Source organism: Oncorhynchus gorbuscha, linkage group LG17 (genome assembly GCF_021184085.1).
Source record: "Oncorhynchus gorbuscha isolate QuinsamMale2020 ecotype Even-year linkage group LG17, OgorEven_v1.0, whole genome shotgun sequence".
Lineage (NCBI taxonomy): Eukaryota > Metazoa > Chordata > Actinopteri > Salmoniformes > Salmonidae > Oncorhynchus > Oncorhynchus gorbuscha.
Window position 1 is genome coordinate 44,049,586 of NC_060189.1, and position 60,948 is coordinate 44,110,533.

The following is a 60,948-nucleotide window of genomic DNA, read 5'->3' on the forward strand; positions in this document are numbered from 1 at the left end:
TCTGGGTAGAGTGAGACGAGAAGCATTAGGTTCACCCTTATCAATGAAATGCAATATTTTATCAGCGAAATAAAATCTCTCCATCAAAGTTCAAATGAGGTTCCAAAGGAGATTGAAGATATGACAGATGAATTCAAACGTGTGTGAATTGTCAATGACTTGGTCATCCAGATACACGACCCGCACTTTGCCTGAATCAAAGTGGACTTTGCGGCGTAAAAAGCAATATTGTTTCAGTGTGACTATGAAAAAGGTAAGGCATATTTTGGAAAATAAAACCTCGTCCAGAAGCATCTATATGTCATCACCATCTGGTCTCAGTGCTCCAGTAGTCTTCCTCCATCTCCCCCAGCACTCTCACTGTGTTGTCATATTTACCGCTCCGATATGATTCACTTCATGATTTTTCACGGTACAAAACAGAACTTCTCCAATATTTGTTACCTGTTTGGGACAGAAACCTCATATATCACTTTGGCACTTTTTTCTATATATTGTTACAGCAGCTATAGGTATTAATTTTATCCGCAGATGTGTGTGTACTCTGTGTGTGTGTGTGCGTGTGTGTGCGTGTGTGTGTGTGTGTGTGTGTGTGTGTGTGTGTGTGTGTGTGTGTGTGTGTGTGTGTGTGTGTGTGTGTGTGTGTGTGTGTGTGTGTGTGTGTGTGTGTGTGTGTGTGTGTGTGTGTGTGTGTGTGTGTGTGTGTGTGTGTGTGTGTGTGTGTCCTGCTCAGACTGGCTCTGGCTCATCCCTTCTTGTTGACAGGACATGCCCTCTCTGTGATCTTATGCTGAGAACACATCAGAGACATGACAACATGATGTGCTGAAGACAGACACTTTCGAATGCACAAATAGGTCCACTAATACGAGACAAGCAAAGGCTCAGTGCACTCTTTTTGTGAAAAATTGTGAAAAAATATTATCTACACTACCGGTCAAACGTTTTAGAACACCTACTCATTCAAGGGATTTTCTTTATTTTTTAGTATTTTTTACATTGTAGAAAAATAGTGAAGACATCAATACTGTGAAATAACACATATGGAATCATGTAGTAAGCAAAAAGTGTTAAACAAATGAAAATATATTTTATATTTGAGATTCTTCAAATAGCCACCCTTTGCCTTGATGACAGCTTTGCACACTCTTGGCATTCTCTCAACCAGCTTCAAGAGGTAGTCACCTGGAATGAATTTCAATTAACAGGTGTGCCACCTTAAAAGTTAATTTGTAGAATTTCTTTCCTTCTTAATGCATTTGAGGCAATCAGTTGTATTGTGACAAGGTAGGGTTGGTATACAGAAGATAGCACTATTTGGTAGAATACCAAAGTCCATATTATGACAAGAACAGATCAAATTAGCAAAGAGAAACAACAGTCCATCATTAATTTAAGACATGAAGGTCAGTCAATACGGAAAATATTCAGATTTTTCAGGGGGTGCTGCAGCACCCTCAGCACCCCTACTTACGGCTATGCAGAGTGTTTTATTATTAAATGAAAGGCTCCAATTGTCTACACTCATACAATAGCCCTTTGATATAAAAGTAATGTATATATGAGTAAGGACCTGGAGTTTTGCCTGATAATGTGTCATCACCAGGAAAAGCTCGCAGGCCTACTTATGAGACCTAACTTCTTGAGAAGGTACAATTAGATACAATATAACCGAGACTAATGACAGAAACTTTTCATGACGTCAATACTGTGAACAATGTACACCTTTTATCAAAAATATCATTTTCAAATACATATCCTACCAACTTTATTGATACCCTAGATCACTGGGTGTCTCCGGTGACAGATCCGGTGATTTGTGTGAATGATCTGTCAAAAAAAATGAAGGATGAAAGAGAAAGAGAGAGAAATAATATGCATATTTTCGAAATGTTGCTTCAATATTTATGCTTTGTTTTTATCTGGATTGGATTTCCTCAGACTAGCAAGAAATGAAAAAGATACAATTCCTTCTTTGTGCTTTGGCCTTTATGAAATAAATGTACTTCATCCAGTTAATGTAAATCTACTCCCCTCTCCTTGGCCCCAAAAGATCCAAACATGCAGTGTAAATAGAAACCTGGGGTACGGTGTTGATCCATACACCAAAAGCCTAGTCATACCAGCTACACAGGCTCTACCAGTTACACAGGCTCTACCTACTGAGCTACAGGGGCTCTACCAGCGACACAGGCTCTACCTACTGAGCCACAGGGACTCTACCAGCGACACAGGCTCTACCTACTGAGCTACACAGACTCTACCTACTACTGAGCTACACAGGCTCTACCTACTGAGCGACAGGGGCTCTACCAGCGACACAGACTCAACCTACTGAGCTACAGGGGCTCTACCAGCAACAAGGGCTTTACCTACAGAGCTACACAGGCTCTACCTACTGAGCTACAGGGGCTCTACCAACTACACAGGCTCTACCTACTAAGCTACACAGACTCTACCAGATACACAGGCTCTACCTACTGAGCTACAGGGGCTCTACCAGCGACACAGGCTCTATCTACTGAGCTACACAGGCTCTACCGACTGAGCTACAGGGGCTCTACCAGCTACACAGGCTCTACCAGCCACACAGGCTCTACCTACTGAACTACAGAGGCTCTACCAGGTACACAGGCTCTATCTACTGAGCTACAGGGGCTCTACCAGGTACATAGGCTCTATCTGCTGAGTTACACGGGACTCTTGACAGTCCTGAAGGTTTCTGTTGTGGGTGTGTAAAAAGTCATGCCTACCGCCTGGCTTCTGTCAGTTCTGGAAACTCTCTGCCATGCGTACGGTCCCACTCAGTTCCTACCTACTCTGGGTAGCCTACAAAGACAGGAAGGAAAACTCAGCATTGAATGTACAACTCTAAATAGTCCGGATAAGTTGTGAACTTTGAGTAGACATTAGTTTGGAGCCTGTAAGATGTGTTATGGTATATATACAATATATGTACTCTCAGGAAGGAGGGAAGGAGGGGTTATATGATTCTGATTAAGGATTAAGGGGTCTCCATTATGGTTTAGTGCACCATAAGGAGGTCTAATCAGTAATCACACACACATGGATCTGCAGACCTACAGTACATCAGAACGTTCTCCATGACAGAACCCCACTATTGAGAAGGTGTTCCACTCCTCCACTTTAACAGCCAATTTTACATTACACAGTGGTTTCCTTTTGATGTTTTTAATAGCTTAATGCTTGGTTTGAATCTCAACTGAAATTGTATTTAAACTCGGAACAATGTAGCCTACTGTACAGTATGTAAGTAATCATAGAAGCTATACCAGAGCTTTGAACGGCAACATTTCCATCCCTTCGTATAACCACATAAATACCCTTTCAGATCAATCCCTGTACCCATACTTCACAAACTGCAGGAAATGACATGTCTGTGTTATTTTGTCATAAGTCCTGCATAGAACAAGTTAGTCCAGTACTGCAGTTCCAATATTCATTGCACAACAGCAGCCTCTGATTAACATAGTGTAGGATTTATTTAGAAGAATTATTATTGGACTCTGTTATTTTCTATGAAACATCAACTGGATAGTATTCCTCTCATGACTGCACAGCCAGGCACGACTCCAACACCGTTATTAAGTTTGCCGATGACACAACAGTGTCTGATCACCGACAACGATGAGATAGCCTATAGGGAGGAGATCAGATACCTGGCCGTGTGGTGCCAGAACAACCTCTCCCTCGACGTGATCAAGACAAAGGAGATGATTGTGGACTACAGGAAAAGGAGGACCGAGCACGCCCCCGTTCTCATCGGCAGGGCTGCAGTGGAGCAGGTTGAGAGCTTCAAGTTTCTTGGTGTCCACATCACCAACAAACTATCATGGTCCAAGCACACCAAGACAGTTGTGAAGAGGGCACGACAAAACCTATTTCCCCTCGGGAGACTGAAAGGATTTAGCATTGGTCCTCAGATCCTCAAAAAGCTCTACAGCTGCACCATCGAGGACATCCTGATGGGTTACATCACTGCCTGGTATGGCAACTGTTCGGCCTCCGACCTCAAAGCACTACAGAGGGTAGTGCGTACGGCCCAGTACATCACTGGGGCCAAGATTCTTGCCATCCAGGACCTCTATACCAGGCGGTGTCAGAGGAAGGCCCTAAAAATTGTCAAAGACTCCAGCCACCCTAGTCATGGACTGTTCTCTCTGCTACCGCACGGCAAGTGGTACCGGAGAGCCAAGTCTAGGTCCAAGAGGCTTCTAAACAGCTTCTACCCCCCAAGCCATAAGACTCCTGAACAACTAATCAAATGGCTGCCCAGACTATTTACATTGCCCCCCCCCCCCTTACACTGGTGCTACTCTCTGTTAATGATCTATGCATGGTCACATAGTCACTTAAATATCTCTACCTACATGTATATATTACCTCAATTACCTCAACTAACCGGTGTCCATGCACATTGACTCTGTACCGGCACCCCCTGTATAGAGCCTCACTATTGTTATTTTACTGCTGCTGTTTAATTATTTGTTACTTTTATTTTTTTACATGTTTTTAAAACTTTTATTACACATATATATATATATATATATATATATATATATATATATATATATGTATATATATATGTGTGTAATAAAAGTTTTAAAAACATGTACAAAAATTAAATGTATATATATATATATATATATATATATATATGTATATATATTATTTTACTGTTATTCTTTTTGTTGGCTAGTAAGCATTTCATGGTAAGGTCTACTACACCTGTTGTACTCGGCGCATGTGACAAATACAATTTGATTTGATTGACTTTGTATTCATTCATGTTCAGTGATTGTGGAATTCGTTTATATTATGGCAGTGTCCAATGGCTTTGATTCTAATAGGTTCTGATGGAAGAACAGACCAGAGGGAAGCTTGAAGCACAGGATGCATTATAGTCTGGTAGAGCAGCTGTGGCCACTGTTACTCCCATTAACCAATCTCCTCCATCAAGTCGGATGGCGTGAGGAATGAATGCTAAGATATGCTTTGTTGAATTCCCTTCGCTCCTTCTGAAAGCTTTAGTGGAGTCGTTTGATCTCTCTAGTAGCTGATTGTTCCCAACTTCCCTCTCGCACACTCTGTTGCTTGGACCGTTTGTGGGAAATGAATGGGAACAAATTAATAAAATGGACTGGTATGTGGAAAATACTGTACTGTAGTATGCAACAGGAGAGTTGTGTGAGGCAGTGGGGGGAAAAAAAGAACCAAAATAGGTCTGATGTATTTATGCCCTCAAAGAAGCAGTGTTTCTGGAGAAGTCATCAGTCAGGAGTCTCTCTTCGCTCCACAAAACCTGTGAACGGCAGAGACCCAAATGGATGTCTGGTCACAGACTCATACCGTGGATCACTCTTCTGAACGGGTTCTGCCGGACAGTGTCCGCTACTCTAAGGCCATCCTTATGTCATCTATGATATACAGTAGAAGAAGAAAAAGGGTATATCTACTGTAGCTGCACAGATCAAAGGGGGTCCATTTTGAATGAATAACAGAGTGGTTTTTATACTGAGCTGACCTCCATGGCCAGGTATGAGGCAATCTGGATCAAAGGTTCAATAATAATTAGAGGATGCTGACAGTCCTCTGGGCTCAGTCTAGAAGGTCTAGCGGAGCTTTGGAGTCTGGCGAAACGTGACTCCTCCTAGTTGGAGTCGGTGCTGATCGTAAATCTGACTGTGAGCATTTTGTTCACTGCTTTCTTTCTCCCGCCAACGTTGCTCGAACTCTGGTGGTTGCATTTGTGGTCTGCTGTTTACGATGGCTGTTGTTCTTTATAAAACCGGGCCATTAAGTATGGCAGAACTCTGGAAAGCACCAGTGAATCACGAGAGAGGTAGGCCAGGATTACAGATTCAGTAATGAAAAACACACCTTGGATAAATACGGTAACTCACTACTTCGCCAGCATGACCATATTTACTCCAATCGGATATTTACTCTGTCATTAGGCCTTCAGATGTTTAGCAGTTAGAACTAGCTATTAAGCTGATACTCCACAGAGCTGACCACCGTGGTGTAGTTCACCCCCGGCCAGTGATGGGTGGTGGTTACAGTGTTTCCCCTGTACTTTCTCGCTCTCTGCACTCCATTCCAACTGTATGAAGATATCTTCATCTCATTTGCAGACATATTTGAACAACTCTCTCTGATGTGGTGGTTCTGTCCATCCCAGAAGCCTGCCGTCTGAGTTCTGGAATGTTTCCTTATGGCAGTGCTAATGCGTGGGACAAGGAACAGAGTCTATCCAGAAGGTTCGAGAGAATTGAAGTGGATTTATGAGTATGACTGAGAGAAAAAGCAAATAGTGTAGACTTTGACGAACCTGGCAGGCCTAGAAATGGATTGATTGCATACGGCACGTTTGTTTCTTCCCTGCTAAAATATACATGTTCAGTTTGACGCAGAAACAAATCTGCAGTGTATTAAATGTCCGGAATCATGTGGAGCTCAGATGATTGTTGTTCATGAATAAAACCACCACAGAGCCTTGCAAGATGTTGCTTTAGCCAAGTTGTATTTTTGGTAACGGTTGTATTTTTGGTACAGTTAGGTTGCACGTATGCTTTATTTCTCTCCAGCAGTCCAAAGATCATTGAATAACAAACTCATCTGAACTACCATTTTTAAATTCTACCTGAGGAAAGAGTATTTTTTACCAAACAAAAAAAACATCCCACTGGGCACATACTGGTTTAATCAACATTGCTATCAGGAATCAAGGTAAGACCCAAGTGCAGACTGTGTGAAGTAACAATGTTTATTGTAACCACAGGAGCAGGCAAACGACAGGTCAAGGCAGGTAGGAGTCGATAAGTGGGGAAGATGGGCGACACCTGGAGGGGGTGGAGACAAGCACAAGGACAGGTGAAACAGATCAGGGCGTGACAGTTGCTTCCACGTCGTTTCAATTAAACGACGTTGAACCAACATGGACTAGATGTTGAATTGACGTCGTGCCCAGTGGTATTCTACTCTGTTGGAAGGAACCAAGAGGGCTGTTACTGTGGTTTCCTCTGATACAATCCTGCCACAGCCAATCAACTATAGTTCCTTTTGGTTGGGGATTTTAAAACCACATATCTGACAACCAAAACCCCTGTCAAATCCTGCCTGCTCTGCTCAAGTCCAGCGACTAACATGGCAACCCATAATCAAGTGCTAATCACATGTTACCTCAATGAGAGGTCGGGATTTCCAGTCATTTGGGGATCCAATTCCATAAGTGTTCCTGTAAAGCACAGCTTCAAACAATCTAATTGGATCTCTATAATATCCTCCCAAACTGATTTAAAACAAGCCCAGAGCCTTGTTGAGATCCAAAATATAATCACAAAGGCCATTAGAGAATCAAGTCAACTTCCTCTCGAACATCTCAAAGGGGGACATGGGGCTTTATTTTTATTAAGACACTCTCTGGCTGTATGATAGAAAAAGTATAAAAAGAACTGGAATGCACTGAGTCTGAGATCCTTGGTGGATCTCCATAGCAACCATCTCCCCTTCCAAAACACAAACAAACTCCTTGATTTTCTCTCCAGATGAAAAAAAGAGGGAGGGAGGGAGGGAGAGAGAGAGAGGGAGCGAGAGAGAGAGAGGGAGCGAGGGAGAGAGAGGGAGCGAGGGAGAGAGAGGGAGAGAGAGAGAGAGAGGGAGCGAGAGAGAGAGGGGGGAGCGAGAGAGAGAGAGAGAGAGAGAGAGGGGAGAGAGAGAGAGAGAGAGAGAGAGAGAGAGAGAGAGAGAGAGAGAGAGAGAGAGAGAGAGAGAGAGAGAGAGAGAGAGAGAGAGCGGAGTAATTACCAAGTAATAGCTGTGGAGGGGCTCCTGCGGTGGTTCTGCAGTTGGAACGCTTCCAAACCGCTGAAGAATTCAGTAAAATAATATATTTAGCTGCAGCTGTGAACTGAACTGGGCTAGAATTGCATTTCGGTTGTGCCCTGCTTTTTCCACATTTTGACAGTCTGGTGTATGTAACTGTATTGTACTGTGCTGATACCGTATGGTGACTGAGCGGTTAGAAAGCCATAGATGTCGAAAAGCAACAGGCCACTGACTGAATAGAAAACTACACGAGAAAAAAAAATGTGCCTACTCTCAATCTCAAGAATTATGTTAGCTCTCCTTTTTACCACAAGTGTCAGGAGAGACTTGACACTTTGTGATGAACTTGAACGATTGTCTAATTGACACCTGTTCCTCCTATTTTGCTCATCATCTACTTACCCTCCACACTTTTTTTCATTCCATTCATTTTCTTCTCCATGATCGTCCTCCTACTAACTGCCTCCAGCACTTTGCTCCTCCGCTACCTTCGTCCCCGGTTTTCCATCCCAGTTTGGCAGCTGGGACACTGGGGCCATTGTGTGAGGATCCCCAGGCTGGATGCACAACTACAACAGAATGGAGTGGGTTGTGAGTGACATCACTGGGTTGTGGTCCTGGATATGAAACCAATGGTCGGTAGCTCCATCCCGGAACTAGGCATTATTTATCTAAATGTTTATTTTAACATTATAATATTTTTTTATAAACTGGGTGGTTCGAGCCCTGAGTGCTGATTGGCTGACAGCCGTGGTATGTCAGACCGTACACCACGGGAATGTCAAAACACTTATTTTTACTGCTCTAATTATGTTGGTAAACAATTTATAGTAGCAATAAGGCCCCTCGGGGGTTTCTGATATATGGCCAATATACCACGGCTAAGGGCTGTGTCCAGGCACTCCATGTTGTGTCGTGCATAAAGAACAACCATTGGCCGTGGTATATTGGCCATATATCACACCCCCTCGGGCCTTACTGCTTAAATATAAATGCCTAGTTCAGTTCCATATCTAGGGCCACCACCCGGTGATGTCATTCACAACCCATTCCAAAATGTATATTAAAAATGTTTATTTGAACATTATAATAGAGACGTTAATAGAAATGCCTAGTTGCGGGACAAAGCTAAGTGGTCAGTTGAATTCAGAACTATCTGACTAGCATGGACTATCAAGCTGGCTAGCTAATGGGTAGGCTACGGGGTAACCATTTGGAAACTTTATTGTTAACTGAAAGGCCCAAAAATGTGGGGAAACGTTAACATGCAGCATTTCATCAGATACATTTAGCCCCAACGGTATAAACCATCAGTTCTGACAAACTATCATTATTATAACATCGGCTCAGTTGGCTCCTCCCCTAGAAAGCTCCAGTCTAGTTTCGGGTGGGGGGGGGGGGTTGGACTGCTTGTGGACAACAATGTGGCATCCTATTTCGTGCGCTACTTTTGACCAGAAGCTTAGTTCACTAAATAGAGTATACAGTGGCTTGCGAAAGTATTCACCCCCCCGGTATTTTTCCTATTTACAACCTGGAATTAACATGGATTTTTGGGGGGTTTGTATCATTTGATTTGCACAACACGCCTACCACTTGGAAGATGCAAAATAAGCCACAAAAAAAACTTGAGATTGCATAACTATTCACCCCCCCCTTCAATTCTGAACCAGTTTCCCAGTCCCTACCAATGAAAAACATCCCCACATTATGATGCTGCCACCACCATGCATCACTGTGGGAATGGTGTTCTCGGGGTGATGAGAGGTGTTGGGTTTGCGCCAGACATAGCATTTTCCTTGATGGCCAAAAATCTCAATTTAGTCTCATCCATATGTTTGGGGAGTCTCCCACATGCCTTTTGGCAAACACCAAACGTGTTTGAATATTTTTGTCTTAAAGCAATGACTTTTTCTGGACATTCTTCTGTAAAGCCCAGTTCAGTGAAGTGTACGGCTTAAAGTGGCCCTATGGACAGATACTCCAATCGCCAATGTTGTCAACAGTGGGTGTAGCTGGTGCATGGAAGTCAGGTGCAGGAGAGCAGAGATGAGTGAACACAAAGCACTTTACTGAGGCAAAATAGTAAGACCAGAACGCAACCGCATCACCAACACCAAATGCCCAAAACAAGTAAGGCAACACAAAGTACCACAAACAAAGTACCGGATGCCACAAAACACAGGTATACATAAAACCTGGCGCTAACCAGCCGGAAGCGTGTCAACCTCGATAATAAACAATACCTAACACAGACATAGAGGGAACAGAGGGCTAAATACACATAGTAATTATGAGGAGACGTAAACCCGGTGTACAGGAGAACAAGACAAAACAAATGGAAAATTAAAAGTGGAGTGGCGATGGCATGAAGACCGGTGACGTCGACCGCCGCCCGAACAAGGAGAGGGACCGACTTCGGCGGAAGTCGTGACAACTGTGGAGCTTTGCAGCTCCTTCAGGGTTATCTTTGGGCTCTTTGTTGCCTCTCTGATTAATGCACTCCTTGCCTGGTCCATAGGTTTTGGTGGGCTTCCCTCACTTGGCAGGTTTGTTGTGGTGCCATAGTCTTCCATTTTTTAATAATGGATTTAATGGTGCTCCGTGGGGTGTTCAAAGTTTCTGATTTTTTTTTTATAACCCAACCCTGATCTATAATCCAACCCACAACTTTGTCCCTGACCTGTTTGGAGAGCTCCTTGGTCTTCATGGTGCTGCTTTCTTGGTGGTGCCTCTTGCTTAGTGGTGTTGTAGACTCTAGGGCCTTTCAGAACAGGTGTATATATACTGAGATTATGTGACAAATCATGTGACACTTAGATTGCACACAGGTGGACTTTATTTAAATAATTTGTCAGGACCCGGTTACGAACCCGGGTCTCCAGAGTGAGAAACAGTCAGTTAACCAACTGAGCCACGAATAGTCGGCAGAACCCAGAAGATGAGGCAGACACAGCAGTACTTGAGACGGTGTATTTAATGAAGTAAAAAGTGAAGTTCTTCAGGAAAACATGTAACTCCACAACCTCAAAAGGAATCCTACAAGAACAAAGGTAATCCTCCAAGACAAAAAAGGTAAATCCACAAGGTGGAAGGTAAAGTACAAAAAGCCTCAAAAGATACTCAAAAAATAAACAAACAAGAACAAAAAACAGAATTCCACAAGAGAGTCCACCGGGATCAACAAGAGTTCTCAGAGTACTAGGGCTGGGTGCTAACATACAAACACAGAGCAAAGAACAGAGGAAAACAAAGGGTTTAAATACAATCAGGGGAAACGAGGCACAGGTGCAAATAATAATGGGGATCAAGGGAAAACAAAAGGTCAAAAGGCACAATGGGGGCATCTAGTGACCAAAAACCGGAACAACCCTGGCCAAATCCTGACAGAATCCCCCCCTAGGAACGGCTCCTGACGTTCCTACCAGCTCTCTCAGGGTGGAGGGCCCTGAACTGACGAATGAGGTCAGGGTCCAGTATGTCTTTGGCAGGAACCCAGGAGCGCTCCTCGGGACCGTAGCCTTCCCAGTCCACCAGACACTGCCAGGACCGCTGCACTCGGCGGGAATCCAGTATCCGATGGACGGTATAAGCCGGCTGGCCTCAAATGACACGAGGCGGAGGGGGAGGTCTGTCTGCCGGGACAAGGGGAGAAAAAACAACAGGTTTTAATAAGGAAATGTGAAACGTGGGATTAATCTTAAGGGATCTGGGTAAGTGTAGGCGATAAGAAACTGGGTTAACTCTCCTGGCAACCTTAAAGGGACCAATGTATTTTTGGGACAGCTTGCGAGACTCCACCCATAGTGGTAAGTCTCTTGTGGAGAGCCAGACTCTCTGGCCGGGGCGCAGGGTAGGCCCGGGACGGCGACGTCTGTTGGCTTGTTGTTGGTACCTCTGTGAGGAACGCATAAGATTAAGACGGGTCTTCCTCCACATAAGCCGACAGCGTCTGACGAACTTCAAGGCTGAAGGCACTCTGACTTCTGCCTCCTGGTCCGGGAACAATGGAGGGGCATAGCCAAACTGACACTCGTGCGGGGACATACCAGTGGAGGAGGAGCGCAAGGTGTTGTGCGCGTATTCGGCCCAAACAATGAAGGACGACCATGTGGACGGGTTGTTACGAGTCATACATCGGAGGGTGGTTTCCAGCTCTTGATTCATCCTCTCAGTTTGGCCGTTGGACTCCGGATGGTACCCTGAAGATAGACTGGCAGAAGCCCCCATGAGTTGGCAGAAGGCCTTCCAAAACCTAGAGGCGAACTGGGGACCTCTGTCAGAAACCATATCTTGAGGAATGCCGAAGACTCGGAACACATGATTAATTACCAACTCAGCCGTTTCCTTGGCAGAAGGTAACTTAGTCAGAGGGACGAACCTGGCCGCCTTTGAAAACCTGTCGATAATGACTAGGATAGTAGTATTGCCATGGGATGGAGGAAGGCCAGTAATGAAGTCCAACGAGATATGGGACCAGGGTCTGTGGGGAACAGGTAAAGGGTGAAGGAGTCCTTGCGGGCGGAGGTGAGAAGATTTGCCCTGGCAGCACACGGGGCAGGCATTGACGAAAGTGGCAACGTCTTCTCTTATGGTAGGCCACCAGAACTTACGCTGGATGAACTCCAAGGTGCGACCTACGCCCGGGTGACAGGTGAGGCGAGAGGAGTGCCCCCACAGAAGGACCTGAGTCCTCACTGCCTTGGGGACAAACAACCGATTGGCAGGACCTCCTTTCGGGTCCGGTTCAATAGCTTGAGCTCGTCTCACGGTATCCTCAACTTGCCACGAGATCGGAGCCACGATCTTAGCAGCAGGAAGGACAGGCATGTCCGTGTCATCTCGAATGGCAGGAGCGTAGACTCGGGACAGGGCATCCGGTTTGAGATTCTTCGACCCGGGCCGATAGGTGAGGATAAACTGGAATCGATTGAAGAAAAGAGACCATCTAGCTTGTCTAGAGTTCAACCGCTTCGCCTGCTGGATATACTCCAGATTTTTGTGGTCCGTAAGCACTTGAAACGGGTGAGAAGCCCCCTCGAGCCAGTGTCTCCATTCCTTCAATGCCATCTTAACCGCTAGGAGTTCACGATCCCCCACATCGTAGTTCCTCTCAGCCGGGGTAAGCCGGTGTGAGAAGAAAGCGCACGGATGAAGCTTCTTGTCTTCACCCCTCTGAGACAGGACAGCTCCAACACCAACCTCTGAGGCGTCTACCTCCACCACAAACGGTTCATCCGTAGTCGGTAGTATCAGGATGGGAGCAGAGAGGACGCGCTGCTTGAGTCCTTGGAAGGCCATCTCAGCTTCTCTTCCCCACAAAAACCTTGCATTGCCACCCTTGGTTAAAGCTGAGAGAGGGGCTGCCACCAAGCTGAAGTTCTTGATGAACTTGCGGTAAAAGTTAGTGAAGCCCAGGAAACGCTGAACTTCCTTAACGGATTTGGGGGTGGGCCAATCCGCTACCGCCCCTACCTTCCTGGGGTCCATTTGGACTCGACCGGGTTCCACTACAAATCCCAGGAATTGTACTCGGGATGAATGGAATTCACATTTTTCCGGCTTAACGTACAGATGGCTGTCTAGGAGGCGTTTGAGTACTTGTCTGACATGCTTAGTGTGTTCTTGAAGAGAGCTCGAAAAGATGAGGATGTCATCCAAGTAAACGAACACAAATATGTTAAACATATCCCTAAGCACATCGTTTATGAGCGCTTGGAACACCGCTGGGGTGTTGGTCAGGCCGAAGGGCATCACCAAGTATTCATAGTGACCAGTAGGCGTGTTGAAAGCGGTCTTCCACTCGTCACCAGGTCTGATCCGCACAAGATGGTATGCGTTCCGCAGGTCAAGCTTAGTGAAAACAACTGCTTCCTGGAGCAGCTCGAAGGCTGTGGCCATAAGGGGTAGCGGGTAACGGTTACGGACGGTTATGGCATTGAGTCCCCGGTAGTCGATGCAAGGACGTAATCCACCTTCTTTCTTGGCCACAAAGAAAAACCCTGCTCCCGCCGGGGAGGTGGATGGACGCATGAGGCCTGCTTCCAGAGCGTCCTTGATGTAGGTATCCATAGCAGCTCGTTCGGGGGTGGAGATAGGGAAAAGATCCGACCCCTGGGAGGGCAAGTGCCCGGAAACAGTTCGATGGGGCAATCATAAGGTCTATGGGGTGGTAGCATGGTGGCCCTCTGTTTGCTAAATACCAGTTTGAGGTCATGGTAACACTCGGGAACTCGGGTCAGGTCGATGGATTCTAAAGACTCGGGAGTAGAACTCGGAGAATTCGGGAAAATACAAGTAGCTTGGCACGTAGGACCCCACTGCTTGATAGTGCCCACAGACCAGTCGATGTGAGGGTTATGGCTGTGAAGCCAGGGGTATCCAAGGACGAGAGGGAACTCGGAACAGGAGATCAAATGAAAGTTCATCAATTCCTGGTGTTGTGAAACTGAAAGTCGCAAGGAGGTAGTGACATGAGTGACAAGTCCAGATCCCAAAGGGCTTCCATCCAATGTAGTAACCCTCATGGGGTCACTTAGAGGTTCAGAGGGAACGCCATTCTCCTTCGCCCAGACACCATCCATGAAGTTACCAAGGCTTGAAGGTGAAGCTTGTGGTTGTCCCAGGAAAGGGTGACTGGAATGAGCAGACGGGAGTTGGACGGATGGGAGGAGGTTATGTTTCCTGTTACAGTTCCCCCCGGTCTGTACGGGACAGAGCGTTTCCCTGGAGCCCGGGACACGTGGAACAGAAATGGCCCGGTTTGCCGCAATATAGACAGCGTCGCTCCCTCATCCGGCGGTCTCTCTCAGCCTGGGAGATGCGTCCAATCTGCATGGGTTCCGGTGGAGCCAGCGAGGATAAAGGTGGGGACTCGGAGCTGGGACTGATAGGGGCTAGAGGACTTCTGAAGGTAATTGGTTGCACCAGATCTTATTTAGAGGCTACATAGCAAAGGGGGTGAATACATCACTTTTCAGTTTTGAATTTGTTTACATTTTTCATTTCACTTCACCAATTTGGACTTATTTTGTGTGTGTCCATTACATAAAATCCAAATAAAAATCCATTTAAATTACAGGTTGTAATGCAACAAAATAGGAAAAATGCAGAGGGGGGTGAATACTTTTGCAAGGCACTGTACGATGCCATTTGGGATGCAGCCAGGGCCTCGGTGAAACTGATCTGGTAACAGCAGCAAAGGGGATACATCACCCCATACCACTTGGCATCATCTGACATCTCAGTGCAGTAGGAACCCTAGCTATTCTATCTTACCTGGTGACCGGGCTAGCTTTCCGGCAAAGGTGAAATTATTGAATCATTCCTCTTGTACATGTTTTAGCAAATTTGGGTCCGAACCCTGTGACGAGGTCGCTAGGTGTTGGGTTTAAGGTCACTACAATACATTGAGATAAGCAGAGCAGAGGGTAGCAAATCACCTTGCATGTCAAAACCGACTTATGCCTAATCTTTAACTTAGAAGTGTGCATACAAACAGAGTGTGTCACTTAGAACATTGTAGGCGGATAATATATCATATATACCAGTGACGCAGTGCACACATAACAAACCATGTTTGAGTTTCTTTTGATTTGAGTCTGTACATTTTGTACAGACATGTTTATGTACATAGTGTTAATGTAGTTGTGTTTAATGGTTAGGTGTACATGTCATCATAAGGAATTACAACACAGTCAGAACATGAGGGGTAAGAGCGTTGCCGTCAAAAACCAGCAACAACAGGAAAGGCAGTGACAAAAGAGGGAAAGGACTCGGGACAGACAGACGTGATGAGGGGCAGGCGGTGAGGTCACAGCACATGATCAGCTAGCCAGCTGTTTCCTGATGTCTGAGAGGTGCTATAGTACACTGAGATTGCATGGATATCATGAAACCCAATGACTAATCGTTTGAATAGCACATTTACAGCTTAGAGCGTGTGTGTGTGTGTGTGTGTGTGTGTGTGTGTGTGTGTGTGTGTGTGTGTGTGTGTGTGTGTGTGTGTGTGTGTGTGTGTGTGTGTGTGTGTGTGTGTGTGTGTGTGTGTGTGTGTGTGTGTGTGTGTGTGTGTGTGTGTGTGTGTGTGTGTGTGTGTGTGTGTGTGTGTGTGTGTGTGTGTACGTGTTTAACTATACTTGTGTAAACCAACAACAATTTGACCAACTGGGGATAGTTTGTTAGTCCCCACATGGTCAAATGCTATTTCTCGGGGGTTTAGGGTTTATGTTAGAATCAGGGTTAGGTTTAAGAGGGTTTCTGTTTATGCTGGTATCAAACGTTGGGTTGCAGGGGCCTATTGCAACTTTCTACCCTGTTTCTATGTTGTCCATCAGTCCGGTCTGGAGACGGTGAGAGAACATGAAAGGCCCAGAGCTCAGAGGGGTCACCCATCACAGTTCAACAACAGAAGGAACACAATTGTTGATAAAGTGCTGGGGGTAAACAAGTTTAATTTTAGAACACATTTTATATAATAAAATCATAATAAAACATTCAATCTGGATCAAGAAATGAATAGATAAATAACTAAGTACATCATTGGAGATCACACCAAAGGATGGAGTGATTAAGTGGTACAAAGACGAGTGCTATGTTGAAGTGCTTGACATAAATAAAATTAAATATAAAAAAGACAAAACCAGATTGAGCATATCAATAACACATTTTCTGTTCAATTTCCTCCTCGTGTCGGTGGCTCCTCCGGCTCTCTTAATGAGGCCCTCACCAACTCCCACTGTCAGTGTGTAACGTCTGTGTCCAACTCACACTCCCAAACATCCCCGGAACACAGCCCACTTTCCAGCTCACTCTCCAGATCCCAATCACCGGAATTCTAATCACCTGTTCACACACCTGCATGTCATCCTCCCACACTATTTACTTCAGTTCCTTGCACCCCATCACTGTGAGCTATTGTTTGTTTTGAGACACACCTTTTTGGAGCGCTGGTCCGTCTCTCCTCTCGTGTATGATAGTTCTTGCCTGCCTCACTCGCGACGGCTTTTGCCTATTCCCTGCCTGTACTGTTGCCATATTTGGACCTACCGCGTTTTTTCAATTTTGTGGAGGTGCAGTCGAAGGCATGTCCAGACTGTGACTGGTTTCTCCTATATAAATGTTGTAGCATAATGTGCATGTTATGGCATGGACAATTTTGGTGCTCTGAATGGTCATGAGTTAAGGGATCGGACTGGAGGTTTGTGCATGCGGATTTCGAATGTGTGGAAGTTGTCGATAGTACTGTGATTCATTAGGTGGTTTAGGAGTGGGTTTGTTGGCACAATTTACTAAGAGATATCTTCGTTTTTTTCTTCTTCCAGAATGCTGATCTAGGGAGGGGGGGGGGATATGGACCCAGAATCTGGAAAGGGTTAAAAATAGGTGTGGGCTGTTCGCCCAGGTCAGGAGTCAGTGCCTGGTCCAGAGTTCTGCAGGGAAAGTTGTGGAGGTTAGGGTTAGGGGGGGATCAAGCATTCTGTTCTGGGTGAGGCCTGCCAGTGTGTGTGCGCCTTTATGTACCCCAGTGACAGCTTTGAGTATCCCCTTAGGGTTACGGTTAGGTTTTTGGGTTAGAAGTTAGGGAAAATAAAGTTTTTTATTGGGACTGAATGGTATCTCCCCACAAGGTTAGCTGAGCAAGACTGTGTGTAGTTGCTTTTCATCTCTTTAGCTAGTCCCTGTAGTATAGGCAGAAAGGAAACTCGGTGAGAACTCCCGCTGTGGAACATGGCCACTTCCAACGAGGACATAAAGAGCAGAGCACAGGAAAGGCCGGGTGTTGGTGTTGGAGAAGAAACCAAAGGGAACTGCTAAGCTACTGCTGGAGCGTTTCACTAACTAATCTATCATGTAAATCCCTGCCTGGACTGGACTGTGTAGATCAGGGACCAACTGTGTACACCAGGGGCCCAGGGCCGACGCAGCACTTATCCCTGTGTGTTCCCCACTGGCCCCCGCCGGCCCGGCTGTCAACTTTCATCACAGCGCAGACACACAATGGGTGTGAGAACATGATAAAACAGCTGGTTCCTATGAGATATGCCCATTCATAATATAAATCCCTACATTCTCCCATCCATAACTCCTGTACTAAAAGTGTATATAATCTTCTTTTATAGTGTTGGTCTGGCCACCTTATTGGGTCAACAGGGAGAGAGAGGGACATAGTAAACTGTGGTAAAGGAGAGGAGGAGGTGGTGGGAGGATTGGATCCTGGCCTTGACAGTGGCAGGGTGCCATGGTTTCGAGTCGCTCTCATCAATTCGAAACGTTAGTGCGCCTGCCAAGCCGGCCCACCTGTGCCGATCTGAGACGTGATTATGTAGGGGGGTGGTGGGGGGTTGTCAGTGGGTCCAAGAAGGGTTGAAGGATTGTGCCGGGCCAGGGAATATGTCTGGGCCCTCAGGGTAGCAAGGGAGCTCTGGGTTCCATTTGGACCTCCTCTTTCATCATTGCATCATTACAACATTAACTGTGAACACGCAGGTTTTACTTGATTGTCCAATGGCTCTCTGGAGCTGGGGCTGAGTAGGGAGGGGAGAGGGAGGAAGAGGAGGCATCTATGTGAAGCTGATCCATCTGGGATACAAGAAACATCTGTTTCTATGCCTGAACTTTTAAATAAGGCTCTGGGTAGTAGAGACAATCCGATAGGAGGACATAAACAAGCCAAATCAATAGGAATGCAATTGGAGTCAGAACGTCTTTGGGTTAGGTTCACATCTGCTTACTAAGATGTTACAACTGGAGAGAGACATGGAGGTGGAGCTGGGAGGGAAAGACACTGACATAGAATTATCGTTAGGAATAATGGGATGACACAGACGATAACGTGGGGGAGGATGAGGAGAATAATGATGATGGTAACAACAGAAACGCTGTTGAAAACCGTAATGCCGCCAGTATGGTCAGCATTAGAAAGCCTCTATAATCACCACAGATCAGTGAAACCAAAGGGAGCAGGAATCTCATTACCATTACTGCCAGCTAGGCGCCTCACCAAGTCATTCTGACGTTTTAACTGCGTGTGAGTGTGTGTGTGTGTGTGCGTGTCTGCGTGCACGTGTGTGTGTGTGTGTGTGTGTGTGTGTGTGTGTGCACTCGCAATGGTTTAACTACTGGCTGTGAAAAACACTGACTTTGGCAGACAGTCACCAGAAATCAAACCAATTGCAAATAGAATTTGGAGATAATTGAATCTAACATGGGGAAGTCCACTGGAGGCTGTGGCTCTGGACAGGATTTGTGTCCGGACCGGCTGCCACAGAGGGTCTGGGTCAACCACTCACTGACCGTTGTCATAGTGAGAAAACAACTCCAGAATCCCTGACTCACTGCCTCCCTGCCTCCCCCCCCCCTCTAAAGCTGTCTGAATATCTGAGTTCACATCTTAAAAACATTAAAACAATTGTTATTTGAGTGCAAACTCAAGACAAATGTTGAGTTAAAAAAGAAGATGAATACTGTGTACTAGATGATGTTGTGAGTCCTGTGCTATAGTGTATGTATGAAGTTGTCGCTGCATGCGAAGTTAAAGGTTAAAGTGGCTCAATGGTCCTTTGAGACTACTGGGATGTGTCCCAAGTTGCACCCATTCCATAGTGCACTACTTTTGAGCAGATTCCTATGGGCCCTGGTCAAAAGTCGTCCACTACAAAGGGAAAAGGGTGTCATTTGCGATGCGGACCTGGAGTCATGGTTCCATTTTAGTGACCCATCCAGTCCCTCAAATCCCATAAGCCCAGGCTCTGGCCACATTACTGAGGGTTTGGGACCAGTCCATCTGGTAGATGAGTTGAATCTATGCTACTTTAAGTAGACATTTCTATTTAGGAGGTTACTGTAGATGATGGTGGAAATATCATTTGGCAATGTCAGTCAAAACCTCGATGGTCAAGGAGCAATGGTCAAGGAAAAAATGAAGACTACAAAGGGAAATACAGTGGCTTGCAAAAGTATTCACCCCCCTTGGCATTTTTCCTATTTTGTTGCCTTACAACCTGGAATTAAAATTGATTTTTTTGGGGGGGTTTGTGTCATTTGATTTACACACAACGGTTGTGTGACCTGTCTTCACTCACCACTTTGAAGATGCTAAATATTTTTCATCGTGAAACCAACAAGAAATAAGACAAAAAAACGAAGAACTTGAGGGTGCATAACTATTCACCTTCGGTGCTCCGTGGGATCTTTGTTCAACGTTTCTGCTATTTTTTTTATAACCCAACCCTGATCTGTACTTCTCCATAGATTTGTCCCTGACCTGTTTGGAGAGCTCCTTGGTCTTCATAGTGTCGCTTGCTTGGTGGTGCCCCTTGCTTAGCGGTGTTGCAGACTCTGGGCCCTTTTAGAACAGGTGTATATATACTGCGATCATGTGACAGATCATGTGACACTTAGATGTCACACAAGTGGACTTTATTTAAATAATTCTGTGACTTCCGAAGGTAATTGTTTGCACCAGGTCTTATTTAGGGGCTTCATAGCAAAGGGGGTGAATACATATGCACCCACCACTTTTCAGTTTTACATTCGTTTACATTTTTTGAAACAAGTTTTTTTTTTTTTTCACTTCACCAATTTGGACTATTTTGTGTACGTCCATTACATGAAATCCAAATAGAAATTACAGGTTGTAATGCAACAAAATAGGAAAAATGCAGAGGGGGGTGAATACTTTTGCATGGCACTGTATGTGTGTCTCTCTGTTGAAAGAGTAGTCTTTAAAGATCCTACAGAGGACGTTTCATGACTCTTTGGCAGGTTGTTCGGTAGTTTGTGTGAATGTTGTTTGGTGTTTGTGTGCACGTTATTTGATGGTTGTGTTGTCTCTGTCTCTTTCAGAGTGTATACACTGCCCAGACCCTCTGGAGCAGGGGAAGGTTGTCTGTAGGTTATATGAAAGTTGTATGAAGGTTGTGCGGTAGTTGTGTTGACCCAATGTCTCTTTGTGAGGGCACACACTGTCCAGAGCCTGTGGAGCAGTGAGGGAGATCTTGGAGCAGAGCCTCCACGGACCCCTGTCGTTATTCCTAATGTTGCCTTAATTTAAACAGACCTGTTTCCTTTGGCTAACCCCATCACAGGGCCTGCAGCTCTCCCAGCTAGCACATTTGGCTCTGACATTGTGGGAACGTATGTTTTTGGTTTCACATTGGCTGTGGGAATGAAGCCATATGTTTCCTGACCTGTAAAATGTAACTTTTTTTTTAACGTTCTGAGAACATAAGTAAAACATTTCACCAGTTCTGGGAACCTTCATTTTTAGATTGTAGGGAGGTTCTGAGAACGTTTTACTCTGGTTCCTTGAAAGTTTTATTCATGTTCTGAGAACGGAAATTACAATTTGGAACTGTATGAATAACTTCCTTAAAACTTTCACAATGTTTCAATAAAACTGCTAGCTTATTTTGGGTAAACTTTTTTTTAAACTCTCAGCACATGTAACAGTATAGCTTCCGTCCCTATCCTCGCTCCTACCTGGGCTCGAACCAGCCAGCCTCGAAGCATCGTTACCTATCGCTCCACAAAAGCCGCGGCCCTTGCAGAGCAAAGGGAACAACTACTTCAAGGTCTCAGAGCGAGTGATGTCACTGATTGAAACGCTATTAGCGCGCACCCTGCTAACTAGCTAGCCATTTCACATCGGTTACACACACAGATGGAACACATGGAAATTCACTTCCTTCGGCATGAATCATGCTAACGCATGTATTTTTTTTATTGTGACACAGCATCAGTGAGATTCAAACCTGTAATCCTCTATTCACTTGCCATGGAATTAGTCTACTGTACCACCACGATGGAGCTAGCATGCCATGGCTTTTTTTACGCATAGAAAGCTGTCCATTTTAGTCTAGTCAAACTGGTGCTGAGCGATTAGTGCTTTTTGAGGTTGGTTCAGCTTCAGTTCGATTTGAGGGGGGGGAGTCAAGTGCAAGTGTTGGTTCAGGATATTTATTTGTATTTCTGTAGCTCAGTTGGTAGAGCATGGCGCTTGTAACGCCAGGGTAGTGGGTTCGATTCCCGGGACCACCCATACGTAGAATGTATGCACACATGACTGTAAGTCGCTTTGGATAAAAGCGTCTGCTAAATGGCATATATTATTATTATATTATATTATATTATTATTATTATATATTATTATTATTATATTATTTAAGATACTCTTTGAAGAAGTGCATTCGGGAAGATGGGCAGGGACTTTTCTGTTCTAGTTTCATGAAGAAGCTGGTTCCACCATTGGGGTGACAGGACAGATAAGAGAGAAGTTCCTCTTGCTGCTCCTCCGTAGGCAAGCGCCGTGGTCTCGTATTGGATGTGAGCTTAGACTGGAAGCCAGTGGAGTGTGCAGAGGAGCGGGGTGACATGGGAGAACTTGGGAAGGTTGAAAACCTGGCGGGCTGCAGCGTTCTGGATAACTTGATGATGGGTTTGATGATACAAGCAAGGAGTCCAGTCAACAGGGAGTTGCAGTAGTCCAGACGGGAGATGACCTTTGCCTGGATTTGGACCTGCACCGCTTCCTGCGTGAGGAAGGGTCGTACTCTACGAATGTTGTAGAGGATGAACCTGCAGGAGCGAGTCACTGCTTTGATGTTTGCAGAGAACGACAGTGTTGTCCAGGGTCAAGCCAAGGTACTTTGCACTGTGGAGATGTCAACTCTAAATGAGAGGTCTTGAGTGGACAGGCCTTCTCCGGGAGGAAGAGCAGCTCCGTCTTGTCGAGGTTGAGCTTGAGGTGGTGGGCCAACATCCAAGCTGAGATATCTGCCAGGCACGCAGAGATGCGTGTCGCCACCTGGGTGTCAGAAGGGGGGGAAGAAGAAAAGTAGTTGAGTGTCATACGCATAGCAATGATAGAAGAGACCATGTGAGGATATGACAGAGCCTAGTGACTTGGTGTATAAGAGAGAAGAGGGCCTAGAACTGAGCCCTGGGGGACACCAGTAGTGAGAGCATGTGGTGCAGACACAGATCCTCTCCAAGTCACCTGGTAGGACCGGCCTGCCAGGTAGGATGCGATCTAAGACTGTGCAGAGCCTGAGACGCCCAGCCCTGAGAGAGTGGAGAGGAGGATGATGGTTCATGATGCCAAAGGCAGTGGATAGATCTAGGAGGATGAGAACAGAAGAGAGAGAGTCAGCTTTGGCTGAGGAGGAGGAGACGAGAGCAAAGGAGAGCAGTCTCGATTGTGTGACCCGTCTTGAAGCCAGACTGGTTAGGGTGAAGAAGATCATTCTGCGAGAGATAACAAGAGAGTTGATCAGAGACAGCATGCTCAAATGTTTTGGAAAGAAAAGAAAAGGAGGGATACAGGTCTATTGTTTTTGACGTCAGATGATTCGGTTTTTGGTTTCTTGAGGGGAGCGACTCAGGCCTTTTTGAAGTCAGAAGGGATGGATGAGTTGATGAGGAGTGGGAGAAGGTCTCCAGAGACGGTCTGGAGAACGGAGGAGGGGAAGGGGGTCGAACGGAAAGGTTGTCTGGCGGCCAGACCTCACGAGTCAGAGGTTTTCATCCGGAGACAGGGAAAAAAAGAGGTCAAGGCAAAGTGTAGTTCTGTGTGAGTGGAACCAGTGGACTCAATAGGCTGAGTGAATGGCAACACAGCTATCTTTTGGTTATCACTATGGCAACAGCCTCCAGGAACATAAAAAAACAATATTTACAATGAAAAAAGTATTATTTACAATGACGGCCTACCCCGGCCAAACCCTCCCTTAACCCAGACAATTTTGTGCGGCCCTATGGGACTCCCGGTCGTAATACAGACCGGGATTGAACCTGGGTCTGTAGTGACTCCTCTAGCACTGCGATGCCGTGCCTTAGACCGCTATGCCACTCAGGATGATTTATCTCTAGAGAAACTGCAATGTACGTATTGAGCTCACAGAAGAAGAAAAAAAAACTAAATGGAATTCAAATAATTGAACAGATGTCGGTCAATTATTTGTTTAATAACCAGAATGTTGGTTAATCACCTAGCACCAATTCAAACAGACCCCATGTCAAAGGAAACAAGCACACATTAAGATCAGGTGTGGTCAATTAGTGGGTGTGGCCAACACACCTGAACACAATTAACAAGATAGAGGACAGAGATAGGTTTGTTGATGTTGGAAACAGAATGTATATGTTTTTAAATCATTACTTTAAATGGAACCATGAAAACTGTATGCTGAAGTATTGAAATTCCCACAGAAGAGCAATATTTCTTAATGTTCTCTGAACGTTCTGAGAACATTCCCAACATACAACCAGTTGGAGAACGTTGCTTGAACATTAGCAAAATTGAAATGTAACTTTTCGGAAACCTTCTGATAAAGTAATGAAATATCAAGAAAATAAAGTATTTTTGTCAAGTTCCTTAAAATGTGCTGAGAATGTTGCAAAGTCAAGCAACTGTCCAGCACCATTCCCAGAAAGTTGTGGGAAGGTTGTATGCAAAGTAACCATAGGACAACCATGCTCTCACCAAGCTCTAAGAAACATACGGTTCTCAGAAAGTTATGTGCTAGCTGGGTAGTGACAGTTTGCAGCCTGGTCAGTCTGTACAGCTTGTTAGCAGAAGCAAGGGACTTCTGTTTAGTAACCAGGCAACCACATAGTTCCCTACGGTGTGGCTAGGGGCGGGGCCATCATGGTCCAGTCTGGTCAGACTGAGTGATGGAAGTGAAGGGAAATGTTTCCACAGGGTTGGGATCTGACCTAATATGGATTATAGAGGTCTACATATCCAACGATAGGACTGAACCCCAGTTTATATAGCCTACTGATAGAGCGAAACGCTTAATGAGGAGGCAGGCTAGTCTGTCCTAACTGGTTTCAGTGTCATTGGTTGTAATAACATGGGGATGATGATGAGGGTAACGATGTTAATTATAATGGTGAGGATGACATTCATGATGATTTTGGTCAGCATATTCTTGATGACGTTGACGTGATGATTTGAGAATTGTTCACAGCGCACGTGACCTATTAGATAGCTTGGTCTTGGTACTATATATAGGTGGTTAGAGCTCTACCTGTTCGATGGAGTGAAACTGTTATATATTTGTACACAGTGAGGTAAAGCTGAAACTGTACAGTAGGCGGTAGGCATTCCTCGAGCTGTAAAGTACTGTGTGTGTGTTATTCTCATCCTCCTATTGAGACAGCCTGGAGGCTTGGGAGGTCAGTCAGGTCTGCAGTACAGCCCTCTGCAATAAGCTACATCGCTTCAGTTCTTCACACACACACACACACACACACACACACACACACACACACACACACACACGGAGGCGTTCCAAACGGCACCCTATTCAATAGTGCACTACTGTTGACCAGGCTCTGGTCGAAAGAGGTGCGCTATATAGGGTGTAGGTTGTGATTTGGGACGTAAAGATTTACAAACGTGTCCAAACTCTCTGTCTCTCCCAAACCAGCGAACTCAAATCTAAATGATTATCTCGCATGCAGTTTTGCTGCAAGCAATATATCAGAAATTATTATGATGATTATGCGGTTTACATTCAACCCTTGTCAATAAGTTCATGTGAGCGTGGCTTTTATCGTTTCCAGATGGTGTCATACAGCAATGTGTCATGTTGAAGGATGCTCTTCAACCCCACATCCCCTTAACTGCCACTCCTCCCTCCTTCAACACCTCCTCCTCTCTCTCCTCTCAGGTTTGTTACCCCATACAAACAAGATAAAGCAATGTCTCATGTTGAAGAATCATTGTCAGTTCAAACATAACTCATCCTTAACCCGTCGTTCCTCCCTTCCCTCTCTTCTCCCAGGACCCCATACATACACAGTGTGTGTGTGTGTGAGGAGACATCTGAGGCTCATATTGTTCTTGTTTCCCAGAATTCCATGCTGCTCGCTCCCGGTGCTTAACATAGTTGGCAGTTCCCTTCATCCTCCTAACTACACAGTATGGCCTTCTTTTTTTCTTGAAGACAGCCAGACCAGGTGCATATTCTCTTCCAGATCCAACTCTGTTCTGTTCTTGTACTGAAGCTCTGTCCAGCACCACTGCTCAAGCGTGTCCAACACTTTCACTGAAGAGAGAGAGAGAGAAAAGAAGAGACGTCACAGAGTGAGAGGAAAGATTTGAAGAGTGGAACAAAGACACCAGCAGAAAAAAGTACATTTATAAATATATATATATATAAATATCTAACCGTACTATCAAACATCCACACCCAGTTCCATCCAAACCAACTCCACATCCAAACCCCAAACACCAGTTTGGAGATTCCACCAAAACAGCCACATCTGGCAAGTGTGACTCACACAGCCACATGAGAAGCAGTCTTACTCTGTATAGATGTCTTACTTATAGCGTACTTACTCTTACATTACAGAGAGTAAATCCAGTATTGTATACTATAAATCCAGTATTGTACACTATAAATCCAGTATTGTACACTATAAATCCAGTATTGTACACTATTCGAGCTCAATGTTATGTGGAATAAAGACACTGTATTTCTAAAGAAAAGAGAAGCCAAATGAACATATGTCAAACAATGGTTCCATCTTGTGCTTAGACCATGTAAAGGCACGTTAGATTCCTGCTCCAATACTGCCACGTCGTGGATCTCAGTAAAACAACTACCCTCAGGCACAGTGTAAGGTGAAGTTGCCCCTAGAAAATGATCCAGTTGAGCATTTTCCACACTAAATGGGTTAAGGTTAGGAAGATGATCCTAGATCTGCACCTAGGGGGGAAACTTCAGCCTGGAGCCAGAAACACACTGGGGTTATGTTCATTAGGTACAATGTGAAGAATAATGGAATGAAAACGGCAAATAACCTGGTCCAATTACAAAAAGTACTCCCCCCCCCCCCCGTTGCAAAACATTTGAAAACAACCCCGATCTCATGTTATGGTAAATACATGCACGTTTTGAAAATGACCAACACACTTATTCCATCAGTATTGCACAATTTTAATAAAACAGTGCTTTCCCATATTTTTAAATATTTTTTTTTAACACAGGTGGTAAAAATCTAATTGAAACAAATAAATGACATAGTAAAAAGCACTTGAGAATCCATTTCATTTGACATCATTAGTGTGAAATGAACCCCATATGAAAATAGCATTGAAAGTTTGCATTCATAGAATTTAATTTATAGATATATATTAGCTAAATAAACCTTTACATGTTTTCTATTCCCTTACCTAATTCGATGAAAGCGAATAAGGTTTACAGCTTCTTAGCATTTGTGGCCCTCAATTTAATTCTTGATTCTGTTTAACGGTATTAAAACATTTTTTTTTTCAAAACAAACAAACGCCTCGTGACAATCTCTGGGGAAGTAAAACTAAAGAGATATAAATTAAGATGACAAAAGTGAAAAGTCAGGATTAAACCTAGTTTTCCACAAATGGCTGAATTTCAGAAGGATATTTGACCAAAAAGCAGCACATTTGCAAGAAGCCATCCCCACACACACACACACACACACACACACACACACACTCTCAAACACTCCAGAACGCAGAGAACATTCCCAACAGACAGACACACAGTGCATAGTACGCAGGTAGGTTTAACCTAGCAAGGTAATTGGAGCAGTTACTCTCCGCTCCCCACTCTACTTAACAAGAAAATGTTCTGCCTGCTCATTTGTTGCCATGGCGACAGATCGAGCCAGCTCTGGGAATAGAGATATGAGATATAGTGCTTGGCAGAAAGAGATAGATCGATAGAGACAGACTGTTATGGGAAGCCCTTTTTTATTTTATTTGAATAGGCCAGACAATAGGAGTCGTCTCCATAGAAATAGAATGACCAGAGCAGACCTTCCCATTCAAATCAACATCATGTTTCCCCCTCTCTATCCCCCTGGTGTAATGATATGGTTGACAGAGGGTTAACTGCCTATAAAGCTACTAAGGACCAATTTGGAGAGGGCACAAAGAGGGGCATTCTGGGTACAGGATGGGGGCATCAGGGATCACGTTGTTGTTCTATTGCACATTCTATTTACATGTACTTTTCTTCTCCGACTTCTTTTTCTGGAGATCTCCTTCTCAAACCTCACAGTTCAAAACAGACAACAAAAGCAATGTCATAAATAACCCTATACTGTGGTCAAATGAGAACGAGAGCTTCAAAGCAACCTGCCGCAAAAGCAATATAATAATAATATACGAGACAACGGTGACATTATTAATAACAATATGACCATTTGACATGATAAGCAAAAAAAAAGCAAAAAAAAAAGCAACAGTAATTTGTTGAATATCAAAAAATAACCTTTGTAAAAATGAATGGTCATTCATTCGAAGATAAAAACGTGTTTAAAACATCCAAGGCATCGACAGTGAGGAGGAATACCAAATCTATTGAAAAAGAAAAGTGACAAGGTAGGGATTCACAAAACTAAAACCCAAAAGTACAGCACTTGAAACTAAGAAAGAAACCAGTTTGGTGAACTGAGGACCGATGCACCTGTACAAGCTTTTGGCAGTCTTGAGTGGGAAAGGTCCCAAACATGAAAGACTATGAAACACATTCAATGCAGTGTTCTCTAAACAGATCGGTTCTTCACATGTAGGCATGTCACCACACAGGTAGTGTTACCACCACGTCAGTCTATCTGAGCTTTTCCTGATCTAGAAGTCCTTCCCCACTTTAATATTGCATTGTCCCAATCACTCATTTTATCTCCTTCTATTCACAGCATATCAAACTGCAGAGAGAGCGCAGGGCGGTGGCCAAGCCGGGTTGCATTGTGGTTCATGTAGTCTTGCGTTGCCAAGCATCACACAGTGTTCTCGTTTTTTTTTAAAGCCTACACGGCTAGGGGCGTGGCTATGAGTTCCCACCTGATGAGTGTCTGTGTGCTGTGACTGGCTGAAAGTGCTGACAGGAACAGGAAGAAGCCAGGGGAGGATGGCAGACAGGAGGGGGGGGGGGGGGGGGGGGAGTCATGGCGTTCGAGAGAGAGATGGCTTTCATACCCTACTGTATAGCCGTGGGGCGTGTCAGAGATCAGTAACCCTTCCCTTTAACCTGCTTGTGATGCGTTCAGCATCACAAGCAGGTTACAGAGAAGAGGGAGAAAACCTGTCCCTGAAAGTGTCACGATAGGCGATCCTGTTCCATGAAACAATGAAAAAGAAGTTTGTTTCAAGACAAATGCTGCTAAAGCAGGTGTCACAAGAGGGCGTAAAATGTCCCTAGAGCGCTAGGAGCAGCCGAGGCCTCGTACTTCTGTTATGTTCCCATCACCCTGACAGTAGAGGAGCAGTCAGTCTGTCTTGTTTGTCTGGCCATCCGCCTTAGCCATAGAGATGACTAGAGTGTGCACTTGCCATAACGGCATAATATGTTGTGGGCTCCCTTTCTATCTTCATGGTCTCAGTGCCAGTCATCATCTTCCTCGACATCATCGTCTTCGTCAGATGAGTCATCGTTAGTGCCGTCTCCTCCAGCTGCGTTCTCCTCCCGTGCCCCGTTCTGCCGCGCGGCCAGTAACGCTGCAGCTTCCGCCGCCGCCTGGGCCTCTGCCCTCTCCTCCGCCTCCTTCTGCCTCAGCGCAGCGGCCTTCTTCTCCTGCTCCGCGTGGCTCTTCATGTGGGCACTGCGGCTCTTCACCTTGTAGAAGATCCTAAGGGGAGGAGGAGGAGGAGAGGGGCAGAGGTTAGAGGTCAGAGAGAAGGCTGGGTTGGCTTCCTTGTTAGCTTTCGTATCTGTGGACAAGCACTAGCTCTAATTTGATAACCCCGTTGCAGGAAATGTCTAACTTTCTACTGTATCTGGGGTTTTAAAAGGCTTCTGAAGATTGTAATTTCTACTCGACTTTCCCTTTTGAAAAATGTCCATTCATTATATAATTCACATTTCCTGTTGCTGCATGATTATTTTCCTGCTGCAGAAAACTGGCTCAAATTAAGCTCCTACATCTGTATGGTGTTGGTTCACAGTAGACAAGTAGAAGGTCCGCACTTCAATTTGAAGAGTGTAGACCTTCTCTTTGCACAAGCACGGTACTGTGTGTGAACCTGGAGGAAGGAGAACTGATGATGTCCAAATGCCAGAAACATCTGCCCATTAAATATTACTTTTCCTTACTTCATATTCGAAGGTTCCCAAACCATACAATGCTTAATTATAGAACTGGATGAAGTGTAACACCATGCCAAGGCAGAATACTGTAGAGTAGTCTGCAGTATGTGGACCAGTGAGGAATCGGATATGGGATAAGAGCTGCATAGACTGGGGGCATAACATGCCATATCACTGCTGTGTTTCAGTTGCTAGGAGACAGATGATAATAACAGAACTGTGGTTGCTAACTGGACGAGCTCTTCAATCAGAGGCAGTCAGCACTGCTTGATTTTTTTATAGCAGGAAGCTCAAACAACCACCAAGGAGCACTTTTCACTGTATTACACATGCGCATGCACGCACACACACATCGCTCAGAGTGCTTCCCAAGTGAGTGTTTCTGCAACCAACAGCCGCTCCAAGATTCCAACCTATTCAAACCAACCGGTGCAACATTGCAGTTACCCTGCAGATCTTGTCGAAATCGCTGTACACTCTGATCAAGGTCTCTCCTCCAATATGCAAATCACAACTACCAGTCCATACAATTCACTGTCGGAGTAACATGCGTCAAAATCACGAGCGGTGATGTCATTGGTTAGTGTGCTAGCACTGTAAATACAGAGTGGACAACTTCTAATTGCAAACATAGACAAAATGCTTTATCCAGATCTGGAATCTCAAGACTATCCCCCCCCCACCTTCAACCAGCACCGCATCAAGAGTCCGGCCAACTTTGACACAAATGACGACGCCATGTTGTTCTGCCTATTGGCATCTAAAACATATCTTCGATATGGGGGCTCCTGAGTGGTGCAGCGGTCTAAGGCACTGTGTCTCAGTGCTTGAGGCGTCATTACAGACACCCTGGTTCGAATCCAGGCTGTATCACAACCGGCGGTGATTGGGAGTCCCATAAGGCGGCGCACAATTGGCCCAGCGTTGTCCGAGTTTAGGCCGTCATTGTAAATAAGAATTTGTTCTTGACTGACTTGCCTAGTTAAATAAAGAAAATAAATATCGCAGACACTGACCGGTCACACTTCTTGCAGGGGAACTCTCCCTCTGGTCCGGCAGGGCCCTTGGTCCCTGATATGGTCCCGGTCTTGGGGGCCGGTCGTGGTTTCGAGGAGGCGCCGGAAGGGAGCTGAGGAGGGAGACTGACACGGGACGACGTCTGGTTTCTCCTCGAGCCCTCCTGACTCTTCAACACCAGGACTGCTCCAGCCTGCACATGGAAATACTTCATTTGCTAATTGATTTAAGCAGGCAAAATATCTATTGGATGCAAGGACACAGGCATGGATACAAAAAGCACCCTCTCCTCCCAATTGCCAAGCTGCCCAATAACCATGACAGCTGATCAGAATCAAACACAGGAGGTTAGTGGCACGTTAATTGAGGAGGATGGGGCTTATGGTAGCGGCTGGAGCGGGATGGGTGGAATGGTATCAAATACAAATGATACCAATGTGTTTGGTCCGGGTTTGGCCGGTGTGGGCCGTCATTGTAAATAAGAATTTGTTCTTCACTGACTTGCCTAGTTAACCAAAAGGTTAAATCAAAATAAATACTATTTTAAATTCCATTATCCCCATTCCAGCCATTATGAGCCGTCCGCCGCTCAGCAGCCCCCAGTGATGTCAGAGCAGTATCTTGCCAACTGCACCCACAACTCTGGTCAGCACACACACTCACACACCTCCCAAAGTCACACTAACCTAGACATTGTATACCTGGATAGTACAAAATAAGTACATCATAATAAGGCAGTTTTTTTTATATACACATCTTACAAAACATAAACAAAGCTTTATGTTTCACCTCAGGCCATATTTTAAAACCATAGATTTCTACCAGGTCACCAACTAACAGCAGAAATGGTGTCAAAGGTTTTCTGAGTCATTGTTTGCTGACAGAGTCAAATTACACAACATGGGGAGAGGGGAAGCCAGCCAAATCAGCTGTTCAGTATTTAGCCACTAGACGGCAGAAGACCTATGAACACCGCAGCTTGGTGTCCCTCACCACTGTTCTACTGTGAACTCAGTCGAGGCAAGTTCAAAAGTGCAAATATTGTTGACTGCACGGGGTGTTGATTACACAAGAATAAAACTATCACATACATCCATGCTCATTCATCTTCGAGTCAGTGTCTCCTCTACTCAGGAGGAGATGCTCCTCTACACAGACACAGTTCCGCTGCATCTCCAACTCACGTTCTCAGTGGCTTGTACCATATGTGTCATCCTGCTTGGACTGGAGCCCCACTGCTTCCTGTCAGCTGACACCTCCCACTTCCTGCTATCTTCGTCTTCCTTCCGAGATTCTAATCTCTGAGAGCACTGTTGGTAGAAAGAGAGAGAGAGAGAGAGGTATTTTCTCAATTAGAATTGCTCACTTCCTGCGTCCTCGCTCACCTCACGTTGAAAAAGTAAAAGTTCAAATTGATGAGAGCGAACGTGGATGGAAATGCGCTCACTTGAAATGAGACAGTCCTTCTCCAGTCCTGCGTCATTAGGCAAACTACATTTGCAGGGGTGGATCCCAAAATAAATGCGTAAAGTGCTCAAAACAAATTAAGTTAGTTCTGCAAGACATTTCATGGATAAAAGGATAAGTAAAAGAGATTTGCTTCCTCGCCAAAAGGAGGCTATCAAGGAGGGGAGGACCATCTTCCGTTTGCATACTAACGATCTGACCCACTCCTCGATCTCTTATCGGAATTCTGGGTCACGGATGAGAGGACGGTCTTTTGCCCAAACAAGAAAGCGAGAGAGAGAGAGAGAGAGAAAGCGCGAGAGAGTAAGCGAGAGAGAGAGAGGGAGAGTCACTGTAGAAAGATTGTTTATGTAGTGTTGTTTCTGTTGGTAGGGAGATGCAGAGATGCGTTTCATTGTGCTTTCAGAATTGTTCATACCGTATACAGTACAGTAGCAGGGTATCCCACACAGTACATTTGATGAAATACGTCTGCGATGCTGTTATGAATGGGTTATGAAATCCGTACATTAGGTAGCCCTCAAATTAAAGTCTTACCAACAAATCACAACTTGTGTCCTAGGTTAAAATGGGTGGCTGTGAGTGAGTCAGCACCTCTAAATAATACACTAAATCATTTTCTCTGGGTGTGCGCCAGCTCTCGTTTTTTATTATGCTTTTTATTTGGCTGAGGGACTGACACGATTTTACGCACTTTGGGGTCGACTACTTCCTCTGTTCTTGTCATGCTTACATGCTTATATATATATATATATATATATATATATATATATTGTAAAATGTGCTATGAAGTCCTTAATGTCGGTACTCTTCATTGGCTTCAGGACATGCTTCTGAATGGACTATGTACGAGGCTATGAATGTGCTAGATATGGGCCATGAATGTGCTACATGAAGACCTTATGTAGGTAGTCAATCAACTCACTTTGAGGTCCAGCTCCTCATCAGTGCTCCTGCTCTCAGGTGGCTCTGAGTCTCCGTAGATCAGAGCGCCGTTCCGACCGATCTTTACCCGTTTCTTACAGGTGTAGTAGAACTCCACGCACTGAGCCACTGTCTTCGTGCTCACCTGTGTACCAGCCACACACACAGAAACACACTTCATATCTAGGCCCATTACAAGGTTTAGAGCAGAAGACGCGAAAGCGTCTACTCAACTACAGTACCAGTCAAATGTTTGGACACATTCCGGGGTTTTCGTTTATTTGAACTATTTTCTACATTGTAGAATTATGGTGACGGCATCAAAAGGAGGAAAATAACACATTTGGTAATAATGTAGTAACCAAAACTAAAGTGTTAAACAAATCGAAATATCTCCTCTGAATAGTTGATGTTGAGATGTGTCTGTTACTTGAACTCTTGTGAAGCATTTATTTGGGCTGCAATTTCTGAGGCTGGTAACTCTAATGAATTTCTCATCTGCGGCAGAGGTAACTCTGGGTCTTCCTTTCCTGTGGCTGTCCTCATGAGAGCCAGTTTCATCATAGCACTTGATGCTTTTTGCGACTGCACTTGAAGAAACTTTCTAAGTTCTTGAAATGTTCTGTATTGACTGACCTTCATGTTTTAAAGTAATGATGGACTGTTGTTTCTCTTTGTTTATTTGAGCTGTTCTTGCCATAATATGGACTTGGTCTTTTACCAAATAGGGCTAACTTCTTATACCATCCCTACCTTGTCACAACACAACGGATTGGCTCAAACGCATTAAGTAAAGAAATTCTACAAATTAACATTTAACAAGGCACACCTGCTAATTGAAATACATTCCAGGTGACTACCTCATGAAGCTGGTTGAGAGAATGCCAAGAGTGTGCAAAACTGTCAAAGGGTGGCTACTTGAAGAATCTCAAATATAAAATATATTTTGATTTGTTTAACACTTTTTTGGTTACTACATGATTCCATATGTGTTATTTCAAAGTTTTGATGTCTTCAGTATTATTCTACAATGTAGAAAATAGTAAAAATAAAGAAAAACCCTTGAATGAGTAGGTGTGTCCAAACTTTTGACTGCTACTGTATATCCTCCTGGAAAAAAATGACTCACCCGGGAGTTTTTTGGGAGACAGAGGCAACCTCTCAGTAACCTTTGCAGCATATTACAGTAACCAAGTAGGAATGGTGAATGGGAACAGATTAAGCAAGGCCCTCAGTTGACTTATGTGAGCACTGAGCAGCCCATGCCATTTATAGATATATACATAGACTGGCACATACCAGTTTCTGGACCATGAAGAAGTCTTTCTTATAGGCAGCGATCCCTTTGTTGAAGTAACGCCTCTCTACTGAGGTCCAGCTGTCTGACCCTGAGAGAGAGAAAGAAAGAGAGACAGTTAGATGGACAGACACTGACTGGTGACGGTCTGCTTCTGTATGCACAGGGTGGACACACACACACGACTGGTTCGATAAACAATGCTTCTCTGTCCTCTGTTCTCTGTCCTCTGCTCAGCTGCTTCCCAGCTGAAACAGTTCTATCAAGTTTGTGCATATGTTATGACAACATTTTGGGCCATTTTTGTTCGTTATGGAATTGGGCTCGGGTTTTGCCTGCTGTTCGGGTACACAACATTTCTTCTGTAAGTAAACCGAAGTCTACGCCACTTCGTCTGTGATTGGTTAAAAGTAGGGACGACACCAAACATCACAGTTAGATGTCAAATTGGGCGACTAAGATCTCTTTCGGCAAAAACATGAAAATTAATGACAGATTGCTTGAGTCATCTTAGATGAATTCTGACTATTTTGACTATGGCGTCTCAATATGAACGAACAGTACTATTGCTTGAAAAACGAGAGGAAAGCGGCAAAGGTATTTTTAAGGGAGTATGCAAGCACACTCGTTCGGTTCGTCGAGCCGAGTTCTGGCGCTAACACCTTAAAGCTGAGAGGAGCTCTGGAGACATCCCTGCTACTATCCTGAACAAAAATATAAGCGCAACATGTAAAGTGTCGATCCCATGCTTCATGAGCTGAAATAAAAGATCCCAGAAACTGTTCCATACGCACAAAAAGCTTATTTCTCTCAAAGTCTGTGCACAAATTTGGTCACATCCCTGTTAGTGAGCATTTCTCGTTTGCCAAGATAATCCATCCACCTGACAGGTGCGGCATATAAAGAAGCGGATTAAACAGAATGATCATTACACAGGTGCAGCTTGTGCTGGGGACATAAAAAGGCCACTCTAAAATGTGCCGTTTTGTCACACAACACAATGCCACATGTCTCAGGTTGAGAGAGTGTGCAATTGACATGCTGACTGCAGGAATGTCCACCAGAGCTGTTGCCAGATCATTTAATATTCATTTTTGTCTACCATAAGCCGCCTCCAACGTCGTTTTAGAGAATTTGGCAGTACGTCCAACTGGCCTCAAACCACAGATCACGTGTAACCACGCCAGCCCAGGACCTCCACATCCGGCTTCTTCACCTGCGGGATCGTCTGAGACCAGCCACCCAGAAAGGTGATGAAACTGAAGAGTATTTATGCCTGTAATAATGCCCTTTTGTAGGGGAAAACTTATTCTGATTAGCTGGGCCTGGCTCCCAAGTGGGTGGGCCTATGCCCAGTCATGTGAAATCCATAGATTAGGGCCTAACGTATTTCAATTGACTGATTTCCTCGCATGAACTATAACTCAGTAAAATTGTTGATGTTGATTTTATACATTTGTTCAATATAGAAAATAGAAGAAAAGGGCCCCATGCAAGCATACAACACAGGCTTGCCTGCAGGGATGCACTTTGACATACTCCAGTGAAGTGTGATGATTCTGACTCAGTAAAAGGACCCACAGAGAGTTATGCACACAGGCCTGCCTGCAGGAATGCACACACACACACAACATAACCCGGTGGACACAGTAAGAAATGACCAGTACCCATAGAACTAATAATGCACAGATAGTGTCTTAATCTATGACATGACAAACCTGAGTAGTGGTAGTCTCCTAGTCGGTGGTCCTTAGGGAAGACGGGGTTTTTCAACAGCAGGAAGGCCAACGCTCCCTGAACAACAAGAACAGCATTATCAGCCCAATCGTTCACAAATTAACTCGCAAGAGTAAACACGTAGATCAACAGCTCACGAGACACTGAGCAATACTTGAAATCAAGGGCTACTTGGTTGGTTTTCAGAGCACACACACCGGACGCTGATCAGGGTAATGCTTGATATTGATATTGACCGATTCCTTGATATTGAAGCTGATCTGTTAGTCATTGTGATGGGATGGATTAACCCGGTGAGCTACTGTAAGAGAGCAACAGCAATGCCTCCTGATGCTGGAGAGAGAGAGAGTGGGCGCACCGCACACACTGATAACCACCCTCGGTCTCCTTGACAACAACATGGTGCCACTACCATAAAGCCCTCTTTCTCTATCTTTTTCTCCATCTCCCTTCCTCTAACTCAATGTCTCTCTCGCTCTCTGAACACTCTGCTGAACATATGTGACCTTTACTCCAGAGTGAGTAAGAGTGTGTGTGTGTGTGTGTGTGTGTGTGCGTGTGCGTGTGTGTACACACACGTCTTTTCTACATTGGGCATATGGAGCACTGGGCATATCTTATAACAAAACAACACACAGATTAGGGCGACCGAATGAATGGGCACAGTCATTATGCTCTTTCTAGAATGCATTTTTGTTTAGGTGCATTTTTCTCTCTGGTTAAAGTAGTAATACATTTATTTAATTGTTGTAAAAAACAGTGAGTGCTTCATCTTACATCGAAATATGACATTATTTTGACATTGGTAATTATTTTATATTACGCAAATTTCTCGACAGTGGAAAGAACGTGTTACTACATTAGACAAACTAACGTTTTCAACTGAGCAAACTTTTGCTACATTGCGCACTAATGAACAGGCCCCTGGCGTAAGCTGATCTGGCTGATGCTGAGGGGGCGAGGGATGTTTAAGGAGGAAGCGTTGCCTAGTCTGTGCCCAGCTGAATCATATCTTGTGTAGGCTACATGTGAACTCTCAACGCAGTTACTGAAGGCAATCTCCATCTCACCTTCACAAATCTCCAAACTAGCTTCATGGCTCTGGCCGAGACAAAATATAACCTGCAGCTTCTCAATATTAACAAAATGTCCGGTAGATTGTGTTCACAAACGTGCTTGAGGAAATAGACATCTTTCCATGATGTTACAATAACGAAAGCGAGTGCACGGGCTTGACTCATCAGATTTGGGGGGATTTGGTCAACCGCGCCACTATCCAAGGTGCTGAATCTCTGCAACTACACAAAAATATGGTGTGTAAAAAAACAATTTGGGTTAGCTTAAAAAAACACCCCAATTTGGGTTAGCTTGTAACCCAGCGCTGGGTAAATATTGGACAGAACACAAACTGGGTTATTTTGACCCAGCCAGTTGGGTGGTTTGGATTACCCAAACAGGTTCATTTAACCATTAATTGGGTTTATATTCACTTTAATGCTGCGTTGACCGAGAAACCGGGTCTTCTTTATTCTAATTGCTAGGTTATTTCCAGGAGGCGTGGCCAATTAAGGGTGTGGCTTTCAGATAGTTATTTTTGGCCGCCCGTGAGAGTAAACGACATTCTGTTCATCATGTTAACTTCGTACACTGCAAATAAAACTGATCCTTGAACATTTTTGCACTTCACATATTCTAATTTAACATTAACAACATTATTATTTACATATTGTAACAAAGTGGTAACCATCCCAGCATTGGGATATGCATAAGAACTGATAATCGTGTAAGCCTCCTTTTTCAACAGGATGCTACTTAAATCAGGTAAAACCTATTGAAGGAGACCAAATACATGCTACGATTCATTGATTTTGATGATAGTGAAATCATGAAAATAATTGTGTCTTGCCTACATAGATTCAAGGAGAACAAGGCAACTAGGAGCAATAGTGAACTCAAGAGCACCTGTGCTGTATCATACCTTGTTACATATTCACACAGTTTACACAGCCCTCCTCTTACCATACACCATTTGTGGTTGCAGTAGGAAGAGAGTGCTGCGCTACAGTAGCCAGAGTGGCCATGTGGGTTCGATTCCCGCTGGGGCCACCCATATGTAAAATGTATGCACAGATTACTGTACGTTGCTCTGGATAAAAGCGTCTGCTAAATTACATATATTATTATATTATGAATGTATTGTGAATACATTCGGAGGTGGTATAGCTAGCTGTTATCCTAGAAGGATATTGGAACACAGCCTGCGTCCAGTTAAATCACACCCACTAAAGCCACGGTTGTTCTCAGTAGACACATAATGGATGATAACCATCACAAACAGACAGATACCATCTGCAGTTGTCCAATAACACACACTCTTTTTCATTTTCAACCCATTTCGCTACAGTGTGCCCTAATGAACAAAACCCAGCTCTCCTCCCCTCCCGGTCATCCCTTCTCAGTCAACATGACCCATCATGCATTGCTCACCATGATGTCACCCTTGCACTCATACAGGCAGTGCAGCACCAGCTCCTGATTGGTCCCTCCTCCGTGCAGTGCGCTGGAGCATGACAGGTGCATGAGGTCATCCACTGGAGGGAGAGAGGGGGGGGGGGGGAGGAAGGGAAGGAGAGAGAAAGGAAGAGATTGGGATCAAGATCGAGATAGCGTGATCAGCCCATTGTTGTCATTGGGTTCTTCAAATCAGCACTGAATTACTGATTTACTGAGACTCAAATTTACTGAGACTTACATTTGACAAATACCAACCTGAGTATTGACAGTTTTAAGGACAGAGGATTAAAGATGTGTCAGCTGATATGTTAGTCTGTTACCTCTCTCGTGGTGTCCAGGTTTAGCCTCCAGGTCGTGGAGAGGAGCCCAGACCAGCAAAGCTTTGTGATGGTCGTGTTTGGCCGCTGAACGCTGCCTCAGTTCTGGAACCTCTGCCTGGTACCGGACGCCGATGTTTATACGCCTGAGATGACAGAATGTACAGTCAGTGGCTGGTTGGGAAGACAGAGAGGGGGGGGTTACATTTGTTTGCATGAGGTACCATCTTAGCCCTGCTATGGGTTAGCCTTCACTATTCTGATGTCTGTGGAGGACACAGCCATATGTTATGGCTAACACTCTGGGATCAGGGCTACTCAACTCTTACCCTACGAGGTCCAGAGCTGCTGGTATTCTGTTCTACCAGATAATCAACTGCACCCACCTGGTGTCCAAGGTCTAAATCAGTCCCTGATTGAAATCATGAAAATAAGTGTGTCTTGCCTGGAGGGGAACAATGGAAAAACACAGTGGAACTGGATTTGGTGTCCAGATTTGAAATTGGAGGGCTCTAAATCATATTATTGTTATTGACAGGGACAATCTTTCGTAACTACTGTAAATGTTCTATTTAAAAGAAATATCACGTCTGGATAAGAGCATTTATTAACATGTAGCTACCTAGGGGGTCGGCTGTGTTGCAGAAATAAGCCAAAGCTCATCATTAAGAAATACATCTCTGCACCCAAATCTACAGGGTAAAAATGATGCTGTAAGTCTATCAGATTACCCTCAGGATACTCCAAATAAAGTGAATGGCTGCTTTGGAAACCGTTTGGAACGCAGCCGATTTTTTGCCTGTTCCCTGCCTGGTCACAAATTGCAAAGGCCTGCAGACTGCGAGCTCAGTTCGGGCCCCTCCTCCTTCCTCGCAGAGTGGGCTAGCTGGGGCGCATTCAGGAGAGCACAACGTTGTCGAACGTTCAGAGAGAAATGTATGAGGCCTTTGTAGAATAAAGAATCACGTCAGTTGTGTTCGTTACATTTCAATCTGCACCTTTCACAAAGATTGCCTCCTGAACTAACCCTGGTATAAGCTGATCTGAAGACTAAATGGACTTGTCTAACAAGAAACAATAGTTTTGATTTCCCATTGTATTACGTTTCAAAATATAAACTGCGGCTACTCACTTAACAAAATGTCTGGTACATTGTGTCCACAAATGTGCTCGAGGAAATAGACATGTGCACGGGTTTGACTAGTCAGATTTGCAGGGATTTTCTCAACCGCGGCGCTATCCATGGTGCTGAATCTCTGCTACTACACTCAAAAAACTGCTGGGTTAAAAACAACCCAATTTGGGTTAGCTGGTAACCCAGCACTGGGTAAATATTGGACAGAACACAAACTGGGTTATTTTGACCCAGCCAGTTGGGTTTACGTGAATAACCCAACATGTTGGGTGGTTTGGATTACCCAAACAGGTTCATTGAACCATTAGTTGGGTTTATATTTACTTTCATGCTGCTTCATATTTCAGCTTTCATTCAGCTGGGACATTTTTTTATTCTAATCCGTAGGCTATTTTCAGGAGACGTGGCCTATTAGGGGCGTGTCTTTCAGGTAGATATTTTTGGCCACTCGTGAGAGTATATGTCATTCCTGTTCATCATGTTAACTTTGTACACTGTAAAATCAAATGTTCCTTTAATATTTTTGCACTTTACATATTCCAATATAAAATGTATAACATTAGTATTTACATATTGTAACAAAGTGGTAACTATCCCAACATTGTAGAACTAATGCTCGTGTGTACGCCTCATTAAAAAGCATCAAAAACTCATCCTGGCTCTTTTTAAAGAAAACAACTCAACTAAGTGACCCAATGTCTGCAACCCAGCAGAGGGGTCATCCCTGTGACAAAGTCACCACAATAAGAGAGTTATCATAAGGAAAAAACTCAACCTTCCGATATCCCCCTGAGCCAGGTACAAGGGGAAAGAAAAGGGCCAACAAGCTGGCTGTCATCTTTCAGTCAAAGGTAAGATAAAACAAATGTCATTTTAACTAGGCTGTAGGCTACTAACTTCACAATACCTTAGGTCTACATTCAAACTATGCTACATCAACAAATTGTGTGGCGACTTTGACAGAACTTTGAGTTGATTCAATTGTGACAAATGCAACAGGACATCAGTAGATTCCTGTTTATATTGAACGGGAATACTGGATATTACAAAGATGGTTGTAATTTTCTCTGGAAGAAAAATGTATAGATTTTCAGGAAAATATTCAAGCCTAGTGTGTGTTCTGTACTCACGGTTCTATACTGACTGGAGTGGCCTCGCCGATTGCAAGGAGGACTGGTGGGGTTATGTCAACGCTGTCTGAAAAACACACAAAAAAACATGTCAACGCTGTCTGAAAAACACACAAAAAACATATTACCCCAGGTAAGTTGACTGAGAACACATTCGCATTTACACCAACTATCTGGGGAATAGTTACAGGGGATAGGAGGGATGAATGAGCCAATTGAAAGCCAGGAATGAGTAGGTGGCCATGGTGGCCAGATTGGAAATGTAGCCAGGACATCAGGGTTAACAGCCCTACTCTTACCATAAGTGCCATGGGATCTATAGCGACCACAGAGAGTCAGGACACCCGTTTAACATTCCATCCGAAAGACAACACCATACACAGGGCAATGTCCCCAATCACTGCCCTGGGGCAATGAGATCTTTTTTTTTTGGCCAGAAGAAAAGAGTGCCTCCTACTTGCCCTTCAACACCCCGTGCAGCAGCATCTGGTCTCCCATCCAGGAACCAACCAGGACCAAACCTGCTTAGCTTCTGAGGCAAGCCGGAAGTGGGCTGCAGGGCGGTATGCTGCTGGGTGAACTTTTTAATTTACCATCTTTATACCTCCTCCTTATCGTCTTACAACAGAAGATATTTCGAAGCGCAGATTTTGAGGGACTGAGCTAACCCCATGCATATTACTCAAGAAAAGTTTATATGAAAGAATAATGTCATGGTTCAACTCACACAGCTACAGGTCATTCTGAGCACAGCTTGTTCAAACCATAATGTCTGGTTTCCAGGTCCCAGATTAAGCCTTTTCCTGGACTAAAAAACATGAAAGAATCTCCATTGAAAGTGTTTTTTTTTTGTCCTGGACTTGTCTTACACTGTGTCTGGGAAACTGGTGCCAAATCATCTACAACCCCCATTAGGACCCAGGTAGAATACATTTGGGACTACAAATCCTAGTCAGACCCAGGTTGAGTTGTTTGGACTACAAATCTCAGTTGGATTTAGATAGAGGATCTTTGAACTACAACCCCCAGTAGGACCCCAGGTAGTGGTACTCACTGGATCTCAGCAGGCTGCGTGTGGCTGATTTGGGTGTTATGGGTGGAGGCAGACCCTGGCTGGAGACAGCAGCTGCAGCAGAGGAGAGGAAGGTAGAGAAGTAGAGACCTGATCCTCCTCTCACAGGGCTGAGGATGGGCGGGGGGGTGTAGGGGGGCATGGTCAGGGGGTTGTCAATCAGCCGGACAGGGGAGCGGAGGTGGCTCTGGTAGGAAGTGATGCTGGAGTAGACAGTCGGGGCGATGAAGGTGCCAGGTTTGGGAGGCGGGATGAAGAGAGGTTCGGGCCGGGGACGCCGTTTGGACTTTTTTCCGTCGTCATCGTCGTCTTTCCCTCCCTGGGTGCCGCCGTTCTAAAGGAGGAAGTAGCACATCAATACAAACATTCTTGCATAACGGACAACACAGCACTGTTCCAATGTCCAAACTAGCATACACCAGTTAGTAAGAAGAGATGTATTGTAAGTGAGTTGTTTATCTGGTCAGATACATTCTACAATACGTAGAATTATCCTCCCATACATTACATGTCCAGTTCAACCCCACCATGGTACTTGTACAGTACATATTCCCTCATAGATTGTACTGTATGTACAGCACAGTGGTAGGCTAGATCTCCATCAATAGTGTGGATAACCCCTGCTAATCTGCTTGACCTCATCTGAGGCAGCAGGAGGGAGATTCGGAATGAGGGCAAGGGGGGAGAGAGAACATAGGGGAACCAGGGGAGAGTGGGGTGCTGGATAAGGGAGAGTGGGAGAGAAGATGGTGGCAAGATATGAGAGACTATAGGAGAAGGAGGTATGAACCAAGCTCTTTTGTTAAGTGTGAGGGGAGGGGAAGAATTGCTGGACCCACCTGTCCTGAGCTGTCCGTCAGAGAGTTCCTGAGCGATCGTCGGCGGGTGACGATGACGGAGGGTTTGCGGTTCATGCTGGTCATGTCTTGGAGCGTGGAGGGGCGCTGTGGCCAGCTTGTGCCCAGGATAGAGTGCTCCCTGTCTAGGGAGGATGAGGACGAGAGGGTGTCTGGCCTCCGTACGGGGACTGACACAGGGATGACCAGGGGCATCATGCTCTCATCACGAGGCCGCTTGGCGCTGTGGCCTCCAGAATCTCTTTCCATGGTCCCTCGCCGTGGCGCTGGCCTTTGGGGGCTCCAGGGTCTGTGGGGCTCCTCCTGCGGAAGAGACAGACACATACACACATCATCCCATAATCCCATATCGAATGTGAGAATCCCTGAACAGGCTTCCTTTACAGACCAAATGAGCAGCCATAGCTATTCCTTACTGCGTCATGTATTACCTTTGTATTGTCGTGTTGAAGTAGAGGCACGGAAAACCTGTTTCAGCAGAATCATACTGCCCAGAGGGTTACAGAAGTATATTGCCAGCTGAAGTATTTGATCAGCTGAAGCGAGTGAGTGAGCGTGGCAGATGCCTATAGGAGTGATCGTGGCAGAAGCCTGTAGGAGTGAGCGTGGCAGAAGCCTGTAGGAGTGAGCGTGGCAGAAGCCTGTAGGAGTGAGCGTGGCAGAAGCCTGTAGGAGTGAGCGTGGCAGAAGCCTGTAGGAGTGAGCGTGGCAGAAGCCTGTAGGAGTGAGCGTGGCAGAAGCCTGTAGGAGTGAGCGTGGCAGAAGCCTGTAGGAGTGAGCGTGGCAGAAGCCTGTAGGAGTGAGCGTGGCAGAAGCCTGTAGGAGTGAGCGTGGCAGAAGCCTGTGAGGTGGCAGAAGCCTGTAGGAGTGAGCGTGGCCTGAAGCCTGTAGGAGTGAGCGTGGCAGAAGCCTGTAGGAGTGAGCGTGGCCTGAAGCCTGTAGGAGTGAGCGTGGCCTGGTCCTGGAGCCCTATTCACTGTCTATTCCCAGTGGAAAAGTCGAGCCTCCAGCCCCAACACCAGGACAGGAGAAAGAGAGGCATAGATTCTGCTGAGCACTGCACCCCAGCCCCCTACACCGGCCCCCACTGGCTTCTGCCTGTACCCCTCCCCAACAGAGTCCCCCCCAGGGAGTGGAATTTCAGCCCTATGGTGGAATGAATGGGGGAGGAGTGCAGAGTGAAATGGGTCTAGTCAGCATTCAGCAACGTAGCGGTCCTATTTTATAATGTATATGGTAAGGCACGAGGCACCCACGTGGCAGTGCAACGTTACTAGCTAACTGGACAGTCACGTAGGGGAAGACCAGGGCTGCATATCCCAGCAATTCCATCATCACTCACCATGTTCTAATGTATTATAAAGTAATAGGTCAAAACTTTTCTAGCAGTTTCTTTACACAAAAAGATCAGGAGCTGTGCTTCTCATCTGTCCATGTGCCTGAAGACCGTGAATGCCTCAAATGTAAACAAAACCTAAATGCACTGATGTTCTGTCCTGCCAAAATCAATCAGTTCTCCTGTGTTTATATTGGGTTGATGACTGCTTATTCCGCTCGGAAAAGTGCTAATCATTCATAAACAACATCATGGTCTGACTCAGTTGGCCTTGGCAGACGCATTAAAGGCTTTTGTTTGTTGCCATTCTAGATAAGGGAGCCGTAATCCCTCTGCAATTATACCCAGGTAAACAACAACAAAATGGATGTTTTAACATCTGTAGAAGATTCCTATTAATGCAGCTCCTACAGCCCAATAACTGGGCTGTAGGGTTAGAATTAGGGGTGTGCATTTGACAATATTTAAATAATATCATGACATTTTTGAGGATGGCCAGATAGGGAAAAAAAAGTATGATTTTCTCCCCCCACCCCACCCCCCTCGCTAAAAGTAACAGTGAAAGATAAGTCTGATTTCCACTGTGAACTGATTCTGATACGAAAAGGTTTTCTGGTGAGTGTTTTGCATTGGTCTGTGTCAGATCTTGTGGAAACTCTGTTCGGTGCGTGCCTGTAATTGCTATTTGAAGTAGGGAGAATAGCATATGTCAGGGTAGGCATGGTTATACAAATGACACTCAAAATGTTGGTATGTCATGGTATAATGTCCTTGTAGGTAACAATTTCACAAGGATAAATCTAATTGAATTCATAAATAAGCTTTTTCATTGTCAAATTTGGTTTTGTTTTATCTAGAACATAACACTCACTCAAGTAATCGAATACTAACTTCTGTTCAGATACCCAGATATCTGGATAACAGGGCCCATTCCTAGTTAAAAATTGAGGGTGGGGATATCCCTGTTAAATCATGTAACTACACTATACCCTTCAAAGCATGACCACAAGCACCACGAGCACCAGGACATGCAGCCATATTTACCTTGACGATGTGTGGCGGTAGTGACTCCATCTCTGAGGCTTTCTGGGCCAGTGTCTCCAGGTTAACCTCCTGGGAAATCCTTTGTTTCCTGCATGTGCTCTGAATGACCCCTGTAGGGGCCAACTGGGCAGCATGGACCCCTTCCGCCTTGGAGGCTCCACCTGGCCCTTCAGAGGTCCCGTTCTGGGCCCCATCAGATGGGATTACGAAAGGGTTGTCAACTGGTGGTGATCCACCTTCCTTGGAGAGTCTCCTGGACCGTCGAGGCTGCAGCTGAAGCTGGGGAGGTTGGAGCTGTGTCTCTGTGTGGGGGAACTGGGGGTCTGTGCGGGGGGGAATGTGTGGAGAGTCTGGGGATGTTTCCTTGAGGTCTGGTGGGGTTGGTGGAGGAATGGTCTCCTGGGAGTGCACCAACACAGGCGGCTGGGAGAGAGGATGTGGGTGGGTAGGTGGGTTTTGGTTGCTGGGGTAAAATTCTAGTACATGTTGTGGTTGTGGCTGCAATTGCTGTTGTTGTATTTGGCGTCGTTGTTGTATTCGTTGCTGTATTTGCTGCTGTTGTATTTGTTGCTGTTGTATTTTCTGCTGTTGCTGCTTCACCATTTGCTGCTTCATCTGATGGTGTTTTTGTTGCATTTGTTGTTGTTGCTGTAATATTTGTTGCTGTTGACGTTGCTGTATTTTCTGCTGCTCCTGCTGTTGCAGCTGGAGTTGTGGATGCTGTTGGGGTTGGGGATGCTGTTGGGGTTGGGGATGCTGTTGGGGTTGGGGATGCTGTGGGGGTTGGGGATGCTGTGGGGGTTGGGGATGCTGTGGGGGTTGGGGATGCTGTGGGGGTTGGGGATGCTGTGGGGGTTGTTGGGTGTAGTTCAGATTGGGTAAAGTCCTGTTGCCCCCCTGAAACACCTGGTAGTAGCCAGCCGTTAGGTGCTGCTTGGGCTGGCCGAAGGCTAGCTGGAAGGGCTGAAGCACGGAGCTGCCCCCAGGGTTGGATGTGCTGTGCTGCTGGGCATTTAGAGCACCAGGTTTAAGGGTCTGTGGGAACGCCTGAGACTGGGACTGCTGTTGGGAAGTATGATGCTGCTGCTCCCACTCTAGACTTTGAGCCTTGGCCACATCCCTAATGTCTCTGTAGGCCTCTCCTCCAGCAGGGAGAGAGTTAGGGTTAACCACCTGCTGCTGCTGAGGTGGCTGCTTCTCTGCAGCCCTACTAGGGGGCTGGGGCTGCTGTGGTTGCAGGGGTGAAGGCCCCTCACGGATCTGCTGCTTGACAAAGGCATTCTGGACCTGGGAACGTGAGTCACCGACACCCCCTAGGTACGGCGCAAAGTTCTGCCCCCAGTTAGCCATAGTGACACCCTGTGTCCAGTTCCCAGTCCCAGTTCTTTGTGGAGGCTGCGGTTGGGCTGCTGGGTCCTGGTGAACCCACTTCATGGGTACAGTCTGTTGGTAATGTCCCCGACTCTGGTCTCCTTTCTCTGGGCTGAATATCACTGAGTTGAGGTACATACCAGTATGGCCGGCCTCTGGGTTGGAGGTTGTAGAGGTGACGGTGCCTGCAGCCTCACTCTGCCCAGGACCAGGCCCTGAGGCTGGGGCACCAAGGGCGTAGTAAGAACCTTCTGGATGCTGCTGAGAGGACGTCTCCTTCATCGCCACTCCTTGGTCGTTGAAAAATGAGATGCGCTTGCCTGTTCTCTTACTGTTGGGTTTCTGCTGGGGTGGCAAACTCATGGCTAGCATGAATAACGGGGTGAGGTTGAAGTGGGGGGGGGCTATGGGGTACTAGGTGCATAACAGTCCCCCAGCCACACAAACCACCAACAAATATGTCCCCTTTAACTGGCCCAATTTGAAGACAAAAGGAATAGAATGTTCACAGAACACACCCTAGGAGAGGGGGTTGCATATTTGAATGGAAATCATCAAACCACATGTCAGGGAGTTGGACTAAACGTAGACAAAAAAACAATCTTCTTCCCTTTATCTCCTCTTCCTGGTGTATTGAGAGGTTGCCGGTGCTGATAGAGATGTCTGGATGTCCACTGGCCTCATTCATTTATGGGAGACACCCTGTGAAGAGACCAGAGGGGTCAGGCATGTTTTTACAGGGCAGTCCAGAGAGGTCGAAAACACGGGTCCTAATGGTCCTATTGTAAAAGCTGCCTGCAGCCATGTGAAAACCTGCTATGGCCTGGGGGCCTTTCCAACACAATGGAGTACCAGGGAAATGTATTGGGTTGGGTGGGAATGAAAGCGTGTGTGTATATGTGGAGTGTGAGATAGATTCAAGACAGCAACATTGAACATGATGATATTGGCACGGGCAGTGATAATTCAGATGGAACATTAAGCAGGTGTGATGCCGAGACTCAGATCTTTCACTTTAAAATGCATGCCAAACAAAAACCAATGATTGCAAAGTTAACACAAAACATACAACTCCATGCACAAGGACAACTTTTAACAATTTCCACTACATTTTGTGCCGTCTTTCTGTTACCAAACTTTGCATGTACACTCCAAGACAATACGTTTTTGTAAAATGTTCTGCAGATTTTTGTTATGTGTTTAAGTAGTCCAAAGAGTTGCATAGTTTCTTTAACTTCACAATCATTGGTTTTGTTAGACATACATTTTAGGCCTGACCCCATTTAGTCGACTGGTCGATTGTTTGGTCGACAGATTTCTTTAGTCGAGCAGTAGCAAAGACAACTGTCTGATTTGCGTCTGTCTGAGTGGACTGATCCATTGTGGAGGCCATGAGGAATGGGGATGGCACAGTCAATCACTCCAAAACATGCTACTGAAATTGTATATGGTTATATTGAATAAGAACAATGGTGCAAGACTAATAAAAATATTATTTTATAACAAATGAGCTTTCTCCCGCGTTGGATAGTGGCCGCTGTCCGCGGTTCTGAAACACATCAGTGCGCTGTTGAATTGGCGCCTTTTCCTAGATCATGTTGCTATGTGCATAATAGCAAAGTTAACCAGGTGTTGAGAACAATGCGGCGGAGGCAGCAGCAGAATGAGGAGACGAGAAAACAGCCCTTACCTTATTGTCTAAGAAAGGTGAGGAAGCCAACTGAATTAGGTCTATAATCAACAGCCTAACTGTTAAAGGCTTTAGAAATCATCCATATATATCTGCAGAAATAAGACAGATCCTGCTTCTGTTGCCTGATTGAGTGATTGTTTAATAACCTACTGATTCCGTGAGAGCCAAGTCTCACGCAACGACAATTTCACAAATTCGGCTGTTTTTAAATCATTGCTTTCTGTAATAAAGGCTCTCCACTTTTTTTTGTTCAATATACAACAGCCTCTCTGGTATTATTTATAGATTATTTAGGGTGTGTTCGTAAATTCATTTTCTGGGTATCTACTCTGATTTCAGAGCACTCTCGCCTGAATGTGCCAGACCGCAGAATAACTGATGAATTTACGAATGCGAAACACCTGTTGAATATGACAGGTGTCCGTAAACATCGGGAAAAAAACATAATTAAATTGGTGCTAGCAGCACAGTTACAGTCACCAATGCTCTAGACTAGAGGTCGACCGATTGTGATTTTTCAACGCGGATACCGATTATTGGAGGACAAAAAAAGCCGATACGGATTAATCGGACAATTTTTTTACATTTTTTTTATTTGTAACAATGACAATTACAACAATACTGAATGGACACTTATTTTAACTTAATATAATACATCAATAAAATCAATTTAGCCTCAAATAAATAATGAAACATGTTCAATTTGGTTTAAATAATGCAAAAACAAAGTGTTGGAGAAGAAAGTAAAAGTGCAATATGTGCTATGTAAGAAAGCTAACGTTTAAGTTCCTTGCTCAGAACATGAGAACATATGAAAGCTGGTGGTTCCTTTAAAACTGAGTCTTCAATATTCCCAGGTAGGAAGTTTTAAGTTATAGTTATTATAGGACTATTTCCCTCTATACCATTTGTATTTCATTAACCTTTGACTATTTGGATGTTCTTATAGGCACTTTAGTATTGCCAGTGTAACAGTATAGCTTCCGTCCCTCTCCTCGCTCCTCCTTGGGCTCGAACCAGGAACACAACGACAACAGCCAACCTCGAAGCATCATTACCCATGCAGAGCAAGGGAAACAACCACTCCAAGGCTCAGAGCGAGTGACGTTTGAAACTCTATTAACTCGTGCTAACTAGCTAGCCATTTCACTTCGGTTACACCAGCGTCATCTCGGGAGTTGATAGGTTTGAAGTCATAAACAGCGCAATGCTTGACGCACAACGCAGAGCTGCTGGAAAAAAAGCACAAAAGTGCTGTTTGAATTCATGTTTACGGGCCTGCTTCTGCCTACCTCCGCTCAGTCAGATACTTGTATGCTCAGTCAGATTATATGCAACATAGGACACACTAGATAATATCTAGTAATATCATCAACCATGTGTAGTTAACTAGTGATTATGATTGATTCATTGTTTTTTACAAGATAAGTTTAATGCTAGCTAGCAACTTACCTTGGCTTACTGCATTCGCGTAACAGGCAGTCTCCTTGTGGAGTGCAACGAGAGAGAGGCAGGTCGTTATTGCGTTGGACTAGTTAACTGTAAGGTTGCAAAATTGGATCCCTCGAGCTGACAAGGTGAAAATCTGTTTCAAAATGATTATTTATAATAATAATATTAATAATAAATTATGCTCCTTTTTCTTGATGTCCTTCTTATTGTGATTACTTATTATTGTAATGATAATAATAATAATAACAATGTCATAATTAGGCTTAGAATAGCAGCCTTGTAATCAAAGGGTAACCCAGACTATTTGCATTGCCCCACCCTATTTTACACTGCTGCTACTCCCTGTTTATTATCTATGCAAAGTCACTTTAACGCTAACTACATGTACATATTACCTCAACTAACCGGTGCCCCCGCACATTGACTCTGTACCGGTACCCCCTGTATATAGCCTCGCTACTGTTATTTTACTGCTGCTCTTTAATTATTTGTTACTTTTATTGTCTATTTTTTACTTAACACTTATTTTTTTATTAAAACTGCATTGTTGGTTAAGGGCTTGTAAGTAAGCATTTCACTGAAAGGTGATTTGATTTGTATTACCACCATTGAGCTGTAGGCCTAAAAGGGCATCCTGTTTAACCTTAACTTACTTAGGCCTTTATTTCAATACTTATACAGGCTACTGTATCAATCAATCATTCATTCGTTCAAGTCATCACACAGCATACAAGTCATTCATGATTTGAAATGCAATCAAGCATTTTCATTTCAAAATAAAGCGACCCTTGAATAATTAGCTTAAACAATAAATATAACGTTCCATGCGACCATTTTGTATTTTCTGTAATAGAGGCTTGACAACAAAAAACACTACAACAGACTATCTGGTAGGCTTATCATTTATTTAGTGTTGTTTACATCGTTCCAAATGGTCAGAAACGTTATATTGTAATCTAACAGCGCCAGTTTGGGACACACAATATGCACGTAGTGCTTTTCTCCTTACCTTCTCTTTCTAGATCTCCAGCATTTTCTACAACTAGTCAAATTCATTCCAAACACCTGACTTCCCCTTTACCTCAGGAGGAAAAGAGGAACCAGTAGCCTAAACACTCCCCCGTTTTGAGTTTATTTGTTACGTCCTCTGCATCCATTTTGCTGATACGGTGTTCGGAGTTTGTTATAACCAATTTGTTGATGTGATTATGATATGCTATAGGTCAGGCCCTATTGGTCACGTGCATGCGATGCTTTACATGTGTCACGTAAAGAGGGCAAAGAGTAGAGGGAATGTATCTCCTAAATAAATGAGGGATTTTGGGTAACAGAACTTTTCGGTCAGAAATGGCTGTTATTATGTTGCAGCTTCAGCAATACTGTGGCGGTCGCTGCAGCAGGGAGGAGAGAAAGACAACGGGTGCTAGTCACAGTCTTTAAAAATATTTAAAAAATGTAAAGACAGCAGGTCTGAGCCCGGCCCCGGCACAATCAAATAAATTGCTGGTCGGACTCCCTCTAGTCATTTGTGTGTCTTAATTATTTCATCAAACAGTGTGCTTAAAGCATCAGACAAGCGCAGTGAATTTTGTGGATTTGATTCAAACACATAGGATGTGTCTACAAAGGGGAAAAAAATAGTTTTAAAACTTCGACCAATAGATTGGTCGAAAGAACAGACGAATGGTGGTCGATCAAGATTGTTTTTAGTCGGGACAGCTCTTAATGCATTTTAATCTGAGTCTCAGCCTCATTATGCTACCGTGGAATAGCCCTGTGGCAAAATATTACTTGTAAAGAGTCTATTCCTTATGGACCCTGGTCAAAGGTTGTGCACCATATAGGGAATGCAGCCTACTTGCTCTTTTTGCACTGAGGCTCTGACTCAGTGGTCTCCAAATCATTCAGGACAAAGGAGGAACCTGTCACTCGTTGATCCTGTTCCTGCATTGTCAAAGGGGAAAGGCAAGAGAGAGGACAATGAGAGAGAACAACTATGAGTCACAATAACCTTCTTTGGAAAAAAGGTAAAAAGTGAAATATATTACATTTTCAATTTCCGTCACAGCTAGTCAGTCGACATAAGAGTAAAAAAATTCTAATACGAGGGGGAAAAAAAGGCACATTTATTGTAGTCCAAATCTTTCTGGGCATCACTTTCATTGCCATGGCAACACATTATGATAATCACAATCTGGATGTGTATCTGAGGGCATAGTGTTTGTGCAGAGTATACTACGATCATGTTCCCAATGCACAAAGATACAGACCCCTCTGCAATTGCATTTACAGTTTGAAGAGATGGACTTTTCCAATGGTGAGAGTGGTGACGATGTAATGCAATGGAATACAATGCAACTGTCCGCTGGTCTGTATAAGAATACTGAAACTGAAAATGTCCCAGTTCTTCCATGGCCTGCATATTCACCAGACATGTCACCCTCTGAGCATGTTTGGGATGCTCTGGATCGTGTGACAAACAGATGCATATCTGTATTCCCAGTCATGTGAAATCCATAGACTAGGGCCTAATGAATGCATTTTAGTTGACTGATTTCCTTATATGAACTGTAAATTGTTGCGTTTATATTTTTGTTCAGTACATATTACTCAGGCATATCACATATCATTTAAGCTATCCCCCTATTCAGTAGTTGACTGTGGCTGCATCTTCAGCACAACAACTTTTTTTAATTCTGCAGGACTTTAGGGCCAAATATATATATGGCTTTTATAAATATGAGATATTTATTGTTACCGAAGAGTAGCTTAGAGAACAATCGATAGCTGTGCCTATTCTGTTCCTGAAGGCAGGCAAGGCCGAGATGAGGGCAGTAGGCCATCCTACAGTAGTCTATAATATAGACTTATACATGTTATAGGCCTCGTTGTATGGTAGGCTACACTGATTGTACAAGGTACAGGTGACCGAAAACTGTGCAAAATATATTTGGTAGAACTTACAACAACACATGACTCAGTAGTCGTTTCTTCAAAGGGTGGTAGGCTACTGTTTAGCCTAGGCAGCAACCAGTTAGCAAACACACACCTTAAAATAGACAGCTGCAGCTGCTCATATCCTGCACAGTGGCAGGATATATACAGTAATTTACTTGTCTGAACCGACCACGCACACTTCAGGGTGAGGACACTATTGCATTGGTCAGGGAGAATTAAACACCATGTTATATTATAGCATGTTCTTCTGTATGCTTATTACATGATAAGGTTGTTCAGAAATCCAAATTATGAACAATTCTGTAGATGCGGTTCCGCTATAGATATAAATATATATATATAAAATAAAATAAACAATGTGCATGCGTCACTGTATTTATGAAGAAATACCTCTATCAATTTCCGGGAATGGGAGAGGCGTGGCTTGAGAAGACCATGGAAGACGCATTTGCCTTGGCCTATTTTGCTTAACAGCAGAAATCATATGGGGTGGGTTTTGCAGTGTGTTTTTCATGGAAGGGTTTCTGCCATATGAAATATTTGCACAATAACACGATTTCCCCCTAACCTTTCAGTAGGCGATCGGGTGTAGACTAGTAGAGCCATGACAAAGTGGACCGCACGTTGCAGCTAATTACACAACCCCCTGTCGGGTTTATTAACCCAACCAACCAAGGAAAAGCCGTTAATATAGTCTGGGCTTGTACAGTCAACCATAATTACCTAATCCATGAGACCGTCGAGCGTTTCTTAATTTAAACAGCGAATACCCTTGCAGCCAATGGGGCATGGCGGTGAAAGCGAACGCACATTCGATGTCGGCTATAGGCTGGCTATTTGACGTGGAGGAGTGAGAATCCCCCCCCCCCAGACAGCACCAAAAAAAATCAAAGTAAAAAAACAAAAACATGCTGCGTCCTACTTCTGAACAACCCTTGCCGAACCCCCGCCTCCTCTCCGTCCCCACCGCCAGCCAGCTCAGCGCTATTTACGAGAAGGCAGCCCTTTGTTACAGAAAACGGATTATCCAGTCACTAATTCCATGGCACATTACAACAAAGTGAGACAACAATGCACCCCATATTGGCTACACAAGTACCACGACAAAAGTAAGGATAATATAAACCGCGCAGCTAGGGCTGCTCAACTTATCAACATGGCTAATAGCCTACGTCATAGGAACTGATATTGCTTCCTATGTTTATGAAAATCCCCATATTAAGCAATAAAACACACACAGGTATCAACAGCTGATCAACAATCTTGATGTTCAATATGCATAGAAGCCTATGTAATGAAATGGTAAACTTTGTTTACAACTAATGTCATCCATTCACTTGCATGTTTCTTGGTTCACATTTGCCGATCAAAAAGCCGGATATATAAATAAATCAAAGTTGCTATCCGATCACTTACCGTGCTTGTCATGTTTCTGCGATGCCCCAACAATCACCCACCACCAACCAGTGCAGCAACTATCCCCAGACCCACGCGCCCAGCAGTGCAATCGAACCGAGACGACAGCATACATCTCTAGCGTTGAGTCATTCTATGCCGACCTCACTATTATTTTTCAAGCCAAAGGTAGATCGATGTCGTTAGAAAATAAGTGCTATCCAGTCCGAAATGGGGCACTGATCTGCAAAAATGTGGACATTCTTGCGTTAGGATTGCACAAATAGCCCACATGCACACAACACACCACACCACTGTCATATGCGGCCTTTTCTCTCTCAATGTAGAACGCTCTCTCAAACGTTCTCTTTCAGTTTGTCTTGTGATCCCCTCCAGTCTGTTCGCCACACCTACTTCCACGGCCATATATGGCTTTCATCTCGTATGCGAGGCGCTGTAATTTACTGGGCAAACTCTACTCAGATCCATGCAGGGAAATTCCGTCAGTCGACTACTGATTCAAAGAGGGGCCCTTATTTCAATCCCATCAATATTAAAAATGGCAGGGTCGAGCCTCGCACTAGTTCCGAGTTAGAGAGAATATGTCTACCTACTCTCAGTATTCATTATCTGTATTAATTAACATTATTACAGCATTATTCACAGCCATCACACCTACATACACTCATGAGTACACTAACATCTAGACTTTACAAACTGTTGAGTAAACAGTCCATCAGCAGAACCCCACAATCCAACTGCAGCTGCCTTTTTCAAGATGCATTGAGAAAAAGCAGCAAGACATTTTCGGAGTGACACTATCTATGATCTCATACACACTGATCTCTCAGTGAATCAGCAGGTAGACTCATTCATTCGGTCAGCCATTGATAGAAAGATGCACTGAGATTTAGGAATAAAGCAGTTGAGACTGAGTTTTCCGCACAGCTTTCAAAGGCTGCTGTTCTCTACTGTTTTCAAACGCTGCTGTGTGAATGCAGACTGGCTGCACAACTGGGGTGCCTAGCGAATAGCAGTGACCATGACCAAGCATGTTCCAGCTGACAGAAAGGAGACACTGCCAGTCCCTCTGTGTCAGGGTATGCTCTGCCCTCTGCTATCTCTGCTGTACCTTAAAATAACGCCACAAAGCCTGAAAACATTCATGCGTGCTATTCGGTGCATAAGATATATGCCCGCCTTGCTATGCGAGAGCGCTTGAGATACGTATGATTGTGTGTGTTGTGGTTTTGAATCAAAGTCGTGTCCATATCATATCCACTCTTTCAATCTGTCTTTGGGAGAAAGGCCTCAATGACCAAATTGATTGTAGAAATAAGATGCAAAATCTACCCTCGAAAGAGAAATTATGTTTGGCACTTGGCATAACCGTTATTGACACATGGCATATCCATTAGTGATTATTGTGATTTTGCTTTTGTAAATGTTTGTAGGTCTATGTAGCCAAATTGTATCTATGATCTTATGCGAATTTGGTATGTGTCTTTTTTATATCTGAGAATTAACCAATGATATCAGGCCACACCCAGCCATGATTACAGACACCTGTGTGTGTCCTTTGACACTATATAAACTAGTCACCCCTGCAGTGTTTGTCATTATACCCTGATGAAGACAGTTCTCTGTAGAAACGTGGGTTATTAGGTTATTCAATTACTGCATCTGAGCCCTTAGAGTGTGCTGCTCTCCTTTAAATGTTCAAGTGTTCTACTCCGCTTGCCAGCAATTCGCCTAAATAGGTGTGTTTTTGTTTTTTTCGACTCTAGATATCCATTGACGTAGTTATACTTGTCTGTCATTAAACTGGTCATATTTAAACTGTTAATAAAATGAAGACTATAGTCTAGTCCACTCTTCTGTGCAGGACCGTGCAGGTCACGTACAGTAGCTCAGGTGTGTTGTTAAAGGCTGATGGACACTTTCTGGTCTGCGTATCAAAGTAGGGTAGGGGAGGTATACGCAGTATCAATTAATACGGCTAATGGAACAGATCAGAATGTTTGGCTTACAATGTTGATAAACTTATGTATTCACATTTTTATGCACACAGCGGTAGTCCTGCGCAATTTGCGGGGGAAAAAATTGTTCTAAAAAATGCTTCAAGAACTGAGATGGACATATCCGTTAGAAATGTATAAAGAGGGTCAATTCTAAAGATGCAACAACTATCACGGGTTGCTAATATGACTAGGATAATGCTTTTGGCTTCTAGACAGTGAAAGAAAGCTGAAAGAAAACCAATAAGTACAGAAGAATGCATTAAAGGAAGTCTGTAAAATAATCGCATCCACGTTTCTATGGTGGGATTTTTGCTATAGGCTACTTTGAAGCAAGGTAAGACATGCTTCATAATATGAAGTAAAACGTCCAGGTTTCAAACAATTAAGGTTCAGGAAAAAAATATTGATTCTGCTAATGATAGGCCTAACCGTCTTCTGATTGATGGAAAAGCTTTCACAAAAACTAACTAGCAACAAAGTAGCCTATGCCTGCACCTGGCAGAATGATAGCATTAATATTTGCATCAATCCAGTGGCCATTTGTTTTGCAAACGCCATCATGTGGTCTACAGAAACATGCTAACCAAACAACAGTGCTTGGTGACCGTACAGTTAAATTAAAGGGTAACTACACACAAAAAATCTAATTTTCTTAGATTTTTTTTACCCAGACCTCAAAAGTGTTCTCCTGCTGCTGTAGAAAATATGAGCATTTTCCCACCAGTGGTGTTTCCACCAAATTGACTATTTGCCGATAAAAATCACCGCATGATGTGCATCGATCATCATGTCACCAGAATAAGACCCTCGATATTTATTGGAAAGGAGAATCAAGATCACAATACTTTCACCACCCTGTTTAGTTCATAATTTATTTAATCTGTAGACTAATAAACTACACGATTTCCCGAGTTCACCAGCGACCACGCACCATATAATCACGTGAGTCCAAGTTTACTTAGATATGATGGTTATTATATCGATATTTGCGCATAAAGGCCTTTCCACGGGCATTTCTCTCATAATACATTTGACCGACACAAAAAGATCCCACCATGTCGAAAGAACAAAGTATCTATTAGGCATTTATAAAATTGTACCGAAACTTCCAGTTCCCATCACAGCTGTCGTGATTTTTTTTGTATATACACTATGACTTTACTTTCATAAAAACAGTGGATGTCAAACAGGTCGCCTTCGCAGGGCGAGCCGTTTTGGAAATGTTAGGTATATTAGAGTACACCCACCCGCTTCTCCAGGCACAACTAGGGAGGTGCACAAGGCTACTTACTCCTCATCGTGCAGCAACCATTGGCATCCGAGCTATATCGAACCACGCGAATCTGTATCTAGCCTAGACTACTGCATAGAAATTCTAGACCCATCAGCAGGACCTCCATGAACATTAATTATGTCGCTGACATATGCAGCAGGGAGTGGACAATAACGATGAATCTTGAATCCTGAATCTTATATTGACACCTTGGCTTTTTTTTTAAACCATAGAGCAGTTTAAAAACACGAATAAGTTGTTACGTTACTACACACATGAATTAAACAATGTAGGTTATACGTTACCTTGTAGGCTAGTATGCATCGCTGGCACAATTTGTAGTTTGCATTTTCTCCCTCTTCAGAAACAGAAAACTTTTTTTCTGTTCTTCGAAGCGTCACTTCCTACTCTTGCTGCCGAAGTCATTGCATGATGATTGTGAATGTAACTATAGCGTTAAACTGTATTGTGAGTTGTTGCGATGCCAACTAAACTACGCTAATCTCTTCAAGTATTGCGACAGAGATACAAAATAAAAAATAAACAAAGAATATCTAGAATTTATGAGAAACCATGGCGCATACCATTTCAATACATTTAACGATACCCTACTGTAGGTGACGCAAACGCTCAATCGCAAAGAGTTGAGGAAAAGAAAGTGTCAACCACCACACCTCCGTTCCGCCAGCAAGAATAAGCAAGACCTAGCAAGGATAATCCCCGAGCTCGGCGATTCTCCTTCAAAATAAAAGCAATACAATTGTCATAATTATTAACATTTTATGAGGAAATGTTACAGACTTTAATTTTGTTTAACAATATAAAAAAAGGAAATAAGGCCAACGCCTTTATAGCACAAACAATATTATAGCATTGACATTATTGTTACAGCATTCAAATGAATGATTACTAGACAGTTATCGTGGTAACAGCAGTAAAACAATTCAAACACATTATTTATAATAATAGTAATAACAATATTAATACTATTGTTACAATTATAATAATACACTTTAGAAAACACTTCAATCCCATTGTTAATTAGCCCATTGATATTGGACGATGTTCACTACGTTTTTCATATTGGACAGACATACAGTGTGAATAGAAAGTATTCATACTTTCATTTTTCTATTTATTTCACCTTTATTTAACCAGGTAGCCCAGTTGAGAACAAGTTGGTGCAAAGGAGCAAAATAAATAACAGTATGGGGGATGAGGTAGTTGGATGGGCTATTTACAGATGGGCTATGCACAGGTGCAGTGATCTGTGAGCTGCTCTGACAGCTTGTGCTTCAAGTTAGTGAGGGAGATAAGAGTCTCCAGCTTCAGTGATTTTTGCAGTTCGTTCCAGTCATTGGCAGCAGAGAACTGGAAGGAGAGGCGGCCAAAGGAGGAATTGGCTTTGGGGGTGACCAGAGAGATATACCTGCTGGAGCGTGTGCTACGGGTGGGTGCTGCTATGGTGACCAGTCAGCTGAGATAAGGCGGGGCTTTACCTAGCAAAGACTTATAGATGACCTGGTGGGCAGTATATGGGGCTTTGGTGACAAACGGATGGCACTTTGATAGACTGCATCCAGTTTACTGAGTAGAGTGTTGGAGGCTATTTTGTAGATGACATTGCCGAAGCCAAGGATCGGAAGGATAGTCAGTTTTACGAGGGTATGTTTGGCAGCATGAGTGAAGGATGCTTTGTTTTGCGAAATAGGAAGCCGATTCTAGATATAATTTTGGATTGGAGATGCTTAATGTGAGTCTGGAAGGAGAATTTACAGTCTAACCAGACACCTAGGTATTTGTAGTTGGCCACATAATCTAAGTCAGAACCATCCAGAGTAGTGATGCTGGATGGGCAGGCAGGTGTGGGCAACAATCGGTTGAATAGCATGCATTTAATTTCACTTGCATTTAAGAGCAGTTGGCCACGGAAGGAGAGTTGTAATAGCATTGAAGCTCATCTGGAGGTTAGTTAACAGTGTCCAAAGAAGTGCCAGAAGTATACAAAATGGTGTCGTCTGCGTAGAGGTGGATCAGAGAATCACCCGCGACATCATTGATGTATACAGAGAAAAGAGTCGGCCTGAGAATTGAACCCTGTGACACCCCCATAGAGACTGCCAGAGGTCCGGAAAACAGGCCCTCCGATTTGACTGTCTGAGATGTAGTTGGTGAACCAGGCGAGGCAGTCATTTGAGAAACCAAGGCTGTTGAGTCTGCCGATAAGAATGTGGTGATTGACAGAGTCAAAAGCCTTGGCCAATACAGTTGCACAGTATTGTGTCACGTCCTGACCTTAGTTGTTTTTTATGTCTCTATTTTGGTCTGGTCAGGGCGTGAGTTGGGGTGGGCATTCCATGTTATTCATTCTGTTTTGTTCTGTGTGTTGTATTTCTATGTGTTTGGCCTGGTATGGTTCCCAATCAGAGGCAGCTGTCAATCGTTGTCTCTGATTGAGAACCATACTTAGGTAGCCTGTTCCCACCTGTGTTTGTGGATAGTTGTTTTCTGTTATGTGTATTGCACCTTGCAGAACTGTTCATTTGTTGTTTTTGTTCAAGTGTTCATATTTATTAAACACATTACGAATACTTACCACGCTGCACCTTGGTCCTCTTCTTCTTCTCCCGATGACATTCGTTACATATGATCTCTTATCGATGGCGGCTATGATATCGTTTAGGACCTTGAGCGTGGCTGAGGTGCACCCATCACCAGCTCGGAAACCAGATGGCATAGCGGAGAAGGTACGGTGGGATTCGAAATGGTCGGTGATCTGTTTGTAAACTTGGCTTTCAAAGACCTTAGGAAGGTAGGATAGATAGGTCTGTAGCAATTTGGGTCTCCCCATTTGAAGAGGGGGGATGAGTGCGGCAGCTTCCAAATCATTGGGGATCTCAGATGATACGAAAGAGGTTGAACAGGCTAGTAACAGGGTTTGCATCAATTTTGGCGGATAATTTTAGAAAGAGAGGGTCCAGATTATCTATCCCGACTGATTTGTAGGG

The 60,948-nt window shown here is 44.3% G+C and overlaps 2 protein-coding genes across 2 annotated transcripts; both read right to left on the reverse strand.

Annotated features, from left to right (window-relative positions):
- Nucleotides 1-26,782: 26,782 nt before the first annotated feature.
- On the reverse strand, nucleotides 26,783-46,518 carry LOC124001302 (mitotic deacetylase-associated SANT domain protein-like). Its single transcript, XM_046307978.1, has 12 exons — nucleotides 45,778-46,518; nucleotides 43,380-43,700; nucleotides 42,523-42,874; nucleotides 41,469-41,535; nucleotides 39,207-39,349; nucleotides 38,860-38,963; nucleotides 36,354-36,429; nucleotides 34,638-34,726; nucleotides 33,340-33,483; nucleotides 32,132-32,257; nucleotides 30,947-31,140; nucleotides 26,783-29,472 (listed from the first exon to the last, which is right to left on the reverse strand). The coding sequence occupies exons 1-12, from the start codon at nucleotides 46,411-46,413 to the stop codon at nucleotides 29,223-29,225; spliced, it is 2,502 nt and encodes an 833-aa protein (XP_046163934.1). The 5' UTR covers nucleotides 46,414-46,518; the 3' UTR covers nucleotides 26,783-29,222.
- A 9-nt stretch (nucleotides 46,519-46,527) lies between these two features.
- Nucleotides 46,528-58,126, reverse strand: LOC124001429 (ataxin-2 homolog; the record flags this gene model as incomplete). Its single annotated transcript, XM_046308161.1, has 2 exons — nucleotides 57,959-58,126; nucleotides 46,528-47,850 (listed from the first exon to the last, which is right to left on the reverse strand). A coding segment is annotated over exon 2 (993 nt), but the record flags the coding sequence as incomplete, so codon positions are not given.
- Nucleotides 58,127-60,948: the final 2,822 nt, after the last annotated feature.

Bases quoted from the DNA above. Each gene is read 5' to 3' on its own strand.
- LOC124001302 (XM_046307978.1), bottom strand. From the start codon at position 46,413: ATGCAACAAAAACACCATCAGATGAAGCAGCAAATGGTGAAGCAGCAA. The intron at 43,701-45,777 runs GTAAATATGGCT...TCTCTTCCGCAG, and splicing joins TACCGCCACACATCGTCAAG to GAGGAGCCCCACAGACCCTG. The intron at 31,141-32,131 runs GTGAGTTGGAGA...TTCCATGTGCAG, and splicing joins TGGTACAAGCCACTGAGAAC to GCTGGAGCAGTCCTGGTGTT.